This window comes from Prinia subflava, chromosome 1 (assembly GCF_021018805.1).
Source record: "Prinia subflava isolate CZ2003 ecotype Zambia chromosome 1, Cam_Psub_1.2, whole genome shotgun sequence".
NCBI classification, from domain to species: Eukaryota; Metazoa; Chordata; class Aves; order Passeriformes; family Cisticolidae; genus Prinia; species Prinia subflava.
Genome location: NC_086247.1, coordinates 123,128,049 through 123,200,137, shown reverse-complemented (window position 1 = coordinate 123,200,137; position 72,089 = coordinate 123,128,049). Strand labels below are relative to the sequence as shown.

The window sequence follows — 72,089 nt, the reverse complement described above, 5'->3', positions numbered from 1 at the left end:
AACACAAGGTTCATTGATATTCACCCAGTCATGCTCAAGGTTATTAATTTTGTGATCATTATTGCCTACCTTCAATTCACTTTTGGGGAATTTCCAGTCTCAGGCAGTTACAGTATTTGAAAAGTCCTTCAACAATTTTAAAGATTTTCAAAAATACATGACACTTCTTCAGCAGTATCCAAAGCTCTGCCTGCTGCTGAGACACCCAGTTGCTCCCACCTTGCCCCACGTGAGGAGCTGCAGTGGTAACCCCCAGCAGCACCGCTGTGCCTTTGTTCCACACCGCTGGCGGCAAGGGAAGTTTCTGAGTTTGCTGCGTGCCTCCACGCCACTCTTATCCTTTTGAAGTGTGACTTTTATTCCAATACACTTAAAGCTATTTCTTGAGATGGATTTGTGCTAAAAATAAGGACGATTGAACCCAAATGTGCCAGAACTCTATAGGTTTGATTTGCAGGGAACGTGCCTTTCTGCACTGCCAACTTCATGATTTTTAAGATGAAGTCTCGTGACATTTGCTGTTTCAGTAAATGACCTGTCTCTTGAAAACTGGTGATTGTAACACTGTCTACTTTCATTTAGGTGAAATCTCTAGGCCCTTAACTGCATGGCAAGTTTGAAAAGTTATTCTGAGTTCACTTTACATTTTTGGAAACAAGGACAGAAGCCTTCAAACTAAAAAGTAACTTAGGATTCAGGACTGTTCGGGTTTTCTTCTTAATAGATCTACTTTTTGTCTGGTGGATCTTAGGCCTCTTTCGAGCCTCTGGATTTCTTATTTTCATTTTTGATTGCGGCACATTTTCTAAACACAGGCCTTTTGCAACTGGCAAAAGAGCACATTGTCTCTACTGTACTTTTTGCCACTGTGGTCAGCGAAACAATAGTGATAAAGGTTGAAAATTTCTTTGAAGATCTCTTACATCACTATTTATTAAGTCAGGCTGTAATTATAAGATAATTGTTAACATAAAATATGGATTAACCAGCTAACTCAGGGATCCCTTAGTGAAAATCAATGACATTAGATGTTTCAGAAACTGAATGAAATGAAAATACATTAGGTTTGTCAGATTAGCTCTTTGCTCTTGACCAAAAATACCCTATCTATAACAATACAAGTATTTTTAAGTATAAAAAACTAGGGTGCAGATGTCTGACAGAAAAAAAAAAAACAGTAAGGTGTTAGAAGGAAATGGAAACTGAGAAAATCCAAGTAGTTCTCTTCAACAGTATCAATATCAGAGAGATGATTATCACAGAGAAGTCAGAACTCTTGTAGCTGACACAAGGCAAAGGGAGGCTGCCATGCTGCAAGAAAATAAATTTCTGCTCCAAGGGATTTTTTGGCTGGAGATGTTTCACTACTTCACAGAAATAAAGCAGTGGGAAGTGCAAAATGCCACGCTATATAAACACTCTCCAGCTATAGTAACTTCTGACAGACTCCCTGTCATAATTTTCTACAACTTCCCTCATCCTAATCACTAAACCTTGAATGCCACAAGTAGGTGGGAGATGTCTCCTGGAAGGAGAAAGGGGCAGAAAGGGTCCTGACCTGCTCTAAAAAGGCCAAAGAGAGAAAATTCCAGTTTTGGAGGGGAATTCCTCTATCAGAGTTATAAACCAAAATGAAATTAATATTGAAGAATATCTCTGTGTTTGATTCTGCAGGATAATCCTTAGGGCACTTAATTGATAGAGAAAATACTTTGTTTAAAATGCATTCTCCATGGGGGTATGTGAATGTATTATGCCATCCCTGAATTTTAAAATTAATTATTATGTTTATAGAAACCAAACCAGGTAAAAGTAGGTTTTCCACTTTCATATCAGTTCCTTACTTCCTAGGCTACAAGACTGGGATATTTCATCTCTGATATCAGTTTAGCCCATTTCAGCATGAAATTTTGGAATATAATGCAGAATTTTTGGGGTTAGAATCTTACATTTGCGTCAATATTCCTTCTTTTTCAAACCAACACTGAGGCTTTATCTCCTCCAGTGCTTTGTCCCAGCTCCAGGCAGCATGTCATGGCAAAGCTTACCTTGTATTGGCAATGTGTCCACACTGCTAAAGGGTAGCAAGGGGACTATTCTGTTTCAACCACTGTGGTTCTAAACTTTTCCCGAATTTCCTTGCCTTCCTGCAGACTCCAGGAACAGCAGGGTTTCTCAGCGTCACCAGTAGCTGTCTACCACTTCATAATACCAAGAGGGTTTTCAAACAGTATATTCAACAAGTACAAACAGCCTCATTTCTGTATTAAATCACTGCTAGCTGGAGAATAACAAAGCCATGGCAATGCAGGAAAGACACAGTCTTAACAGTTCATGACTTTCTCCTTCATCTTGCCAGATATTTTTTCTTTTTTTTTTAAACAGTCATTAAGGAAGTGTATGATGCAACACAATGCAATCTAAACATTTCTTCCTCATAAAGTTTCAGTCTTCACCAACAACTCAATAACCACTCATTTGAACTCAGCAGACTGCTTGTTGAAGCAGCAGTAGTAAATGCAGATTTTATAGCCTAACTGCTACAGTGTTTGTCACGTTCTAGAAAATCACTTAGAAATGTTTTTTCTATAAGCATTTTGTCTTGGAGTGCTGAGGGTTTAGCACTTGTATAAGGTGGGTCAGTAGGCTTTGTAGGTCAGACCTATGTCCTTATTCCATTAAAAGTCAAAATATGTTGGAGGTTTTCCTTCTTCCTATGTCATAATTGTTTTCATCTTTTCATTTTGAATTGTTTTTCCTCATGTTTCCTCTGTATTTTTCCCCTTCCCCTATTAATTTCCCTCTTTTCTGTCCCCCTTTCCTGTGTAATTCAAGTTTTGATTATCTAATCATACTTGTTCTTACAATGGACTTAAGCTGTAATTGGAGAAAATGTTTGCTCACTTCTCAAAAAAGAGCCAGGAAGGGTGCATACTACCTGTGACCAGAAAATAATTGAAAAAGTAAGAAATTTAAATATGGAAATAGGACACTCCAGGGTGGCCTTACAGCTGAGACAAGGAAAGTATTTTAAGGAAAACACCCATTGAACTGCTGAAAAGAAAATATTGAAGCATTAACATTCAAGAAATATTGGTCATGGGAAAGGAAATATTTTGTGAATCAGACAGTAAATCTAAAGAGTGTATTGGTGGCAATGTAAAGAAGGGGACAAGAGGGAGAACAATGTCACGCTTCATGAAAAAATATCACATGTACCTCTGGAGAGAGTCTGCACCTGGGATATCTCACCAGCACTGAACTTTCATCCTCTTTCCCCAGTCACCTTTTTATATATATATATATATATATATATATATATATATATATATAGCATTGTGCAGAAATAAGAAATAAATTGTGTTCACTATACCAGAACAACCAGTTCACCCGAAATTCAAGGGAAAATTTTGAGGAGGAAAAGAAGGAAGGAGCTCAGGATATAAAATGAGCTAATTTACAAATGGGCAAGTGGAATAGTAATATCAGCATTCTTTACTATTAATGAATGGTGGCCAGCCTAAAGATTTAAACCAACTATTTTTCTAAAGTCACTTTTACAGCTAGAAAGGGACTACTATGTATGAATCTACACATACCTTTAAAATACTCTGCTAATCCTGCAACACACATACAATGAAGACGTTTCACCATTTGAATAAACAAGAGAAGGTTTTAGTAAATGGATAAAGTTCCAATATCTTTGTTTCAGGTGATCATTTCACCCAACTTTGTCTCTACTGATCCATGTGCTATAACAATAAAATAATTTTTTTTGTGTATTATAAATATGTTTGGCTTATTTGTTCCTTTATTTTCAAGAAAGATCTTCGTGCACTCTGCATGAGTAGATATGAAAGTTACAGAAAATAACAAAGTGGTTTTGCAGTGGAAGTCATAAATAGTAAATTCTGCAGAAAGCAGCCACTAATTCTAATATTTGAAAAATAAATTGGTACTGGCAGGTGCTGGGTTGTTTTTTGGTTTTTTTGCAAAGGCAGGTCCTTGTTACTTACAAACCTGATGCTGAATCGGTGTAAAACTTTATGAGGGATGTTTTTAAGAACTCCTGGAGGAGCAGAGGAGCAAAGGTGACTAAACTGTAAAGTGTTCACAAGGGCTGGAAAAGCGAGCAGCTGGCAGAGGACCCTGCGGCAACACCGGCATTGCCTTTGTAACCCAGGAGAGACTGAGCCACTGGGGAGACCATTATGCAGTGGTTACTATTCAAAAGCTTCACAACATCTTATAAAGGAGTAGCAAAACAAAACTATGGCAGAGACAGATCTCTAGGACTTCAGCACAGTAGGCATTGCCTCAAAAATAGGTATTCCTTGCTTTCCCAATCCCCTAAGAGATCAATTATAGAATTCTTTTGAATAATAAAACATTAGTCAAATTTCAGTCTCAGCTGCTACCTTACCTTATATTTAAATTTAGTCTTCAGAAAGACTAGCTTATGGCAGAGGCAATGGGGCACAGAGGATCAGAGAAGTTTATAGCTTCTAGTTCATAATTTTTATATAGCTTATAGAACCCTAACTTGGCATGAATAATGTAGGTACCTTGCGCAGAAATGCTGTAAAAATCTGGTTACAGTGACAGTGCTGTTACTGGTTTTGGGCACACAATTTCCATTCCATATTTTGATGACCTAACTGTGCCGCTGCAGACACACTAACCCTGGAGGGTGGCTTGGTGTGGCGAGTCCCAGGCTGGCAATGGCTCTCGGGCTACTCCCCTGCTCTCACCAAGGCAGTGGCTGGTGCTCCCCACTGCCCACAGCCCCTGCTGCCCAGGGCCACCTGGCATGGGCTGCACCAGCACCACATCACCCAACCTGCAGCTCCCCTCAGAAAGGAACATTTACACAGGATTTGCTGCTCTATGACACATTTTTAACTGGTGCTATTTCTTTGTAGTTGATACATTTGCTTATTTTTAACCTCCCACAAGAAGTCCTTTTTCTGCAGGACTTTGATTCCTGGTTCTACCTCCAGCTTTTCCCAAATGGTTAGTGCTGGAGCATGCTGGTTGTTCATTTAACAGTGATGCAGCACCTGAGAAATGGGACAGCCCTTTCTGCATCTTTTGACACATGGAGCTTTTCCCTCACTCTGCTATGCTAAGATACTAACATAGCATGCAGTTTCTCCTACTATTTTTGCAAGCAATATTTGAAAGCAATGCATGTAGAAACAGTTCCTGGGCCATGAAGTAAATTTAGAATGAGAGAGTTGCAATATAAATACACAGTTTGTTTTCCAGAACATGGCTCCTTCTTGCTGTGAAATCCCTTTGCAGAATGGCTGGGATTACAAACAGTTGCTAAAAGGAAAATGTGTACCATTGCATGCTTGGATTTCTTTTTTTTTTTTTTTTTTTATTTTTTTTTTTTTTTTTTTTTTTTTTTTTTTTTTTTTTTTAAGAGGGTTTGCATTTACCTCGACAAGAGTGAGAGAACACTGTGGGTCCCAAGCCCTGTGACCCTGCAGCAGTTGGGCTGGGAGTGCAGCAAGGGCTCCCTGCCCCAACTCCATGGGCACCTGGACTCCAGCTCATGCCCAGGCACAAATCCTTCAGAGCCAGGGTGTGAGATTAGGGGGCTTTTTGAAACTGAAATTGAAAACTTCAACTACTAAGTTAGTCACCATAAATCTCATAAAATTTTACAGAAATTTTCTAGATGAAGTGTAGATGTGTGTGGACATGTTGCATTAAAAAGCAAATTGACTATTTAGGTCTCCTTTATTAGTAATGCTTTAACAAAGCACTGGAGATTTTGCTAATTAAAGCAAGTCAGATCATGCAGAGTATCAGGATGGTGTTGGAAAGGTTAACATTCAGTAGTGAGACTATCAGAAACATCTCAGCCAGAACTGACAGTTTTATAGCATTTAGAAAATATACCTTTTCTTTGCTCAGCAACACTTCAGAGCCTTCATATATCATTCATCCCCGAAGGAAAATGTGAACATTATTGTTTTGTCTAAACAAAACAAGTCTGTTCCTATAAACTTTCTGTCCAAAATTAATTGGGCTAAAATAACATGACAGAATCAATGTGTCCTTAATATTAGTATGATGTTCACTTGTTTTTGTTTGCATCTATACACTGGCAAAAACTTATGGAATGTGGAGTCTACTTGAAGTTCCATGAGTTCGGAGCCTGTAGATAAATGTGGTAATATAAAATGCATGTGATTTATGACCAGTACTTGAAATAATACTTCAGAAGTATTGGTAAAGGTCAAATTCTTATATGTCCCCATTCCATCTTGTTTTCTATGGAAAATGTCAGTATAGGTTGCTGAAGTCCCAGTGTGGTATATGTGGGTCCACTTGTGTCATTGCACAGATCTTTCAAACTTATCACAGAGCAAATAATTTTCCTGGAGATCACTGTGGTTTATGAGGAACCTATGCCAATTCCAACCAGCTGATATTAAGCTCAAAAGAGTGCAAGGCATTTTCTTTTGCATTACAGCTAAAATCTCATAACCACCTCCATCCAAAAGAAATATGAGCTTTTACCAGCTTTAAGGCAAAACCTCATAGTAATAACTTTTTTTTTTTTTTTATGTAGCATTTTTCATTTCAGGATTGCACAAAGCACTTTGATTCATGGAATTACTTGTAAGCTGAGAGAAATCATGATTTTGGCCTCCTGAAAAACACAGACCTGTAGTTCTTCTACATTGCCTTGTAACTTGGGACCACTGCAGTAACCTCGAGAAACCCCCATCAGACAGGTTATATCAGACTTATTTTGAAAAGGAAATTGTGGTATTCAGTTAACTGGCTGACTCTCAGAACACACAGCAAGAACACACATTTTGTGGCAGTGCTCAAAATAAATTTATATTAATCCAGGAATTACTTGTTTTACCAGCTGCAAAATGCTCAGATATTTTCAGACATGCATTTCATAGGGGAAAAGCAAGATTTGAGCACAGTCTTTTCTTTAAGTCTCAAGGACTTGCATAAACAGGACTCACTGTCTCCAACTGAAAGGTTAAAAGCAGTGGTAGAAACATACTGTTAATAATTTGGGGGTTTCATTATGGTATTTGGAATCACAATGCAACACAGAGGAAATCCACTTTCTCTTCTTCACATACCAGTAAAAAGCCTGATGGTGATGCAAACAAGTCATAAAGAGTGCTTTAAGGAGATTTTATTATATTTCTTTACCATGAAAATATGATGAAATAGTAGAAAAAAAGAGGTAAATCAAAAGGCAGCAAAAGAAATTGGAGATTTAACATTGTTTATTTGCCATGCTAGTAAAGGGCACTTGCTGTTGTTTCCATGATCCACTCTAATGAGTAGAGCTGTGTGGATAAAGACGGAACAATTCAAACAGAATAGCAGGTACAAAGGGGCTATTCCTTTAAAAATTTCTAATGGCAATGATTAAATTATAGGGTTCCTTTTTATCTACAATGGTGACTTTCTAAGATGCAGGTCAACATATGCTATTCACAGTTAACAGATCTAATTTATGGCTAAATTAAAGTTACTGGATTGTTCATTTGCTATGGAAAAAAATAATATTAACATCAACTCAAGCTGCATGTACATCTTTTAGACTTGGTTTTAGATGCTAGGGCTAATAGCTATATAAAATGTTTAATAACTCAAACTCGGCCAAACTCTTATTTTAAGCTTTTATTTATAAGTTTCCACACAGTCTTTTTTCAAAAGAGTTGCTGGAATGTTTTTTTAGAGGGTTTTTTAAATCGGCCTGCCTTTTGTACAGTTTAAATTAGATGTTGCTACTTCATCAAATTAGAGGATTTTAAATACCTGAAGCCAGTGATAAGTCTAGGACTTGTAGGGAACATAATTTCTTATAGAAAAGTCTTCATTCTTTTGGGAGAACTATTATTACTATTATTTCATTAATATCAACATTTTTTTTCTTTAAATCATTACCAAAATGATCCACTTGATTATGAAAGACAATTTCTTTCTCTAGAAATGCAATATAGCATTTTAGCTATTTAGAAGTCGGGGAAGTGTTTGTTACCCTTTGAGTCAGGTCCTGGGTATTGACTGAAAGTCTCCATCCTGTTAAAGGACGTCTTTCATTGTAGCACTAAGGAGAAGAAAGGGGTGTTCAAAGAGGGTCACATTGCTGTGTAGCTGGTTTCTCATCATTCTGGAAGAGACCTGTCCAGCTTTACTGAAAAAGCCAAGGAAGCAAAATAAAATTACCCATTTCTTCACTTTGCAGACTTTGAGCCACTTGACATCTGTCACCCTGGTTTTGAAGACCTTTTTAAGCCTTCTGCTATGTTCTTCATATTGGAGTCAGAAGTTTCACCTTATCACACTTTCTGCTATAAACACTGGCCATGTTTTGCTAACTGTCTTTTATTGTTTACATATTTCTAGGTAGGAGGAGAAATGTGATTGACAGTTAGCTCGACCAACGTGGATTGAGAGGTGGAATTCCATCCTCCAATCCACGGGCACCATGGCAAATGTATAAAACTGGGTTCTGTAAATAAACTCGCTCTCTTTTCCTGCTTCGCTCACCAGCGTGTCCTTGTGTGGTTCTTCCCGTGTCCACTGTGACAGACATCAGTGTCCTGTCTTTTACCACAGCAATATATATTGTTGCACACTCCACCCAAGGAATTAGCTAGGATTTTTCATCTGAATTGTAGAAATAATTAATAGCTTTCTTTTTATATTAATGATGTTTCTTTCAAGATGATTCTAATGCTAAGTTCAAGCTAAAGTACCCACATCATTGATTTTTAAGCACAAAGACGTTCCCACACATTCAATGATGTCAGGATGCTTGGGAAATGGTAGTTTATTCTGACTTTGTTTTCAGAGTTTAGGTGATCAAATTTTTCTTAGTTAGTGCTGTATTGATTTTAGCTGCTAAGTGACCTATGATTATGGGCTTATTTTCTAACACTGGAGAGGGGAATTACTTTCTCTATATCAATTTTCTTTTTTACTCTAATAGCCAGGAAACCATAAAAATTTAAGATAAGTTGTATCAGTGCGATTTCAGGGACAAAATGTCGGCTTCAAAGCATTTGGTTTATTTTCAAGTATGAGATGCAACATAGCAACATTACTTCAAATGACTGAATTCTTTCATCTACCATCTACATTCTTTGCTAGCACTCTCAAAAAAAAAGCTAAAAACAGTGAAGGCTTTAATTTCGGCACTGCAGAAATGATGCTGGAAACAAATTACACCAGGTAGCATGGTAAATTTTACATTGACCACCTGAAAAAAAGAAAATATTTTGAAGCATTCCTTTGTGGCTTACTGTGGCTATAAAATGACAAATTTAACAAATTAGAACATTGGCACAGAACAACCTCTATGCAGCTGAAGAACTATCATTAGTGTGGTGCAGAATCCATTAAAATAACATATTGTTTTATGCAGTGTCCTTGATAATCTGACTGGAAAAATGATCTACCATAGACAACAAACCTGAAGAACACAGATGTATTTGGCATTTTTCACAAAAGCACAGGAGAATTGTTCTTATTATCTGGTATGCCCAAGGCCACCACTTGGCCTGCAGCGTACTGCAAGTGCTGCAGTTGGAATTTTCATTAAAAACTCTTGTCCAAGCTATTCAGCGTCACACAGTGGAGGGCAGGGACATCACCCAGATCTGAATCTTCTACTGCTAAATGTTCCCACCTTCACTTCTCCTGCTGCTACTAGCATAATGTTATTTCTGCCTTATAGAATTGCATAAGAGTTCTGGAAAATTTACTGATTAGCAACAGAATGAAAACAAAACCTTCCTAAGGTTTCTTTTCCACTTGTGAGATACTGGATTATCAGATCTCACCCAGGATACCCAGGACTTCTGTTGTAAGGAAACTCGGGCTGCAGGTGAGTCACGAAAGCATGGAACAGGCAATACAACTCAGATTTCCTGGTCTGAATTATCACACCTCTGGCTTTGGACCCAAAGTTTCTTACTTCTCTCCTGAATGTCCAAAGTACAAGAAAAACAGTATCTGTGATAGCTCGGTAGTTTTGACTAAACAAAAATTTTCTGCAACCTGAGAACTCCTTCCTAATGAAAATTGCTGAGCTTGATACTTGAAGTGTTTCATATCGAGTAACATAAGAACTGCAGCTTGTTCTGCAGCATCATTGTCCTTGCATAAGTCTTGAATAATATAGAGTTGGGCTGTGACAGATATTTTTTTTTCTGCACTTTTTCTAAGGGGATTGGGGGTGGTTTTGGGGTTTTTTTAGATTCGGGTTTTATTTTATTTTTGGTCTTATTATGCACAGGCACTCTGGAAAAGATAGAAATATCCCATAAATCTCTGTCTCTTGCACAAATAGAGTCTTCCATTCTTGTACAGATGGAGAAATTCTCATACTGGAGAAACAAGCTGGTTTTTTGCAGTCCTCAGACCTCAGCTTTGATTTGCCTTCCAGAGCTCACTGCTAGACTGCTCAGACCAGTATGGAGAAGGAGTATAAACTGTCAGGAATATGTCCTGGGGAATGCAATGCAACCTTCTGTACTCATTTCATATCTGTGTGTGGGGACATCCAAGTGCTAACTTACACATCTATAACTGAGACTAACTCCCCATCTCCCAGTGACATGTAACCAACTAATTGATCAGAAATGAGAGGTAGCCATGAGTATCAGAAATCTTACATGAGACCAAAATGTCCGTAAGGCATGCAATAGAGCTTTTAAAGTTCTTTGTGTGTCCACACCAGTTCTGGTCACAACCCAGCCCATAACTGTACCATGACATGCCAGCACTGCTAAAGGAGTTTTTCTGCATAGAGACGATCTGAGCTATAAAAAATATGTTGAAAGATGTGTAACATAGTGATCAAAGAAGATACTAAATATGAGAACTAGGCAGAGATTAGGAAATTTGGTTAAAACCTGAAAGCTTCACTTAATTATTGCCTGCATTGCTGAGGAAATAGTCTTCCTTGGATCTTATGTTTGCTGTCCTTTCTGGCATCTAGGAATCCATTCAGGAATATCAGATATATGATATTTATAGTAGGAATATATTCTCCTCACAGAGGAACTAAAAATGCAGTAGTTGGACATCTAAGAGACAGCAGAGGTATGAATACAGAGAGAGCAGGCTATGGGAATAATTATGTGTAACCTCTCACTCTTCAGAAATACCAGCCAGTGGGCTTGCAAAATACGCATATTGTGACCCTCGATTCTTTTCCTTAATATTACACCTCAAAAATAAGAAGAACACCCTGCTCTAATGTTCTTTTGAAATGATGTTACAGAAACAATTTTTTCCCTTTCCCTGCCTAAACTATAGCTTCTCTTTCAAGTTAGCTGGAAAAGTGTTTTCAGAAGTCTTTTCCTAACCACTCAAAATTGCCTGCTTATATAATGAGTACAGCTTTGGACAACAAAAGTTTAGTTCTTGGATTAGGGGCAAGTGGATGTTCACTCCAGAGTGTCTTTGCTCATTTTAAATAATCTAAAAGACTAGTCAATACATTTTGCAGATTCATATGTCATGAAATCATAGGATTATAGAAAAACAGGATTAGAAATGATCGTAAAAGGTCATCAACCCCATTGTCTTGCTATAGAGTGGGTTTAGCCAAGTGTGTGGCATTTTAAAAGTGGAGCTCTCACACCCTCAGCAGTGGGTTCTTCTTCATTAGTAGGTTATTCCTGAATAATGAACTTGCATGTTTTCTCCTACAAGACAAGCTCATCCCGGTGTTCCAACTGCTCCTGCCTTAGTAATATATTCCAGCACATTGTATTACAATAAAACTGAGCAATGATCAGTAGGAGATGCATCAATTTTTAAATTATGTTCTTTTTTAATAGAGTTCATTTTTTTGCTGATAGGAACACTGGTGCAAATAGAAAGCGAGGAGACTGACAGTATCCTTTAAATTAACTTTTTTAATTAAGGTACAATTGAAAAATAGATCAGGGAAAAAGTAAATGTAGCACTTAATGGTTTCTGCTGGTAATGTGATAGTTCAGATAACTGCAGTACTCTAATTGTATTTTTTAAGTAATCAAGCAGAATTTCAGTTTTTCAAAATAATTGGTTTTAGTGATAGTCATACCTTTGCTAAAAACAGTATATCTGATATGTACAAACCCAGTTAGAATCATATCAAATTAAACTAGACAGAATCTTTCTTTTGCAGTTTTTGACAACCCCTCTATAAATTTTTTTTGCAGAGTGAAGGCTGAAAAACATAATGGAACACACTAGTTTGACAACTATTGATTTTTATCAGGCAAAATGGCTTTTCTATAGTACCCAAATATTTTCTCTGTGATTCTTTTTTTGAACCCATTGTAAATGTTTCTGCAAGGTTGATTTGTCACACATTCACTTTGGTGTTGAAAATGAATTTTTATTAAATAAATTATTAGAAACATGATAATTTGAGATTGATATACAGTGCTATATAAACACTTCATTGCAATGAATACTACAGATCTGATGCTAAAGAGTCAATTTACCAAAGCATTTTAAGTATGAACACCAAAGTAATTGATTTCAGTGGAAGTTAAGCTGAACTGAATTTTCTTAACACACTTGTAATTTGTTTAATGCTCATTTTGTAGTGAGGAAAATAAAACTTGCCATTTAGCTTGACTCAATGGAGTCAAGAGCAAAGGTAAGGAGCAAAGCCAGGAGCAGAGGTAAATACTTTGTTTCCTGCACCTTTCTACCATTATTATACTGCTTCTCTAGAATAAGAGGAAAAGCTGCTGAAGGGGAAGAAATGCACCACATCTGAACTGTCAAATGTGTGATATTCAGCCTGTATGTCTGGTAACTGCAGAGATAAGGAAACAGACAGTGACAGCCTCTTGCCAGTAGAGCTAGTGCAGAATGGGCAAACAAATACTTTCTCAAGCCTTAGTCTGACAGGGAAATCGAGGAGAAAACTTCAAGGCACTCCTCTGCTCAGGCTTCCTATCTGGCCTTAGGTACATCAGTTTTCCAAATGTAAAATAAAGATGACCCTAACTCCCCATTCTTTCAAGTGTTGGGAAAAGATGTATGCATCAGATGCTCCAGAAAGACTATACGGGTAATCTGAAAGGTTCCAAAAATGTTCAGTATGATGCCTTTTAGAAGCTTAATACTAGGTGAAAATTTAACCTATCTGAAAACATTCTGAAGACTTATTGCTAGTTGGATCTTTTAGGGAAGCAATATACCAAAAATTGAAAGACCAGTAATTACATTTTCATTGTAATTTAACCCACTGAAGAACAGTAAATGACTTCATGGCACAAATATAATGTTATCAGAGCAGCCTAAACCACAGATTCTGATCAAGCTTTTAGCAGACTAAACACTTAAATTGCCAAATTTTAGAAGAACACTTACTGAAACACAATCCTTTTAAATTGTTTTAAATTGGTGATTCAAAACCAAACAGTTCAAGTCATTAGTGTATCTTGAAAATCTCAGACTTGGCTTAAGAGCAGATCATCATATTTTGATGAATCCATTCAAAAAGCTCTTTACAAACTGTCCTTCAGAAGTGTGGGACATGATAGTTAATGTAAGCAATTTCTACACCATAAGTCATGGGGATAGGTTTCAGCTTAGACACAAATTCTGGTACAGTTAAAGATCTGAAAAATGAGTACAGAATAGAAGGGCTGGCTCAGTGTTAACCTTGTGCAATTAAATCAATACTGTAATACAGACCCCCGAGCTGAGGCAGCATCAGCCTTCCTGTGCAGCCCTGCTTACTGCATGCTGCAGTCATTGTGTGAATCCTGCTTTTACCATCACAGGAAATGATTTAAAAATAGAAATGAGGTGAAGTGGTTACCTTGGGTCTCACTTTTGGAAAGGGAGGATGTTACAGACATCAGAGAAAGATCTTATCCTTTCCTTCTAAATGCACTGGGTGAGGAAGACATCTTGTGCTAGCTATGCCAGCTGTATTCTGGCACCGTACTGGTAAAATTCTCATCTTTTCCAATTTTTTGTCAAGTTTAGAAGCCCAAAAGTAGGACCAGACCTGCATACTTGATGCAGAATGCCATAGACTGCCTTTTGGCTCTGGGATCCCAAAATTTTTCCAGCAGTTTTACAAATAATTCTTTGGTTTAGTTTATTGTGGTTCTGTTACTGATCAAACAAAATTATTAGGTGGATTAAAAGATTTTTTTCTAGAAAAAGCTAATAAGGTTAAAAAAAGAAAAAAGAAAAACTCAAAGCCAAACCCATGCATTTTCTGTTCCTTAATTTCCATTTTTTTGAAAAGTTATTTTTCTTTAATCAATGTCTAAATTAGCCAATTTGTTTCTGTTTAGAAAATGTCAAAAACTATTCTGGTACTTCAGGAGGTTTTTTATTACCCCTCATTGCTGTATTTCCTGAAGTCCTCCTGATTTCTTTTTTAATCTTGTCTAAAAATTTTGAATAAATTGGAGAGGGGAAGATTTCTCTGTCAAAGAGATTTTGCTAAATAAATCCCCCATTTTAAAGATGTGCCTATCTGTATTCAATGGTCTTTTTAAAATGTGTGTGTATTCAGTCCAGTCTTTAGAATTATAATCAGCTTAATACCACTATTAAGCAAAAAATCACTGTCAAGACTGATTCCATTTGTTGGCAGTCTTGCTGAGCAGCTCAAAGACTGAGTGGACTGTGGGGCTCATTAGGCATCTGGAATGGGATCATTTCTTATCTGTAAAGCTTTGCTCATCGGAACAAGACTAGGGAGGATGATGGAAGAAGAGCTTTTTCTTTTGTCACATGAGCCTACCATGTTATTTTACAATTTGTATCATTAAAACATAGAGATGTATTGCATGACAACCTGATAATCTGATTGTCATTATGAAACTATAACAAGATGATTTTAATTCATTCTGATGAATGATTTAAATCACTCTGATTCAAATCAGAGTTCAGCCCTGATAAATATGGAAATCATCATACTGATTTCCAGTTTGCCTAGTCAGAATTATTTTTCTAAAGGTTATTAAAACCCAATATAATGTACTCAAATATCATCACAGAAATGTAGTGATGTAATAAAACAGTATCAATAAACATTAAGGAATTATATTTTAAATCACTTCAATTTTGTTATCACTTTTGTTAATTCCACCATTAGGCACCTTTACTATGGATTTTGAATTCTAAAATTAAGTTCCTACTTTTGGTCAGAGAGTCTCTCTTCTGTCTTTAAACTTATTATGGAAAATTTGCCTGTTATTATAAAGATTAGTTTATTAAAACTCTTCATCTCTCTGCTTACATATTCACTTCTGCTGCCTGAACTGCTACACTTCAGTAAGTCAATGCTGAAATAAAATTTATTTTTCTTTATAGCTGCCAAAGCAACGGATTTTTTGTTTGAAACAAATTGCTCATTTGTAATAATATTCTGATTTATCAGAGAGCTTTAGTATAACTTTTTTTTATTTCTTATGGGGATTAATATTCTTTGTTTGAGAAATTAATTTCAATGGCTTCCAGGCAAATCTCACCTATTCTAAAAATGCAGCTGAAAGTTCACCAAAATTGTTTAAAAATTATGTGGCTTCCTCATAATCTTTTCTCAGTATGCAGCAGAAATACAGGCTATTTAAGAGAATACCAGGAGTGCCAAGTGTTTTCCATAAAAACACTTGTCTATCAGAAGCATTCAGGAGTTTCATAATTTTAAAATAAACCCTGAAAAAGATGAAGTGGTAAAATACATTTTGTATGCTTTATACTTACCCTATGGCTTTAAGATATGCACTTCAGATATATTTTGCACCCTTTTCTTTGCAGCCATTTAGTTCCTAAAAGAAAATGCAAACTGAGATTTTCTGAACAATAAGCTTCTAGAATCTGGACGTTTAAAGAAGATTTGACTGTGAGAGCTGATAACTGTGCCCTAGGGTCTTGCCAGATAGTACGCAAAGCAACTCTTACTATCAAGATCTGACTGCAACCCTTTAAGCTGGAGACTTAAAAGGTGAGAGATTTAGGTGGTTGTGATCTTTTTAATTAAGTAACACACCACCAAGAAACACCTAGTTCTTTAAACTACTATTTATCTAAAAAAGCACAACTAGAAATATTAAGTCTCCATTGCAGTACTATGGAAAACCCTTTCAAATCACACACATATTCTTTTCCTTTCTCCATTTAGTGTTAGGATGCAAGCCTGTCCCTGCTTGCTTTGTCCTGTCATGCCATGGTGTGCACTTGATGGGGAGCCCAGTGGGTTGTCTAGGGAGTTCTCCAGGCATTCTGTGGGACTTGGATGAAAGATCTTTAGTCCCTCCTGCCTCCAAACAAGTGCATGGTAGTTTAGTTAGGATTATCTGCTGCTTTGCAAGAAGAAAGAAAGAAAGAAAGAAAGAAAGAAAGAAAGAAAGAAAGAAAGAAAGAAAGAAAGAAAGAAAGAAAGAAAGAAAGAAAGAAAGAAAGAAAGAAAGAAAGAAAGAAAGAAAGAAAGAAAGAAAGAAAGAAAGAAAGAAAGAAAGAAAGAAAGAAAGAAAGAAAGAAAGAAAGAAAGAAAGAAAGAAAGAAAGAAAGAAAGAAAGAAAGAAAGAAAGAAAGAAAGAAAGAAAGAAAGAAAGAAAGAAAGAAAGAAAGAAAGAAAGAAAGAAAGAAAGAAAGAAAGAAAGAAAGAAAGAAAGAAAGAAAGAAAGAAAGAAAGAAAGAAAGAAAGAAAGAAAGAAAAAGAAAAATATGGCACATGGTTCTTTTTGAAAATGTCAACATCATGCTGAACTAAGTTATTGTTACTGGAATTCTGAATGGTTTTAGCCAAATCTGGACCTCATGCTATGATTCTGCCTACTCACTACAGAGGCCTGTGGTATTTATCTTCTTAATCACTCATTTCTCCTCAAGTGTTTTGAAGGTGATTATGATGTTCTTCATGCTACAGGAGCCCTACTTTGCTCACAGGACAAAGCAGAACTCTTTTTAGAAAGAGAGGTGTGATGGAGACACTTCTAACTGAAGGGCTGGTGTTGGGCTGAGCTTCTAGTCAGGGACTACTTAAGAGGAGGTCACTGGAATGTTCAACCAGCACAGGTTATGCAGGTGCAGTTTAAGGTTTCTTAAAACTTTTCATGTTAGTCTCTCAGAAAATACTAATATTAAGAGCCTACAGCACTTTATATCTGTGTTGCTCAATTAACAGTGCTAAATGTAACTCAGTACTCTAAGAGGTGGAATCTGGCTCAGTCACTGACTTAGATTACTTATGGTTTTCACTAAAAGATGAGAAAAAGATACTTGTCCAAGAGAGTAGATTTTATTGCAGATATGAACAGTGAAAACTGTAGTGAGGCCACTTGGCTTAGTTAAAACATAAAATAACCTAGTCTCCAGTCCTTAGAAAATGTCTGCTCTGTGTCTAAACAACTTTACAACCCTATTTAGAATCTACAATATACAAACAGTATGTTGTCCCTTCCTTTCCATTTGCATTAGGCTGGGAAGTCTTACAGGTACCAAACAGCACGTGCACAGTTAGGCATCCCTCAGCTGACTGTAATGGTATTTTATGATGTAAAATTAAACCACTATTCAAAGTCCTTAAACAAGGATATTAAAATTATGTCAAATTGGACATTCCGGAAAATTGTTCTGTATTTTTATGTTTTTTCCTCTCCACAAGTAATGTGTTTGAACAGAGAATGAAGTATTTTTGCATCTTATTCAGTATTTGGCAAATGCCATCATTTTATGTTTAATTTGCAAGAGAGCAAATTAAACACCTAAAGATGATCAGCATCCAAGGTATAAGAAAACTGTGAAAAAGACTCAGTCTGAGGCCCAGGTGTCAACAGCAAAACTGAAGCCATTATTTTCTGCTCAGTCTCCCCAGTGGACTTTGTTTTATCTTCCATGGGAATCATAATCTATGTACTTCAGGCAGTTAAGTAAACATTGTATTTTTTCATTCCAGTTTTAGACATATATTTTAGCTAGTTTTACAATATAAAGGTGAGAGGAGGGAGAAAGATCCCGGTACTTGAAGTTTATGATCAGTGGATATTTTCAAAAGAAGAGAGCTTACAGTCAAACAAATAATGTTACTGAAAACTAATTAGAGTTGTTTTTCCCTTAGAGGCACTGCTTTTAAACCTTACCCGGTTTACTCTGCTCTTGGCATCCTGCTGCTGACATCAAATGGACAAATTTTATAGTTACCTAGGTTATCTCTTGGACGTGTATGTCCCAGGAGAAGGTAACGATATAAAAACAGCTTGGCAAAACCATGAAGCCATTTAAAAAGTGTCTCCAAACACTTCCTGGCTTTTGCAGTAAAATTCACATGCCAGTTGCCACAGCTCCCAAAGAGCTTCAGAGCCTGCTTCTCATTTGGATGGCAAAGAGGGTGGCTCTTCTTTGTCACTGTTGTAATTGAAGCACACTTCCAACAAGATTTTAAAAATTATTTTAAAAGTTGTATATGTGTGTGTGCGTATTATGTTATATAATTTGTATATATTTATTGTCAGTTTAAAAACTTTGGATCCAAACCCCACTAAGTGTACTCTTCCATTAGTGATGCTGGATTAATATGTACAGATGCTGTACATATCATCTGAGCTATCATTAATAGTCATGTGAGTTTTATACCAGTTTTATAGGCTAAAAGTATAAGCGGAAAATTTTGAAGGTAGCCTCTGATAATTAATGAATCGTCCACAGATATATAGTGCAATTCTAGAGGGGCTGTAACTTCTTCCTTACCCTTCCCATCTCAGTGCAATCATTTTCTTACCTGATTTCTCACCAAACGTGCTTGGTGAAATATTTCTTCTCTTCCTCTGTTTGGACAACTGCTACCTCAAACCCTGAGATGGTAGCAGGGTGCTTAGCTGAGATTTTCCAGTTGAGTGCTTATGATTATCTGCCACAGTATATAGCATGCACTGAGTCATCCTTAAGAGTGTTGATCACACTGGTCTCTTTTCTTTTTCTCTTCTTCATTGCCATTGTCTCCAAATGAACCATGCTTATTTTAATTCAGAATGGAAAGACATATCAAGGTCAAGAAAGAGTTTCAAGGTGGGATTTGACAAGACAGCAAGCCATGCTCTGACAATGAATTTAGCCAGTCCAGTCATACTGAATGAGTGGAAAACTAATTTAGGAAAACATGGGATTGGTTTTCTTTCAGGATAGTAAATTTCACATATTTGTCAGAGAACTGCAAAGGAGAGAGAATGCATTTAGCCAACCAGCTGAAAATCTCCTCCTTGAGTTTTAAAAAGCTAAACCTATCCAAATCCCTTCAAAGGGCACTGAAGAGGAGACTGTCTGTAAAAGTCGGCATTTCACACTGACACAGTGTTCTCACTGATGAGATCTGTGTAATCATTGACTCCAACAGCAGGAATTTGGGGCATACATTACCTTGGAAGGATGTGACAGCATGCCATATTTATAAAAGGTGTAGAAAGAGTGATATTTCTAATTTCTTAAGTGCTGTTAAACACAACACTGGGTTTGCTTTTTTTTATTTTATTTTTTTTCCCAAATTTGCAGCTGTCTTGTATAAATAAGTATAATTGTGTTGTCTACTTTGGAGTTACATGAATGTGTGCTTTCATTTGAATCTGACCTTGAATTGCCTTGAATGAAGTAAAACTTCATGGTAATAAAACAGCAGGAGGACATTCCTTACATAACAGTGCTGGAGTACCCGGGGTGCCCCCAGAGGATCTGTAAAGGGAGAGCACCATTCCAGCTGCTCAGGCCAGTTAAAGATCTGGCACCACAGCTGTCTGAAAATGGTTTCTTGCAATAGAAGGTGGTGACCATGAAAACAATTTATGTTGCAGCAAGATAGTGAGATGCACATTTGGACTCCAGTTTTTCTGGAGCAGAATCTCGCAGAAGTCAGTGAAGTAGGCAGCTCTGGAAGCTGACCTAGTCAGATGACAGAGCCATGTTTTTATTCCTGATAATTTTTACTGCCGGTTCTGTGAGTTTGGACAGGTGAACAATGAGAGCAGACACACTGATAGTCTCAAACCAAGGTATTTGGGTCAGTCTGAATTTCCAACTGACTGCTGTCTATTAAACATCACAGGAGGAGCCAATGCAAGAAGTGGCTGGTACAGCTGCTAGAACAAGTGATTTTCAGTCCCTTATTTCATGTCAATCACCTTCACTCATCCTGTGCAGTCAATTATGAATATTTATGTGTAAAGTCCTTGTTTGCAAGAGAACTAAATCCATGGTTCTCAAGCTGCTGTTGCAGAATCAGGTGGCTAATGGTATTAAAATAACAGTCATGATCAAAGGGACTATGGCAGCTGTAAATTAGTGGACATCTGTGACCTTTCAGCATAGATGAAGAGCATCTTTGTGCCCTTTACAGCTGAATTCTGTAGTTGCTTCAAGGAGATCTTGACAACTGTTTTTTGCTCTGATTTTATGCAGCGCTTCACATAACAGTACTGATTCTGCCTGTTTCTGGATCAGTTACTACAAATAGCACAGTAATAAAATCTTTTAAATACATTGGTCTAAATTATCTCCTGACCTTCAGCTGTGTCCTATCAGCATCAGACTACAATTCTCCACAGGCTTTTTCAATGTTTACATCAATAGCCAAGACGTGTCAGAGGCTGAAATAGGTTTAGCTGTAATAGAAGAGTAATGAAACACAAAGACCGTGTTACAGTGTTATATATTGCTTTCAAGTATTCTTAATGATTCTTGATGTTAATATGGCAGTGAAGTGGGTGAAATTAAATCAGTTGGTAAACAATGCAGAACCAAACAAACCAACCAAAAGCCAAAACTAAGAACCCAATGAACAGAATAAGGAAAAAAAAAGGACAGAATTCTGAAGACTGACTTTGGATGTCATTACTTTAATTTCAGTAGGTATTTTATAGTTACTTAAAAATTAGAAACTTTCCTACAATCCTCTCCTTCATTAACTAAGCTAATTACAAATAGGAGCACAGGCAAAATAATGCAAGCTAGAGTATGGTTACTGGATTGTGCTCAGAAGTGATTGGGGTTTTTTTGAGGAGAGTACCAGTTACAGGGGAATATTTTCCAGAACTGTACGTGAACCAAACAAGGCTAGAAAAAGGAATACATATTTTTCTATTATTACATTCATGCATGGAAACTATGAGGCTTTTCCACTAAATGAAACATGGGAAGGAGAAAAACCTCCAGAAAGACAAAGGTTCACTGGCTTTTATTAGGCTGTGAGTTGAGATAATGGCTGACATCAGCATTCATTTTGTTTTGTCAAATTGTTTTGCAAAATTTAGGTGGGCCATAACTAATAACAACATACAGGAACTCTCTAACTAACCTCAGCAATTATTTTTCTGCCTATTACTCTGTGCTGTTCTGTCTCCCTCTTAGCATTTGTGTAAGCACTTTTGTGCTCATTTTAATCTTAGTCATGTGCTGCCAGAATTTCAATAAGTACCTCCCTCAAAAAAGTTGCTTTGTACTATGTATCAAGTGCTGCATCCTTGTGCACAGAAAAGAAGGGACAAAGAGGGGAGAGGAAATTTAGATTTTTAAGTACCTTTTCTAAAATACAGGAGAAAAAATCCCTGACAATCCATGGTATAGGTACGTACAGAGAAATAGTGTGGGATTTGGCAGGGTAATTTGTCAGCATTTGCAAGACTACAGTCCTGAAATTGTAATGTTTGGTGACATAAAGCCATCAGAATACAGGCCACTGTTGTTATATAGGTATTTTCATAGTACAGAGAAAACTATTATTGCTGCACATAATAAAGGCATCCAAACCATCTTTAGCTTGTAAACGTCTTTTGATGTGTCCCTTCTGGCATAATTAGAAAAAGAGAGACCTAGGAGCACTATTCTAATTTAATGGGTATTTCTGAGGATAAAAATAATTGTATTTGAGAGGAAAAATATTATGCAAAGCCAGTACCTTGTCTGGAGACTTGGAGGTGGGTCCAAATTCACATTTAGATTAAGTAGCCTGGGATGTTATTTTCCTATAATCAATGATATTTGTTTGAAAGAGGCAGTCTGCTAGATAAAGTTCATCTGAAAGAATAAAGTTACAAGGAAACTGTTCACTTTGGGAATAGTGAAATATGAAATTATGTTTCAATGGATTAAAAGTGATCAAAAATCTCACTGCTGCCCATTCTGGAGATGTACCTGATATTACATAGAAAAAATGTCTAGATTATTTATATAGGTGTTGTCTTTTTTCAAGATAAAGTTCCTGATTTGGTGTTACACAATTTCTGGAGTTACTTGCAGTTGACTATTACACAGAAACAGGGGCAATTCTTTACGAGTGTCTTTGTCTGCTAAAGATATTTCCCAGCTTTTACTGGCCACACTTACATCGAGAAGGCTGAAATAAAAGATGACAGCAGTCAGGGTTTCTACAAAAAGGGTTTCTATTCTGTCTCAGATGTCCATTAGTATATGAATAAGAGCATCTCTTACATAGCTCATCTTACAGTTCATCACAGGTATTGGCCTACAGCTGCAGTGCAGGCTAGCTCCTCTCTCCTAAAGCTTCACCCCACATCTGCACGTGATGATGTGTCAATGACCCCTGCCAGGAGTGACCACCAGTCAGGTGGAGGGTACTTTCTCCAGTGTAGTGAGATTCATAGGATGTGCAAAGATTCCCACAGGTTGGCTGAGTGAAGAGTATTTGTCTGTTTGGACAGCAAAAACATGCACATTCTGAATAGCCTACAAATGCTTCTGGAAGAACACGTGAAACTTGTTGTGCAAAATGACAAGTATTTCTTAATACACAGCTTCATGATAATCCACATAAGGTAGCAATGCTTAATGAATAAGGCCTGAGCAAGAGTTTAGAAAGGTCCTGGAGATATCCTTGGAAAAGGCTTTCCTAGCTTCACTTTGTGTTTTTTCTCTCTTTCCATTATGTGAGATCACTGCACAGTAGATCTTCAGCTTCAAACCAGCCACTGATGTAGCAGAAATAGCTAATAATCGTAACCATTCAAGTAACAATAACCTCTCTTTTTCTTCTCTTTCCTCTTTTACCTTCCTCTCCTCTCCTCTTCAGACATACCTTAAAGTAGGCAAAAATAAACCGAAGAAGACTTGAAATGTGTGGGGATATTTGGTGTTGATTGGCTGTTAATATCTTGTAGTGGTTTTAATGACTGTGTCTTCCATATCCTTTATTTTGTTATATTTTCCTCTCTGGTGAAGTAACCTGACACAAACTTCTGTAGAAACGCAATAGTCCATCAACATTGTTCTTCGATTACCATGCTGAGTTTCTGTGCCAGCAGTGCTTACCTTTATGCAATCCAATCTCCAAAGCCTTTCAAAAGAGCAAAAGCCATTTGAGGTTAAGGTCCTTGTCTTACACAGATACTGGCCTTAACTACTGTGTTTCTCCTAAACATCTTTGCTTAATTCATTAAAATTTATAAAATAACAAGTAACCAGAAACCTGTGAGAAACTGTCTTTAGCCTAGGGTCAAAATGCATATTTTATCTTTGGTTTCTGTCTATTAAAGGACATAACTACCACATTTCTGTGTTTAGATTTTTGTCTGGGATGGGGTGGGCATGGGGCAGGCAAGAGCTGGAGAGAAGCTCACTGTGTTACAGGTGGTAGAAAGCCTAGGGAGCTAAGGCTGTTCCAAGTGATGGTCCAGCTTAGGAGAAGCTGTGGAGAAAGAAGAACCTTCAGAGGACTGGGGGTCAGAGGAGATGGGTATCCCATTTCCCAGGACCAAGAGCAGTGGGTGAGGGAGCGCAGCTGAGGGGTGAGGTGGAGTGGGAGTCTGTGATGAATGTCTGCCAGCTAGGCTGAGGAGAGGACACCTCTGGGGAGAGGGGCAAGAGGGTCTGAGGGCATGAGGAGGACTGGAAGGCAGGCTTGTAGCATGGGTTACAAAGAGGTCTGTGCCTCCGTGGGACTGATGTGAGCACTTCCAACCAGGACCTGTGCTAGAAAATTGTACGAGCTTCCATGTGGATCTGTACTGATCACTCCCATTCTCCTCATCACAGCCACACCACCTTTTTTTTTTTTTTTTTTCTTTTTTTATGGAGCAATATAGGACCTTTATAGGCAAATAAAAATTGAAGAAAGGATAAGGTCCCTTTAGTTTTTCTAAAGTAGTTTGTTATGTTGATACCCTGACATGAAGGGTAAATTGCTTGCCACAGAAGTCATCCTGCTGGCTGGAGGTTCCCAGGTGAAAAGACACTTGTTTATGTGTATGAAAATAAAGCTTCTGACTTAAAACCTTTAAATAAGCTTGCAAGCATATGGAACCAATTCAAATTTCTGGTCCTATGAGATAATACCCTGGTACTAATGACTGAGGTCTATAATTTATTCAGCAAAATGTCCCAGCTCCTTCTTCCTGGGCTTCAGGGCTTTGGGAGCTTTTTATCTTTTTTATTCTTTAAGATTTGATAATCCTATTTAACCCCCCTGCAAATGGGACCCCAGGGAGAGCTTTTCAGTTACACACAATTAGTTTTATAAGCAGCGTTATTAAATCATCCATTGGCTGTTTGGTATTTTTAAATTCCTTTATTAATAGGAATAGAGTCTTCTGTATGAAGAACAGAGGGTGGCATTATATGTAATCATTCCAGACTCTAATAATAACTTTTCCTGCTTGTGAATAAAACTAAGATATTAACTTTCTTGTCTAAAATTTTATTCAAAATCTGCTACTCCTTTCCCCCCACTGATCCTTTCTCCATTTCATGATTTTCCCTCGGATGCATAAAATAAGGCTTTGTGGGATCCTGAGAGAAAATAAAGTTCATGGAGCAGGGCCAGCCCTGAGGAGTCCTGCTGGGTTGATGTCTCTCTGCCTAAAGTTGAGAGCTGTGCTCCCCTACCAGTGACCCCATTGCCAGAGGCAGCAGGTCAGAGGATCACAGCTCAGTCCAGCTGCTCCTGGGCTCAAGGCCGCAGAGCTGGAGAAGGGCCATGGTTGCTGCTAAATAAATTGAGGAGCTGTTGCCTGACTGGGGCAGAGGGGAGGCAGGTGCTGGAGAGCAGCCTGCCGGGATGTGTGGACCCTGTGAGCCTCATGGTTATGAGAGTGCAGGAAGGGCTGGGTGAGAGCAGGCATCTGCCCACTCCAGAGGCACAGTCCCCAGAGGAAATGGTGAGAAACAGGATAAGTGGAGGATAGTAGTCCTCCCTGCTGCATTTTCAGTATCCAGCTCTGGGTTATATGAAGCTGGTGGCTGTAGACAAACCACCAAATCCACTAAGTACTTTTTTTTCTCTGCAAATATGATTGGTTTTCTTTTGTACCTATGTATGATTTTGTCTTCAGCAATATCCCATGACAACACATTCCCCAATTCCTCACTGTATGAAAGGGTACTTTTGCTTATTTTTAAACCCATTGCCTGATAACTTCATTCTTATGAGACAGACTGAGCAGTCATTGCATATTCACTTCCCCCTTGTCACTCTGAATTCCCATTGTTCCCAGGGTATTGTATTTGACAAGGCTGAATTTTAGATCTTGTACTGAATTTAACACAAACATACTGTTTAAGGCTCTGAAGTTGTGGAGTAGAGCTGACTATACTTTTCTTTGTCTGCTCTCCTGGGACTATTTTGTGCTGCCATCCCTATTCCTGCCAGGCCACTTCATTTACATTTTAAAACATAGAATTTAGAATGGATATGTAAATTGACCTTTCAGTTCATACAGTAACTCCTGATACTTAGTTTTAATTTAAATCCTAACCATAAATTTAGGATTTAAGATATAGGCTGTGTTCCTGTCAAACTTATACTGAAAGAATCATAAGAATTTGATTTGAGAAAACTGAAATAAAAATTCAATTGAAAAACTAATCAGCAGCATTATTTCTTTCTATGGAAGGTTCAGAAGCTTGTGTTAGTTTTGAATGTCCTTTTCAAATGAGAATTTATCTTTTAGAACTTACATTCAAGATTCTCCAACAAAAAAAGATTAAGAAATCAAGAGCATACTCTCATGAGAAGGCCTGGTTTCCACTGCAATGTCCACAGACTGCCCTCTTCTCAAAAATGAGATGAGTCTGTTTCTGGAAGCAATATCAGCAAATTACTTTTGCTTATTAACACAGTAAAATGAGTGTGCATTCATCTTTATAACTCACAGGATTTAAAAATGAAGAGATATGTGTATAAAGACATTGCTCATTTCCTGGTATTTACAGAACCGTTATCTTTCACCTCTTCCTCTGTTCTTCTTAGTCTTACAAAACCAAAATAAAATTCACAAGGGGTTCCAGTGGACAATATAATTTTGTTTATTTTGTTTAAAAATATATACTGTAAGCTAAAAAAATAGATTATATACATATATATACACTTTGGCAAGAAATAGAAAATGGCAGGTTTTGTACTAAGAATAATCACAAGTTATTTGAATATCCCATAGTGTCTGTAGATATTTACTGGCAACAAAACTATCAAGAACAATGGTTATCACTCACACTAGACTAATATTTTCTTTACATATCTACAACTGTTCTAGGGCCTTGCCAGAGAATTTAATTGTTGGTGTCTCCCACTAATGTGAAGAATATCATTTGCTACATTCTGCTCCTAGGCATGGTGGGAAATACAGCCCTTTGCTCTCTATTTTATTCCCATCTTTTCACAGGAAATCTTCATATCTATGACACAAACACAACACAACAGCATGGCTTTATATTCCTATTTGGTACAGCTGTCCATAGCTGAACAAGCTGCTAGATGATGAAAAAGCAGGATCTCTGGATTTAGATGGGAATACAGCATTGCCATCTGCAGTTCTACACAATTGCTTTTGTTATTTAGTAGGTCATTGTCAGCTGGATCACTTACTGAGCCCAGAGACGCTTTAGGGGTAGATCTTTAGAGCCAGCTCAACAAACCTGAGTTGCTCCTTTGGAGCTGCTTAGTGTTTGTTTTCCCAACAACTTAGGTTTACAGAAAGGATTTGTGAAAAACAGCCTTTTTTATGAAAAATTACCTAATGAACACTTGCCCGCTTCTCCACACTCTTCTCAGTAGGAAGAAAGATGGCTGGTGCCTCCTCCCATTTTCTTCCACAGACAATTCCACAAAGAACAACCCATAACATGTAGCTTGCTTTTGGCACCCAGCCTGCTGCCTGGAGCCTGGTTTGGGGAGTTGCCCTTTACTTACATTTTAAAAGAAACTTCCTTTTCCTTCCCTAAACCTCTACTTTCCAAAAAAAGCAAGTGAAACCTAAGAAATTGAACCCTTCCCCAAACACAACTGGAGGGCTGGAACTTCTGTGTGGAAATATTTTGCCTTTTCTCTCTGGTCCTGAGTGTTATTAATTCAGATATATGTCACTGCACTGTGTCACTAAATGGCATGAAGCCTCTGCACTGCAAGATGAATGTCTTCCAACTTCCCTGAAAAAGCAGCATTTTTAGTATGAGTGACAGGTTTTCCTTGACCCTACCCACCGTGGAAGGTGTCTGCCCCACTCAGGGGCTGACTCAACCAAGGTAACCATGATTCCAGATTCCATAGGTAGGTGCAATTGTAAAGCAACAGATGCACTCACAAATTTAGTTTGCTCATTTGCTTAAGAAACACCTTGTCAGAGGATAGCAGGGTGGAGGAAGGTGAGGGGGGTTTCTGCCTACAACTTCAAAGGGCAATGGAACTGGCTGACGCAGCTGTTTTCTATACAAAGAAATTGGGAAACCTGGAAACTGAGGGTCATTTAAGGCAAGGACCAGCGGCTGGTATTTTTCCTTGTCTCCTCCCAAGGAGCTGTTAATCTCATCTCATTTTGAAGAAACCCAAGAAAGTATGTGTGCAGACTCATGGGAAAGCTGTTCTCTTGACAGGGTGGGAGGAAAAGAGAAAAGGTCAAGAACAGAGCATGTTTACCTAAGCCATGTGCTCCAAGCTGTGTGTTGCTGTTGAGTGCAGCTGCTTTCACTCTGAGCTGGCATTTTGTGGTTTTGAATACTAGACCACTAAATAAAATATGGGGGTTTAATACCTTTTTTTAAAAAAAATATATCCAGTGTGGGCTGCTAAAGTAAACAGAATATTGCACGAATGCACATTGCATTCATATGAGCAGAAGCTTACAGCAAAAATGGGAGGGCTATTAGGAATCAAAACCAGCAGTCAAAGGCCCTGGAACACAGCACAGCTACAGGCAGATATAAATTTCCTTTTAAAGAAATATACTTGAAGGACCAGTTGCATAATTCTGCAAGCTAAGGAGAACACTGACTCACTGAGTCAATATTTGCTAAACTTGCTGGGCCAAATTCAACTCTTGTTCAAGACAGAAAAAACTTTCAGAGCAGAGAAAGGGCCTGGCCATGAGAGTTACAGGCAACAGCCTCTGATCCCTGGGCCCTTCTCTTCCTGAGACCATGACCACTGACTACCTTCTTAGGATGGATTTTTCTTCAGCTTCAAAGACTTTGGGAAGTTTGTCCTTTATATTTGATATTCAGTAGACTTGTACCATTAGGAATTGGTGCTTCTGGTAGCTTTTTCCACTCTTTTGACTAGTATTCATAAGAGAAAAAAACAGGACTGAATAAAGAAATTACTACATGTCCTGTAGAAAAAGAAAGTAAATACACATTTACTAAAGATAGGAAATTAGGGTGTGCAAAAAAGAATGGAAGCACAGATTCATCTTCAGAAACAGATGTAAGCTGAGTTGCTTAGCTGCTGCAGCTAGGTTAACAAAAGGGGAAAAATGCAAAAAAAGATTTAAAAATTGACTTTACAGGGCTTTAAGCAAAGGAGCATGGCCTGCTGGGATGCATGAAAAGCAGACAGTAAGACAGCCCAGTGAAGCTGAAAGATTTGCCTTGTGATCTCTGGTATTTCAGTTCTGAGGAAGCAAAAAATATATTTCCCTTAGGTTTTAGGTCAATCTGGTGTGTGACCTCTTACACCACTACAAAATCCTGTTCAGGTTTCACAGTCTGCTATGACCAGGGTCTAAGGTGAAAGCAGAAGAAGTCTGGGAAACCTAAAAAAAATTCTCAGGGAGTTTGTAGTAGTTTTTAATGTTTTTATATTTTAATATTTGCATGTGTCATTTTACCTTTAAAGACATCTATTCATATATTTTATATCTTTTCCTTACCTAGCAACACGAAAGAGTAGGACAACCTACTTTCTCGCCTTTTGGGGGCCTTCACTACCTGCAGAAGGAAGGATAAACTGTCTCTGCACTGAAGTGCACATCACAGGAGAAATTTGTATTTTCTTTACAGCTCTTCTTAAAACTGTGTGGGAAAAGCTATAAAATCAGTGCTGGCACCTGAAACAACAGGGAGCTTTGATAATCTGGCTCTTTTTCCCCATCTCCCCTTGATCAGCAATAGCAGACAGTGCTATGTGGGCTGAATTCCTCATTGTCTTGCAGATCAAGGGCAAGTCCTCTGAATCCAGATAACTTGCATGAATGCTAATTCAGTCAACACCCTGATGCCAGAGGACTTTCTGGTGAATGAATTTACCTATTACTTGGGCAAGTGCTCCTTCCTCAGCCTCCTTCCTGAGTTATGGTACTACGGGAAAGCTTAACGAAAGCAGAAAAGAAAAAAGTTAGAGGAAAGGAGAGGGGAAGAAAAATGTCTAAATATAGTTTTATCTTAGAATCACAAAGCCTCCCATAGTAGAAATGAACTAAGACAACAGGGGAAGAACAGTTCCTGGACCAAAGTGCTGTTTTGTGGTACTCCTGAAAGAATTTGGCTTTGTCTTGTCAACCACAAGTGATGGCAGAATGCCAATTTTCTTTTCAACTGGTTGTCACGAGTATTTGCTGATGTTTCTGAATGAATGTTGATCAAAGGAGCTCAAAAGAGATTTAGCTTTCTGGTCTACCACTTAACTAAAAATATATTTAATATGTTTAAAAATTAAGTTAAAATATTAGTCAGCCTGTAACTATTATTCAGCCTGTATTTTAATAAGCCACTCAGTAGCTGAAAAACTTTCACTGATAGCATCAAAGCAGGGTTCTTTTTAGAACATGTGACTGCTTATAATCAATTCCTCCATAAATAAATTAATTTAAAAATCACCCCACTGTTAACTTTTGAGAAAATAATAGCCATCTCCTATATCCAGTGAGGTAGAAGAAAACAATCGACAGTTGTGGGTATGAATTGTTTCCAACCCTTGTACCTACAAAGTCTTCTTTCCCTATATACTTATTTAAAAGCAACAGAGAAGGGCTACACAAATGATTAGAGGGATGGACAGTGTACATAAAGAAGGCTTCTGGAATTTTCTGGAATTTCTATTCAGCAGAATGTAGTAAAAAATTGCAGCAGAATGTAGTAAGAAATATAAACAAACAAAAATACAAAAAGAGACAAAACCGTGTAAAGTTACATCAACAAATAATAAATCAAACCCAAACACTTTTGAGATTTTATCTTCTGTCTCTCTTCCAGTCTTTAAAATAGACACCAGGAGCTGTCTTGGAAAAGTGCAGCACACACGTATTTTTTGCATGTGTGCAGAACACACCTATTTTTCCAGGAACAGTTGAATTCCTGTGTTGTGAGACAATTAGATAAGTGTTGTCCCAGATGAGGATGAAAGAATCTTAAGGGTTGTTTTGTAGGCTAACCTGCACCCACTGAATTAGAGTAGAGGGTTTGAGCACCAAATATTAAATGTATTAAATATTTAGATTTTAATACTTCACTGAAAACAATGTAAACCTAGACTTCACATGCTGAACTCATCCATGAATAGTTCTGTTTTTAAAACTGATCTCTGCCTAGAAGTCAGTGCAATCAGAAATAGCTCCTTTTAGAAAATATCCTATAGAATACAATTAATTTTTATTGACCTCATTAGTTTAATTCCCCATTCTTTTCTTATTTACTCTGAAGCCACTAGCACTCTCTGACAACCTGTAGTAGAGAACCATAGGGCTATGGTTACAGCTCACATCAGCTCAGTTAAAACAAACTTCATTCTGTCATGCTCTACAAGTATCAATGAAACATAAATGTACACAAATAAACTCTACAGAGGGGTGTATTTCCTAACAGAGTTTCCAAAAACATATTTTGGCCATCTACTCTTCCTCCATTTTGGAGAAAGCACTTGCTCTTAACACCTCCATGCAATTCACAAGAATCAGAGCTCCAGTTAACTCTCGCCACTCTTTTGTTACTGGGTTTTTCATTTTATCCAAGGCTGATTGCAGGTCTTGTAAGACGTCCCTGTAACCATCTCCATAATGGGCAGCCCACGTGTAGAGAAAGTCATATGCAGGTTTCCACATCATCTGAAAATAAGGGGAAAAAAAAAGAAAGATTTGGTGGCAGAAATTTAATTATTGAGAAAAATATAGCTAAATAGTTGAAAAGTCGTAGAAAAGACAAAATAAGTGTTTCATCACTAGGCATGCTGAAATGCTTTATAGAAGGAGCTATATTGGTATAAAAACTCCATTAATCTTATTTTACATTATTTCTATGAAACTCTCAGATTCTCAGAGAGGTAAATAATAGATAAATTCTTCATCCAGATGATTATCATCAAGTCAAAATACATCCTTGTCTGAAACTATGAGTCAAAGAACAAGACTGGAAGGAAAATACTTTTCATCTTTTGCAATGCATAAAATCAGCAACAGTTTCCCTATTTGGTTGATGGTTACTGCCCCATTAATCAATATGCTCTGTCCCTCTACTCAGCCTGGAAATTTTAAACACACTTTATATCTGTCAGGAAAGTTTTCTGACAACAGCAGCAGAAACTTAATCTGGCTACTATAGTAAAAGACAATAAAATAATCTTCTAGAAGGAGGTCAGCATCACCAAGGGGGCTAAGGAGAATCTCCAACCTTTATTGGATACAGGGAGTAGTATTGTGACAAAGTATGAGGGAAAGGTTGAGGGATTTAATGCCTTCCTTGCCTCAGGCTTAAATACCCAGACCAGCTGCTCTGTGGGTATCCATCTCACTGAGCTGGGAAACAAGGATGGGGAGCAGAATGAAGTCCCTTTAATTAATTTAGGCTGGATATTAGGAAAAAAATCTTCACTGAAAAGTAGATCAGGAATATTGGAACAGGCTGCCCAGGGAAGTGGTTGTGTCACTTCCTATTTATTTAGGTATTTAAAAGACACGTAGGTCTTAAGGACATGGTATAGTGGTGGACTTGTAAGTGCTGGGCTAAGGGTTGATCTAGATAATCTGACTAGCTGATCTCAAAGGTCTTTTTCAGCCTTAACGATTCTATGATTCTAATATGATTTAGCAATAAAATCTATTTTAAAAAGGGGGGAAGCACCAAAACACTATAAAACAGGCAAGTCGAAAGCTTTTATAACTTTTTTTTAATTGGGACATAATTTTTTTTCTGCAAGAAACAAAGGAAATTAAAAGACAGGCTACCAGAGGTTTTTTTTGTTTTTCAAACTACAATTTATTTGGTTTATGCCAAACAAATGGAGCAGATCCTTAGCAGAGGTAATTTGTCATTGGTCTAACGACATTAATTAAGTTATAGCAGCATGATTCAGATACCAAGCTGGACTTCTGTCTTTCAAAGTCCTAGCTAAATTTGCTCAGATAACAAACAAAATAACTATTTTCCTAGCTACTGCTTTTCCAAATGTTACTTGGGCAATTAGAATTCTGGTTTCCCTCTCCTCATTGGCAATAAAGGTTTTGCAAACAGCAATTGACTTAACAGTTGCAGGGATGATGCACAAATCCGCAAAGAAACCCATGAATCTCCTAAAAGGTTCTGTCATTCACTGTTTTAATAGGAACATAGTTATGAATAGTAATAAATGTATATGGATTGATAACTGCACATTTATATATATATATGTGTACATAAAAGTGATCAGGAAGTTGAGGATTTTTAGCACCTTTTCATCTTTTATCAAAAATCCCAGTTTCTATTTTATGGTTGTGAAGGATAATTCTGAAGGAAATTGGTTATTTCCTCAATATTATCTTATTAATTTATAAACAGTACACAACATAAAGCTTTACTTCCTTGATTTAAGCTTTATTTACTTGATCCCTGGGGGAATTGAGTAGGAGGAGAATTTCTTTGCTCATGGTTTTGAACTTTTCTCCATATTTTGAGGCTAAGATCTTTCAGCTTACCCAAGAATGATTCTGTGATTGTTTCTGTAAACATTTCCTGCAACTTCTGCTGCCATACCCAAATGGAAAAAAACCATTAAACTTACAGCCCCACAGTCTGATTGCTCTAGTCTAGTCTAAACTTACTGTCTCACAGTCTGATTAATCTAGTTTCTACTTTGAGTTTCAGTAATAAAAACTGCCTATGCTTTCAGTGAATTTTCTCATTTTAGGTCTACAGGAAAGAAAGGTATCATCATTTACCCAAATGAATAGTGCCTACTTTTTCCTTTAAGCAAGTCTATCTTAAGCCATAGCCATAAGGTTATGGAAGGAGAAAAGTACATTGGTGGTAGGTAGAAAGAAGGAGATTAATGACTTTTTTCAGATTTTTTTTTAGAGAGGCTAAGTTGAAAATGTTTTTAAAATGTACTACTGTAAATATTAGATATTATGGCATATTTTAACAAACTGAAGCAGGTCACCACTGTTGTACTTATGCTGGGACTAGAAAGTTTTTGTATTCCTATTTTTAGCTTGATAGCCAAAGTAGCCATCGCGAGAAGCTGGATTTGCTACAAGACAAGCTGGTATCTCCTGAAATTTTGTTACTGGCAATTCTTTTTCTGGGTGTCTTTCTTTTCTTACATTCTTGTTAGACCAAGATATTTAAAGAATGAGGGTACAGTCTTCTGTCTTCACTAGAATGTGAAAAGACAATGAATATGAAAAGATGTTATGCTTTGACTTATGCTGAAGGTCAATCTGACATTTTAATAAGACAATTGCCCGAAATATCCTTAAATGCAGACTTTGGTTTCCTCTAATCTATCACAATTGATTTATATTTTTTAAATCTAAGACAAAAGAAAAGAAAGACAGAAAAACAGAAAGACAGACAGAAAAACAGAAAGACAGACAGAAAGAAAGAAAGAAAGAAAGAAAGAAAGAAAGAAAGAAAGAAAGAAAGAAAGAAAGAAAGAAAGAAAGAAAGAAAGAAAGAAAGAAAGAAAGAAAAAGAAAGAAAGAAAAGAAAAAGGAGAATGTAGGGATCAAAAACTCTACAAACTGGTTACCACTAATTATAATTAATTCAGCCATAATGTACACTCTGATCACATTAAATTAGTACTGCAAACATGGAAGTTATTCGAAAGCAGATTTTTCTCCACATCCACATACTCTAATGAAATCGGTGAACTGAATTACATTCAAAATTCCTGAATTGTATCAAAGCAGAATCTCAGGCAAAATATTCGATCACTGCAGTATCCTGGTTAAGTCTCATCTCAGCTGTGTGCATGAGTTTTCCCTCTTTCCCACTCTCCCTGCTGAGTACACAATAATGATACCTACATCCACTGCAAAGGGATTTGGAGTTTACTGACGAAAAATGCTTCATAATCTACGCACCATTTGTATGTACCTCAAGTTGCCTCTGTGATCATCTGCAAGAAGATTTCTCCCACCAAGAAAAATATGTAGTTTAAAGCAGAAACATTTTTCAATCAATCAATCCTCCTGATGATGGAACAATCCTTGGTGGGGAATGAACTAGTTAATATTTTCATATAATCCTCAATAAGTAGTCAAAACTTATGAATCTCCCCCAACTTTGCTAGGTTTCAAGGCAAACAACTACTATCAACAGAAAATTTTAGAGGTCAGAAGAAAGCACTGATATTTACTAGAAAGTACTGAAATTTAGGTTAGATTCAGAGGACACTGAGGGTACTGAATGATCACATGAGACATCAGTGCTAGAAACCTTGTGCTTTGAACTCACACCCATATGGACAAGCACAACCTGAAAGCTCACTCAGAACCAAGAAATCCTCCATAGGCCCAATATAACCCTTGAGAAATGACACAGAAATACAGAAAAATTCTGATCTTTGATTGCTTGTTGAATATTCTCTGAAAAAATAGTGTACTCTATTATGGAGTTTTAATTATGATGAATTTGACTGCACTGTGTTTTGTAAGCAGACATTGTCACTGAAAGGCAGAGAATTTTCTGGGTGGTTTGCCATAAAAATAAGGCAAAAAACTCTTGAAAATAAATGAGTAGGATGTATGAGGTAGAAGATAGGCTTCATGGAAAATCAAAACCCATTTAAAGCAAAGTAAATGTTTATTTATAAATTTTCTTCATAGACAAAAAAAAATAGGTATGGTGCTGGAAAAAAAAGTTGTAAGATTGTTTTAGTTCTACTGTCTATTAGCAAAGGGGAAACATTCCCAAATAACATAGAGACCAGCAGGGTTGAATGTTGTTCATGTCAGTAATTCCTTCTGTAGAAAGCTGAGGGTTTGTTAGCCAAACACAGAAAGATTAGTAACTAGAGCAAAAGTGTAGGAAATCAGACAAGCCACTGCCTAACAGTAAAATAGAAAAAACAAGAGAGTAGACGTGGGATTGGAAAAGTTGATAATTTTATGAGAAAAAAATTGGAGGAAGACTTAAGTACCCAGAAGAGAAAAAAAATACACAAAATAGCTCAAAGAGAAAAACTGGATCTGAGAAGGAAACAGTGATTGCAAACAACAATTATGGAGAAAATTTTGTTGAAAAGTGCAGAAGCACAGGAGTAAACATGAAAAATTTTGATCAAATATTGATTGTGGAGGGATGGCAGAGCTTTCAAAAGGAATAAAAGGTAGTAGTTCATGATTAGAGCAGACATATCTTGATAATTATCAAGCAGATGAAAATGAGATGACAGATTCACTGGATTCAGACAGTTAAAAGGAGAAGAGTCAAGACTGAATGTAAGCTCTTGAGTCAGAAAAATTGTTCAGCAATGATCATAAAAAAGGGATTTTCAGAGTAAAAACCAGTCTGGAACCTAAAAGTCATTGGCACATAACTCTGTGGGAAAGAATGGACCTACTGCATGCCTTGGTGTTAGAGGAGAGAAGGGCAGGAAGTAAGCAGGCAAAGGTGTGCCAGGGGCAGAGGCTGGCCCTCAGCTCAGCAGGGTGGGCAAGGGTCCACCCCAAGCCGTGTGGCACATCTGACATTACATCAATGCAGGAGTATCTCTGGTCACCTCCAATGGCACTAGAGATCTCATTAGGCACCTAAATGTCTCCTTAGACGTGTATGCACTAAAATACATCTGAGAGGATAAACTGACTTTTATACAGAGCTCAAACTTCTGTATAAGAAAAATGCTTTACGAAGGAAAAAAAAATTATCATGATCTACCTGACAAACTATAAACTTAAAGCACAGATTTGCCACATTCATACATAAAAGGAAAATTTGTGTCAGGGCTTCCAGCCTCTTCTCATGCTACTTAAGCTAAATGATAACAGCTGTTACACTGGCACAGAAAATATTAATGACAGACATCAGCTTCCTTTTTATGGAAACAGCTAAGCCTGTACAGAGTGTGATTAGAAGTGGTTTCTGCAAGGACCAGCTGGTGCTCCTCACTGTGTCTGAAATGACAGCAGAGGTGTGAATAAGGTTAACAAGTGGACAGGACAATAAAAAAGGATTGAACCTAACACTGAAGCTGAAGACAGGGATTGAGAACTTCACTGGAAAGTGCAAAAGGAAAGAAGCCTGCAAAGCAAGGAAGAAGGAGGGTCCCTGGCTGTGCTTGTGCAGAGGAGGAGATGTGCATGCACTGATACACCAGACCCTTACCTCCAGAGCGACTGTCCCATCTTTCCCTTGGTGGGGCACTTCGTAGGCCTCTATTTGGTGCTTTGTGAGTCGGGCCAGCTTCTCCGCCAGCTCCCGCCAGCTTTTGCCAAGCTTGACAGCCGAAGTCAGGATGACGGTGTCCTGGGTAAGACGTGCCACTAACCCCTGGCAATCTATTTTCAAAAGTGCCTGCAACAGTGGTCGTCATTAGTGATCTTTCACCAGTAATTACAAACAGAACGTTTTAATTTAATTTCATAGCACTATTCTGCATTTCTACACAGATGGGAAGACTTGTTTCTACTTTTGTGTTCTTACAAATATGTGGGGTTGTTTTCTACAAAATGGTGTTGCCAACACTTTCAGAGGAAAACTGCCCACGAGCTTAAGAAGAAAAACCTAGCTGGCATTCAGCTGCTTCAGCATTCCAGTGTCAAATGGGTCGTGCCAAGCTTACAGATCATGAAAGAAAAACATACTTCTCCAACAAAAATACTTGTGATTAAAAAAATTAGATTCTTAGAAGTATGATATGAAACTTGAAAATTAAGTTAGAGCACTATTTTACTAGGGTGTGGTCCTTCATCTAGGGCTTTATATGGAAAATCACTGATCCCATGGACCAGCACCTTTTGATTTACTCCTCCCACAGAACTAATAATTTTTTGACCATTAAGGAGAAACGCAAACATGAATCCTTTCCCTCCTCCTTGCCAAATGAGCTTTTAATGACACTCAAACTGGCTGAAGGAGTAAAACCTTGAAACGTTGATATGTTGCATTCTCCTTTCTTTATTTGTTTGAATAAGAGCTAATGGCAAAAATAAATGTTGGGGTTTTTTCTTCTCCTCAAATTAACACCAAAATATTCCACTGAAACTGTTGAGGTTTTCAGGGAAAGATTAAGAGCAAAATACAGAAAATTTCCTTGTTTTTTAGATACTGAGCCTTACTGATTTATCAAGCATTTAAGTAGAAATCAGACATACATGTGATTTAAAGTATTAAGCAATAAAAATCCTCACAGCAAACAACAGAACTTTGGTAGACAGAGTAGTGAGAAGCTGACTACAGTGTACTGTACGAAATTCCCCTAAATTGGATAAAAAGGTATTCAGTCTGTGTTTGCTCTGATAAGCAAGATCCTTATAAAACACAAAAAATGGATATTTCTTAAAAGAAGTTACTGAAAATTCTACCCAAAAATTACATGGATGACATCTAGATTTATATCTAGCTTTACGAAGATAAGGATCTGCATTGGCACATCTTAGCAAAAATACATAAATCTCACAAAAACCTCACACTGAACAATCTGGTTTGGTGAAAGGTGTCCTGCCCATGACAGGACAGTTGGAACAAAATGATCCTCAAGGTCCCTTCCAACACAAGCCATTCTATGATTTTATAAGCTTAATCTAATCATGTCCCACTTTTTGCCTGTTTTGTAATTGACTGTGTTTCACTGTATTAGTTAAGTTTGGACAGTTTTCACCTTTAGGTCCCCCTCTCCTTTTTGTAAAGAGACATGACAGACTTTGCTGTACTTCATACTGCCTCAGTTTTATTCCACAGTTTGATGTGCTCTTAAGAATTGTAAGTAGCACTGCTACCAAAATTTTCTGAATCCTGTTGAAATTTCTGTCAACACTTCAAAGGGGATAGACTAGTTATGAGAAGCAAACTCACTGGAGGTTAACAGTTCAGGATAGTCAAAAGGCTTTAGATGAACAGCCACAATGTGAGTTTTTAAACATCCATTTTGTAATACTTTATTTTCATATCAGAAATTTAATCATCTTCTGTCCCTTAATAGGTTGGTCAACTTTTCTGTCAGAGCCAAGGACAGTATTAAGTGACCATTAATTTCAAATTATTTTGCACGCAGATCAGTAAGTAAATTAGGATTGTTAATAGTGCAACGTATTACGTGGAGTTAGAATAAACTTTTGATTCACATTTGGCAGTATTTAGTCACACAGAAGTTGTCTAATGGCTTACAAATGAGGTCCATGAAAATACATATTGAAATCCTTGGACTATCCTTCTTAGGCCACTACAACATTGACTATGAAGTTGTAAGGTGTGGATAGAAAATCTTGCTCTCAACATCTGGATCAAGATGACCCTTTTAAACATATGAAGCTAAGCTAGACATGCAATTTAGCATGGACAAATATCTATAGATAGATAGATAGATATAGACATATATATAGATAGACATTGATATATAGATATAGATATAGGCAGATACAGATATAGATGATATGTATCTATATCTATGTATGTATAGTGGAATCCCCACAGTATAATAATATTACTTAATACTTCACAGCAGGAGTGTGTATTTCTCAGGAAAGTAATTTATCAGGAAAAAAGACAAAACAATTTCTGTCATGGCTGTTTAAAAACCAAAAAGTCATCTTAGTCAACCTAAAAAATCAACACTGTTCCTGGAGCATTAACAGACGATTGTTCAGAATTAATTGATCAAAGTATTATTCTTCATGAGAGTTTGGATGTATTTTCCACCTACTGCGGATGTATTGGTGTCTACAAGTTTTAGTAATATATTCAGGTTTATAAAGATCCTACAAGGAGACAGAATCATGTTTTCTCATTCCTACATTACTACTGAGTAGTGTCTTGGCAGCACATACCAAACAAGCCAGTTAGATCACGCAATACTTACAACAATGAGTTCATAAAGAAATAGTCTCTTTTTTTTGTTAGCATGGCAGTCTTGCTTCATCTTCTTCACAACGTGTGCAACTCTTTCTGATTCTTTATCAATATGTGCCTCATTGAAGTCATCCAAAGACATATGTGAATATCCCAACACTTCAGCTAATGCTCTCCAATCATAAACACTCTCTGATACTGTAGACAGAACTACTGAGTAGATATAAGTCAATTTTTTGAATGGCAATGCAATCTGCTCAACAAGATTCCTGGTTGTTAGCTCACTATCAGCAGTGTCCATAGCTTGTTCTTTGGAAATCACTTTTACGTTTTTGCAATGTACAAGACCAATCTTTTTTCTGAGAACTCCCACATACCACTCCTTCATTTTAGTTTGTCCAATGGCTTTAACTTTATCTTCACCAAGCAGCGCTATTGTGTCTCCTTTAAAATATTCCAGCAAATAGTCAATCTTATTTTGACGTAACACAGTTTTCAAAGCCACTCCGTAAGTATTGACACTCAAAGTTTTGTCTTGAAACTTTGGATATTTTATTGTTGGTATCAAAAGCCAGGGTGCGGACTTGATTTCTTTGCGGTTTTGTAGGCGCTTTGACCTATTAATAATTCCACTGAATTTTGGAGCTGGATCAGGAGTTGTAACATGGAACTGTGTTACTTGGCTACCTTTCAAGATTTTAATCTGAACAAGGAAAACAAAGAAATGCATCTCCCTGCATCCAAGCATGGAAAACAGGAATTGTTGGCGGACCATTTCACCAGTTTTCAACTCCTCCTTTTTAATACTTTTTCTTTGATCTTCCATTTTCACTTGAAAGTCTGGATCACAGGATATCAAAGAAATGTTTAGATCTTGTGGTTTTTCAAGCAGAAATGTATGCTTTCCCCACAGCTGAAACACCACAGGAGGCATACTTTTCCCTCCTTTTTTTATATCACAAATCGTTAGTTTTCCTGGAATGTAGTTGTGACCAAAGACTGTAAAAACTGCTGTAAAAGAGGGATGAATATACTTGGGACCATAAATTCCAACTGAGACTGTTCTATGGACATAGTCCCACACATTAATTGCTGGAGGCTGGATTTTGCTTGCTTGCACAGCAATCACTGCATACATCACATGGCTTAGGTCCGTTAGCTTCACTTGTATGGTATCTTGATAAATATAGCAATTCTCAAGCTTCTTAAAAGGTCCTTCTTTGTTGAGACTGAAAAAACACACAATATCACTCATAACTTGGCTGAGGGGATCATTCTTCACTTTAGCTGCAACTTTCACTTCGAGGAAAATGGCTTTGTTCGTGTTGAGGTTGCTCAGTGTAAGTTCTATCAGAGGACTTACTGTGCTGGACAGCTCATTGTTGCATGACAATGGAGGGTTCAGGATAGCCTTTAAACCAACTTCTTGGAATTCTCCTGGTAATACATGACCCGCAGGGACATGAACGTTGATCTCTGAGTCAGGTAGCTGTACTGAACCCCCCTCGTGGCTCAGTTTACAAACGACATGAATGTCTGTAGCTTGCGTTTGTGCCCATCCAGGGCTGTGGCTCATGGCCTCTAAATCCAGGCAGGACCGGGTGAGCTGTCGGTGACTCAACCAAGCCATCCTGTAGGCTTCGCGGTCAGTTTGGAGCCATGTCATATCAGAAACTGTAGCTTTTTGAGGTGCTATCTTGTGAGGATTAACTCTTTGGTTATCAACTATATCCAGGAAGTCAGAGACGCTCTTGGATCGTCCAGATCTTCTTGCTGAAGTCCTTCTTAGAAGACAGTCAATATCCAGCTCATCGCCTGAGGAATCCAAAGAGTCCCTATTGCTAGCAATTTTTGAGAACAAGTAAGGTTTTCCCTTTAATACAGAAAGACGTTTATTATTTTCATTTCTATTGGAAGCAGCTATGTCGTGTACAAAAGGGTTGGATCCTGACAGTTCATTCCAGAAAGGATTAGTCTTGGAAACAGCTTGGTCATGTTTAAATACACCAGGCCAGTCAATATCCAAATCCAGTTTACTTTCATTGGCATCTGTTTAAAAGAAAAAAAGAAGCATTTCCTAAAGCACAGAGAGTTGAGATATTCCATTCATGTCCAACTGATAGTCTGTTAAACTAAGAGGTTATTAAATTATCCTCCTCAAATACACATAGATAATTTCTGTACTTCTCCTTCAGGTTTTTAAACAGTATCAGTGTTGATTTAATTAAGAATCTTTCTTAGTAGAAAGAGTGCTAACAAATTAGTGCTGAATAACAAATTAGTGTTGAAGGATGTAAAGCATCTTCTTTGAGGTGTGGATCATTATCAACTCATATGATTATTAATTGGCATTGAGTATGATAAAGTTCCATGAGGTTCGAACCATTATATTCCATTAATCTTTGGCCTCTTACAAAATGCTTTGGATTTCTTTACTTTGTGTCTGTCTCTTTGCAAAGATTAAACAACTGCAGTTTCATTTTTTAAACACTGTAGACTGTACAGATAAATACATTATTCAAGATTCCTTTTCATGCTAGTGCATGTGCATTTAATTGATAACAGCACTCTTAAAATTTATCTCCATGTGTGTGGAATTTGTTATACTAGCTTTCCTTTAGAAAACAATCATTAATATAATTTATGAGACCTTGTACAACTTGAAGTTTGGAGAGAAATATTTGTGTGACTACAAATTTTCTGAGATTGCATTTAAATGGACAAATACAGGTGTATAAGTGATATTTACGTACGTTTTCTAATAAAAATACTCATTATTAGCAGTAATATATATTTTTTCTGAAGAAAAGACATCCTTACTTTTTATATTAACAATTGTTCAGAGAACCTGGTTTACAGCTGATTGAGACTCACCCTTCTTGCAATGGAATATCTGCAACTTTTAATGTTAAGGGTTTCTACTGTTTTTCTTGCCTTTTAAAAATATAAATAGAGGTTATATTATCCCTTCTTTATACATTCTTGGAAAGAGTTTAAATTTTAGAGGGAAAAGTAATTTTTTCTATTTTTTTACCATATCTACAGCTTACATTATTACACTTTTCACAGTACTTTTCATTTGCAAGGTTACTCTATTTTGCTCAAATGCAAGCGTAACAGTGCATACAGCCACAAAAAGAAAAAATAATTAAATGTTAGTACGTCTCTTTTTGTTTCTTTTTCAATTGTAATAAAAAACCAAACCCATGAAGTCTTTCTATGGTTTCAGAAAGTTCCCAGTTTGGAAGTACCAAGGTGGATTTACCTGTTTGCCAGCTGCCTATCTACAAAGATCTAACTCTGTCTTGACCAGAGCCTTGCAAGGCTGCCAGGGGGATTGAGCCCAGGGGCAGCCTCCTTTTCCTCCAGCACTTTGCCTTGACCAGGGTCACCAGAGGGGGATTCACTGTCCAAGCATCTACTGGGAAGCTCTTTTGTCTCTGCCCATAGGCCAAACTCTTTTCTTGTGCTGTGATGTTGTTATAGTCAAATCAGTATTGCAGATTAAAAATATAGATTAATTAAGCCCAAAATAAACAGAAGGGTTTTGTTTGGGTTTTTTCCCCCATCCTAAAGGGCATGTTTCTACAAGAAAAATATGAGCAGAAAACTCTGTTAGAGCCTGAGTCACTAGGACAGACGCTTTCTCATGCCAAGGCAACAGCACAATTACTGGGGTGCAGCATGTCAACAAAGAAATAATTCCTGCTCCACAACTTACACAGCAAGTGTCAGGCTTGCTGTTTTATCTGCTTCTGGACAAGAAGCTAAGAGAATGCCTGCCTTGTGGAGGGCAAAGTTTTCTCAGCTTTGGGGTTAAATTAGCAAGGAGATTAAATCAACTTTGCCAAGACTCTAGTTTTTAAACTGAGCTAACTTCAAATGTACGCTGTTTTCATGTTCTTCAAACCCTAAATTGATCTAGTTTGGCTAAGAGCTTCCTCTTTTCTTCCCCACCTTGGCCCCCAGTAATGTAACATTAAAGATTTCAACTCTTCCTCCCAATCTGCCTGACCCAGAGTTTTGCAGAAATAAAGACTTTGGTTGGAGAGCTTGGTGCAGGAAATAGCAGAAGAGCCATACTGTAGCTGTCCGAAGGTGTCCGGTCATCCACATCAATCAAAGTCCCCTCTGACCGGCTTCGTGGAATCTCCCCACTGCTTAGGGAATCTGTTCCACTGCTGGAAGAACTTTCCTCCTAGAAGACAGTTAAACATATAAAACTTAAGCAAGTATGCAATTCAAAAAAAAGGGAAACTGTTGAGCTTAATTCCTGTAGTGTGACATGAAAAAAAAAAAAAAAGTGAAGGTATAGCTTATGAGTAAATTCATGAACTCTGCCCAAGAGTGTCACAGTCCTGAGTGATCCTATGTGCATCAAATCCACAAGATGCTACAGCTGCAATACAATATGATACCCCGACCATATTGAAGTCCAATAACTCACAAAATTAAGTGTCTTGCAATTGGAACGGAGCCAATTACACAGTAACTTCCATTCAGGTCTTGAATAAAATATTTTTTAAAAAATAAAATAGATATCCTACCTCCTGTTTTCAGGTAAGTTTGAGTAGAATTATTAAAGGGGAAAATCTAGGTCTGTTACTTTCCATGCCAGTTAATAGAAAGTATTTTCATCCCTTTCTGCTTTATTATTCTTCTTATATTCCTTTCTGAAACAAGATCAGGTCAGATTTCCTTTTCCCAAGACTGACTTAAAGTATCCCTCCTTAGAGACCACATCAGCATAGCAACAGCCTAAGAGAGGATATTGAGGTCTCTCTTCTTCTTTGTTCTGGCTTCAAGAAGTTCTGTTTCATTTTGGTGCAGTCCCTTTGAGGAAGACAACAGAAGGATGAGCCTCTCAAAGTACATTGCCCAATGCTGAGGAAAGCAGGAGTTGTTGTGTCTCCCTAAGAAAGAGGAGTTACAGAAGTTTTAAGCAAGCATTTAGAATCCTACCTGCTGAAATTAATGCATCCCAGAAACAGAACCTAGAGGAAATATAATATGAGAGGGGTTTTTTTTTGTAAGAAAAGCTCTTCAAGATAGTGACAAAAAGTAAGACATCATCTAGGGACTTTCCAAGAATCCTCTCACATATCCTATATGTAGTGATACATAAATGCTGATGATCAACAGATACATTAAGATGTCTGGGGAAAAAATGAGACAAACAAAGAAACAAGAGAGGGGGAGGAAGAGAGAAGGAAAAAATCCAGAAGATTTTGGGTCCATACGTGGTATACCATAGTCAGCTTTGTTCAGGAGTCTGCAATATTGCAGCCTGTTACTCCTGCAGCAAATATTGCAGCCTGGGAAGATATCATCTTATCATGTTTAAAATTAGGGAAAAAAAAGGATTGGGCCTGTTTTTGCTGCAGCAGTAAGAAGAAGGAATTTTCAGTTCCAGTTCTGTAGGTGAATAATGGGAAAATGAAGCATGCTTTATATCCAAGCATTATTGCACAGTAAGCAGAAGCCAACTGTTGTTTTCAGTGTACAATGCCATGGTTTAAGATAGCTGTTTTTATCACTGCAAATGTAAATTGGTACTTTTTGCTCTTACCACAAGAGGTACCTTCAGCTAATGGCAGTCTGTTCAGGTGCTGTTTTGTACACAAGCAGCAGCAAGGCTGAGGTCAGGCAAAACTCAACAGTCACCCAGCACCTCTAAGGGGTGTATGGACTTTCAGGTTCCTTGGTGACCAGAAATCTCTTTTATTTGGCCTTTGGAGTCCAGATTTTAGCTAGTAAGTAAAGCTAGCCTCCAATGCCAATACATTCTGGCTTCTGCTGCTATTACCCCCCCAAGAGCAAAACTGGAAACTAAAATGCCTCCTTAATCCCAACATCATTAATTCCAAGATCTGGCATTACACATCTGTATAAAGATATCACCATTTCTTCTGTCACTGATAAGTAAGTGTATTTGATAATGTATACAGACTCCTTCAAAGGAAATAAATTTTGCTTTGCTGCTGCATCTCAAACCGCTGAAAAACTGAACACATTGTATAAACATGCAAGACTTTTATCTCTGGCTTCTACATACACACTGTGGAGATTTAATTATATGACAATCCATAGTCTAAAATCTCAATAAATGTACAAAAAGTAAGTCTTTGTTTTACAGTACCAGTGTACTTGTTGCCAGCTCTAATCTGACTGACAATTTACTGATAATTCACAAGTGAATTTAAGAACAGTTCTTTAAATAGTCAAACATCCACAATCATTTCAGTAGCTGTATAAAGTGGGAGGCAGTAAATAAGGATAAAGAAAGGGCACAAGAATGCAAATGTACAGGGGCTAAAATAGGAAACCCACGGAGAAGGGAGAAGAAGAGAGGAAGAGAGAAAGTAAAATAATCTCTTTACACAGGGGGACTATATTGAAAAAAAAATGACAACAAGACTGCATCTGGAAGTTTTTTAAACAGTAAGGACTTCTGGAAATAGAATAAACCATTTCCTAAAAGTTTCCTCTGGGAATTCCTCAAAATGTTCATCACTATCCTGGCATAAGATAGAAAAGGCAGATACTGAAAAGGAAAACCACTGTCAAAAATAACCCTCTGCCCGCATGAAAGCATTTCTTGGTATGACAGGATGATGAGGGATCCTTTGTGATTGAGGCTTGTCTTCAGGCCAGCCAAGCAGAGGATGAGAGAAGGGGGGATATGTAAACATTCCTGGGCAAAAGATGACCACATTTGGCCAGCATGTCAAGGGATGTGGGAAATGCTGTGGACAAGCTGTGCACACAGCCCTGAGTACTGGGCCATGTGTCACCTGCACAGGGTTACATGAGCTGACACCAGGGTTGGATCCCATCTCTTCCCTGTTCCAGCCTGAGTGCTGGGAATGACTAAAGCCCCAGTTTCTTTCTATGAGACTAAGAAAATAAGAAAACGAAAGGTTTACCCTTCTCCATGGATACATTCTGTGATAAAAGAGCACCCCAAATTAAAATTTTGATAGCACAAAGCTATTAACAAGGAGTTTACCTGAACAAATTCTGAACAATCACTCACAAGAGAAGTGAGGTCGATGTATGTGGTATATGATTAACATTGAAAGGGAAAGGTATAAAATGCTTTTGATGCAAAAAGAGGGAGCTCTGTATAGGAAGAACCAGAGACCAGCTTTTCATTTGCTGTAGCAACTGAATAAGAAAGATGTAAACTGACAAGTGCTTAATGGTGCAAGGAATTATTTGACTGATGGCATGTCAGCTCACAGTGGGAAGTCAGGAGGGAATAAAGAAGTGAAGAGGTTGGAAAGATATCAGCTGTGGAGGTGACCAGGGAGTGAACCTGAGTGACTGCTGAGAGATGTGGCACTTTTTGTATGAGAGCAAACACTTAGCCAGGTACTTTCTGCTGGGGATTGCTTGACCCATAAGAGCATGTAACTCAGGACCCAGAGCACTGCTGGCAGCCCTGTTACAGAGGAAGAAAAAGTCACTAGATAGATGCCCTAGAGGAAGAAGAAGGTCTTGAGTAGAAAGTTCAGTTTCATGGAAGTCAGGAGACAGATTTGCCACAGATGGCATTTTTACTACATAAAATGCCTCCAGAAATTTCTTCCAGGTCTTTCAATATTCAAGTGAACCTTTTTTTTTCTCTTTTTTTCCCAGTCTCACTACCAAAAAAAAACATATCCTGCTGTGTCTAAAACAGTGGTAATGAAGAAAGTAAGAAAAGCCCAAAGGCAAACACTTTCCCAACTACCTTTGCCTTCAAAAGTAAGAGAGAATGCATTCTATTGTTTTCTAAGTATCAACATCCCAGAGCAAAACACTAGCAATTTATATTCCATTCTACCTTAATCCTTCTTCTAAAGCAGGTTTTGTTAAGAACAGAGCTCTCCTGTGGCCATGTCTCCCCATGGACTTCTACATGTTCCCCACAGACAGTGCCACCCTTATTTGAAAAGATTTGTGGCCTTGGCATCCTTGGTATCCTTGGTATCCTGAGGGTGAAGTTTATCCATTAGCAGTGACAGAGCAAGACACAGACATAGGTGATGGTGATATGTCTTGTTCCTCAGGCTCATTTTTGGGATACATGGGAGGAAATTACTTCCTACTTATACAGGGTGGGTTTTTAGACTTTCAAGTTTCTTTCTGAAAAAGGAGAAACATAAATGCAACAGAATGTTAAATAAAATGCTCCTCCTCTAACCAAATACCAAGTATACTGAATTATTTAAATTCGATTATATAGAGAGAAGAGAAAGAATTCTAAAGAGACAGCAATACACAGAAGAGAGATTGTTTCAGGACTGCACATCACCAACAAACTTAAACCACTGCCCATTCTCAGCAGACATATTTTTGAGTAAACATTAACTGCAGTAATAAGCCATACTTTAACTGCCCCTTGGTTCTGGAGCCCCAGAACAGCTTTATGCAGCTGAGAGATCGATGAGAGGCCCTTGGACCCAAGTTACCAATCGTTGCTTACAGAGCTATACTATGGTACTGTAGGCAGCAGCAGTACAGCATGGCAAATGGAACATTCAGTTCAAGTGAGGAAGCCTTTGATTCCTTTTAGTCTGGTGCATGTGAGGCAGTCAAGGAAATGCATCTGTATCCCACTTCTAACAGAGAAAAAAATGACTTTCAATGTTCAGCATTGAAAGTACTCAACCCCTAATGTGTTAATACTCATCAGCAACTTTAATGATTTAGTATAACCCAATACCTTGCCATTTTGACTGTAATTATAAAGGAATTGTCAATAGATATATCTACTTGTTTACTCTGTCGTTAAATAGTTGCCAGGTTTGGTACCTACTTTTTCAGTGTTCTGAAGATTTGTCACCCTGTAGGAACAGCAGAGCCACACACACTGAACCCAGATTTTCTGCAGACCCAACATTTGTCTGAATGGCTGCAGGAACTGACACAATCACTGCTTGTAATACTCCACCCGAGCTGGAGATAAAGGGTAGAGCTGGTCCTCTCAGCACAACAAAAATGGCAATTGAAGTGGGTCATCGTCTCAGTAGGTTTCCACTGTTTTGCAGGTGGGTTTTCAAAGCCTCTGCTCAGGTCTGCACAACCCAGAATTGGCTGCTTTTTAGACTGTTCGGGAACACAGTGCAGATAAAAATAGCTATACCATGGACACTCCCTCCACAAGGCAAGCATCCTCCCCTCCCTTCCACACATCTACACTTCTAAAACAGCTTGTTATAAGCATAAGTGGTAGAATGCTTATTTTCAGTTATAAACTTCACTTTTGAGAATATCGCTTTCCAAAAGCCTCAGGAATGTGTAGTTGAGTTTTGATATTGTCTTTTATATTTTAGCTACCACTCTGAAATACTCCCCTTTTTCACTTACACCTCAGGAAAAAAGAAAATTGTTAGCTTCTGCTTAATTTACTAAGTAACTTCTTCAAGAGCAGGAAATAGAAAGTAAAGATCTCACTAACAAAATAATTAAAGGATGCAACTTTGCACTATGAAATTGCAGTATTTCTACTTTTTCATGAACAGAGAAAACATTGCAAGTTTATTAGCCTAATTCTTTTATGGGTACCCTTACATTAGTAAAAACAATAGTTAAAAATCTCACTGAATTCTCACTTAGTGTGTATACTTGTACATGCTTTGGAAGCACAGTTAGTTTCTTCACTTTTGGAGGTTCTACGAAACAACTTTTGGTTCACAGAGATTACAATACTACAAGTATTGTAATATTGTACTACTGACTGAAGCCAAAAGCTGTTACTTCAAAGTGGATATTGAAAGTACTCTGTAAGGAACACCTTTAATTTAGAAGTTTCACTACTAAATAAAATTTCTATTTGTAGGTGCTACAAGTGTTTCAGTGTCACCATAATTAATGCATTAAACATTTCAGAGCAAGGCAAAGCTTGTATCTGCCACATTCTGCGTGTGAACTAGAGCCCTGCTGCTTTTCCTTAAGTACTTTTAATGTTTGCTAGGATGACACAGAAACCTCAGCTACCAACATTTTTAATCAGCCTAGAGAAGTGGGAGCTACCAGGATTCTCAAAGTCTCTGTTGGCTATTTATACCCCTGTGAACTATAACTGTGATCACAGGATTTTAAGTACATGATACCTCCAAAGTACTCTATATGTCATTACCCTGATTTCTTCTTCTCTTTCCACTAAGTTAGACTTTTTCTCACATCCATGCTGCTTACAGGAATTACACTGGGTTTGTAACTGAGCAGCTTGCCTGTCAGTGGCAAGTGGAGATAAAGGCTGAGACATCTGCCCACTAGCATGGCTGAGAGAGTGGTCCCAACCCTGCATAGTATTTATTATAGCCTTCCCTGGGAAAGGCTCATGTCTGAGTCTGTTAATGCCACAAGTCAGCTTTGAGCAGGACAGATATGAGCTGAGGTCTTTGAGGGCAGGCAGCAGTGGTGGGGGACAGAAGCAGCAGCAGCACAAACTGAGATCCTTTGTATGCCCCAGAGTCACTGGGGCATGACCAAAAAGGTAAAAAAACCCCTTCCTCTGCCCCAAAGCTTTGATTCTGGCAAAACTCTTCCAGATTTTCCAGTTATATATAGAAAAAAGCACATTTACTATCCAGCCAGAAAGCAAGCAAAGTATCCACTTTCCAGACAATCAAACCCAGGTCAAGTAGTGAAGTAGTTCTTCAGTTCTTCCATAGAAATTGGCAATCAGGCACTGAGTTACATGTTTCATAGAAATAATTACTTTTAAATTTGAGGGCTGAGCACAGGCAGAGAAGAAATCCCTCTTGACTTTCAACATTTAAACATCTCATCTGGCCCAGTGGTGTGATAAAAAAAAGAATCCTGCAAGAGTTGTGCTCTCTTCACAGCATCATGGTAAAGCAGAATATATCAAGAAAACCACCCACAGAGAAAGATTAGTGTTTCAGTTGCTCACAGCTCTTAAAGCTCTTTAAATTATTATTGTAATTAATATTAACAACAGACTTGGAGCACCCAAATTATCTGGATATGTTGCAAATACGTAGGATGGTTTTTCTGCTATTTCAGTCTAGGAATGATATGACAAGGTGGCTGACACTATGTCAGGATCCAGTCTTGAATATCCAACTGTGGAACTCAATTGCCTGGCAGAGTGTTGCCTGGATAGCAACACTTTATTTTGGACAGGTGTAGATTAAAGATGCATGAACAAAATATGCAGTGAGAGCCTTGCAGGAAATTGAACCTGATATCTAAGCATGTAAAAATGCCTTAGGCTTCTGGCATCCTGGTTTCAGCAAAACTGAGGTGTGTGCTCAGAGAAAGATATGGGGGAGGCTACAACGTGCTGTGCCTTTGGTGAGATGAGGTACTAGAAAAGCACTTTTCCATGAGCATCACAGAATTCTGTCTCAACACAAAGAAAAAACGTGTCAAAAAGTCTGCACTGTCAGGTGGACCTTTTTACATGGAACTACTTTGGTTTGATGTTGGTTAACTCAAAGTGGGGACAAAAAAACTCCAACACACATACCAACCAAAAAAATTAATGTGTTACTCAGTAACACACGTGAAGAATTTGCTTTGCAAGGTTTAAACTATCTCAGGCAAGCTTCTAAATGTATCAACTAGCAAAAAAAGGTACCCCAGCTGTATAGGGAAAGAATGGCATGGTGAAGAGGGGGAAAACATCTCAATCACTTGCTGCATTTCTCTTGGGAAATATAGAGGAAGATAAATACTGAGATGGCAGAAACAATGGAAAATGCATGACACGTGATCAGTTCAACATGGGAAAAAATAATAAAACAGGCAACTATCTGTTTAGGAATGTATTAAATATAATAGAATGAAAGTAAATCCATTTGGCAAGAATTCCTCTGGTTATAATTAGAGGTTAGTTCAGAGAGTTAATAACTCCAAGCACAATCATTCTTCAATGCATCCACAAATTACATTTTGCTCTACTTGACTGACCACATAACAGACTCAGGAAACATGTACAAGCACAAATAGTATGTTTGATAGATTACAATAATATTCACAAGGAAAGACTGTTACCTATTTTTTTTTGTGTATTGATCTGTTTTGACTGAAGGACTTGTTTAATAATTCTTGACACTTTAGGAACATGGCAAAAAGAGCAAGAGGGAGAGGGAGTCTTAATCACAGAGACAACTTCCAAGATATACTGCAGAAAGTGAACTTTCCCTTTGTTGCTTTTTATGGCAATTACAGTTCCCAAAGTTTGGTTGGATCTTTTCTCCAGAAGTGAGACATCATGGCATTTAAAACATTTGTGCCTGTGTTGTTAATAATAGTCTGAGCTGTCCATTAAGTTACACCTGCCAATACTTTAAAGCTATTTTTGACAAGGTAATTTTGAAGGGAAGAAGGGAGGGAAGTTCATAAAAATGCATTTTGTTCTCTAAAAGCCAAAAACAGCACTTCTCATTATACTGCAGACTCTCCCTTTACATAACAGTTACACATGCTCTTGACAAGAAAAGGCCCAATTACTTGTATCAAATAGGATACATGTTTAAATGGATAGTTTCTCTACTAATGAAGGACATTTAAGCCTCTGAACTGTACTCTCAACTACTACTCTTTAATAGTTTTGTTAACTGAATACTTTCACTGAAATAATATGACAACCACACCAACTCTAAAATGGTTAAAGCTCCAGCAACAAAAATGAAGTCAGAGAAAGATAAACTGCCATACAATATCAGGTCCCATGTAATGATCCATCTCTAATTACAGAAGACTGCACATTTCAGAAGAAAAAAGAAGTCCTAATTATGAAAATGAGGAACTGCTACTTCCACTATTGCTGGTAGTTTTAGAATGAAAAAGACAGTGATTCTATTAAAAAAAAAAAAAAAAAAAAAAAAAAAGTGTCCACTGTCACTGGGGATCTTCTTCTAAAGGAGCAATCAAGTTTGGGAATATTTGAGGCAAGTTTCCAATAAATTGCATGCCCTTGTGTGTTTAAATTTAGTTTTTAAATCTAGCTACTTTGCAGGTACATCCATTGAACTGTCTATTCCTACCTGTTTAGAGGAGGGCATCTATACTTTTGGTCATTAATGTTTGGTACAACAAGCAGACTAACATACGTAATCTCATCTACTTTTTTACAGGACTTATGACAAATTTCTCTTTACAGAAGTGAAAGCAAGAAGTGTAGGAGATAATTGTTCCAGCTCTTTTCTTCCTCCCATCCCTATATTCTTTAACCACCTTCATTCTCTTCACTGCACCACAGTATCCAACTGTGTTTTCAGCAGCAGCTCTCCTTCTGGTGATGCACACCATTAGCCTAGGTGCAGTGGAAAGCCAGTTTGCCCATCCAGGAAAACCACACTATTATACTATGATTGATAGTATTACCCACTGGAAGCATCTAAAGGTTATGTATTCCCTTGTCCTGGCTCCCTGAACAACCCAGACACAGAAGCCAGTCCTGAGGGTCTCACCAGACAGCTGGCTGATCTCCAAAATCAATCAGTGAGATGTTTGTACAACAAATTGGATGCCACATTAGCCCAGGCATTCCTGTGCTGACTTTTATCTCACATTGTCTCTATTCTCCCTAAAAACAACAGCAGAACTCCAGCTTGCTTTTCCTGGCATCCCTGTCCATCAGCTTGCTACAGGAACCCTACCTTCCCACTGCTTCCTGCTCTTCCTTCTGAGCCAACATCACTGAGAACAAAATTTGATAAAGGAGCTGAGAGAGTTGTAATTGCTCAGGAATTGTATGACCTGGCACTAGACACTGATGGGTGACTAATGATGCAAGAAATCTGTCCCACACATCTCTATAACATCTTGCCATGCCATTTGCCATGAAGAAAGCTTAATTTTAATAATAACTTAATGTTGTTTCTTCTTGGCACTTAATATGGCAGTAGTGCAAAGAAAAAGAAGGTGTGAAGCTGTTGCTTCCTTCTTTCTTATTTCCTTCCCTATCTCCACACAAGTTCACTGGCTATGACACTGTTTTAGAGATTTTGAGCGAATGAGCATGGGACAGAAAATCAGGATGTCAGTGGCTCAAGCTCTATAGTAGAAAAGACTCTCCACTCCAGTCATATGTCAAAGGGCAGAAAATAAACCCCAAACCAATCCCTAAATTATCATAAATTTCATCCTTTTACATGCAAAGAAAAATTTTCATTTGTCCCAAAAATCTGGCTGACATCCTGAAATAAAAGCAATGGTTAAAGAGATATAGTCACAAATTGCTTAGAAAGTTGGACTGAAAGCAAACTTATCAAATTCCCAAAGAGAGCCTCTCAGGCACCTCTGCAGTAAATCTCCATGACAATGATTCAGATATGCTGTTGATTATACTCCATCAGTTCAAAATATCTGCCCAGAATTTTATTTCAATTATTCTGTTTCAGCAAGCTTTACTATTTTTCACCACAGCTGAAGTTATTGCCTTTTCAGCAGAAGTGAAAGGCTGTAGATTAGTAACTCTCAGATAAAAATCACATCATTTATACAGTATGATATGTCCAGCTTCTCCCTTGGTCTGTCTCTGTCCCCTTCCCCCCTTTCAATAAAAAAGAAGACCAAATCAAATCAAACCAACCAACCAAACAAACAAACCCTAAACCAAAACAAGTCCACAACTCCAATCACTCTTGCATTTTTCCAAGAACTTTTACAAGCAGAAAAATAATTTTCACCAAGAAAACTGGTGAAAGAACTGGCAACTCTTAAGCCTTGTGACAATCCTAGTGTCAATCCTTTCTTTTGCCTCAGCATTCACAGACACTGAGCATGCATGCCTTTCGATTTTATATAGACTAAGCAAGTTTAATATTTTATACTATTAAGTCTTTGAAAAAGCTGAAGCTCCATGATTTCACTGGTTTCCTACACAAAAAAATCCCCCCAAAACCTGGGTGGAATTTATCATCTAAGCCCACCTCTGTAGCCATGTGATGCTCCACTCACTAGAAAGAATAATTATCTGATATACAAAGTGAAACTGCTCTACAGGCTATTGTCAGACTACAGAAATTACAGAAGATTTATTTGAGACCACTAGGATATTTAAACATCATGCAAAACCACATTGATTTCAGAACTATTGCTTGGAAATGAAATTTTCATGTGATGTCTAGGTTTGTTTTTTTCTGACAGCCTGGCTTGCAGGAGGGGAGGATAATGTCTCTCTGTTACCCTGTCCCTAAAAACAGTGTCCCATAGATTGGCTCCGGCAGATTGAAAGGAACAGACATCCATCTTAAATATCTCTAGACAGCCCAGGGCACAGAGTCCCTACAGGTACCAGCACAGACCATTTCTTTTGGGATATATGTTTCTGGGAAGCTAGAGTTTTTCTAGCTGGCGTGTTTCAGTTTGATCAGTAACAGCAGAGCAGCCTTTGCTTTAGACAGAAATAAACCAAATACAAGTAAATAAACTAACATCCAGACCTCACTTACAATAGCTTTTTAGTGCTTTGATTTTCCTAGTTAGGAACCTGAAGGCACCTGCCATGTGTTAGGTCAGAGAATTCAGCCTATTCAGGAACACCTTCCAAATGCCAGCCCTAAAGAAAAACTTTTTCTGGTCTCACCTTCATGAGTTTATTGTCCTTGCTCCATTTGTATCACAACGTGGGAGGAAGAATTCACAGCCCTTCCATAAGGTCACTGACTTTGATGATCAAAGCATTCCCTTACCCATCTCACCTCCTGGGCAGCAAGTCTCGAGTTTTACACCTTTAACTAGCTCCTACACCTCAAGAGAATAAGGTTCAAAATGTGTGCTTTGTTATGTGAAATTCTGTAGAACCATATAAGCAAAATTCCACTGTTTAGTTTTTCCTAACCAAATTCTTTTGCGTGTTTTGGATTTTTTTTTTCTGTAGAGATGAACATATACAAAATGTTTACTGTGCAGTTGAAGGACTGAAGCTGTTTAGGTCGATCAGCTCACTCCTACCATTGCACATATATCCTTGCCATCACTGTCAGTGGTTCCTTGATTAAAGCATACAAGTGTCACGGTGTCCTAAATATCATAAACATCCTTTTAACATTTAGCTTACAAATAGCAAATCAAGCACACACTTTGATGTGCACCTTGCTGCATGACACCAAGTCATTTTCCTTAAGGCATTTTTCCTTGGCTGTAATGAGACAGGAGACTCCTGTTATTTGTTTTATCTCTATCTTACAGACACATGTAATCTGATTGTGCAATTTATTGAACGTGTTTTTCAGCCTCCTTTTTATGGAAATTATTCATCTATATTTCAGGTCACTGATGAAGACAAGCAGATATTTGCAGAACACCAGATTCTCCAACAAAATATTGTCTAATACAGAAAGGGAAAAAAAAGCATGAATTATGTCAATCAATACTTAAATTAAATGTATTCTACTTCCCAAACTTCATCCAAGCTTTATTTTGGCAAATATTCTTGGAGGTGCATGGTCCAAATGTTGGCCAGCATGAAGCTAGTTTAGTTCAGCTCCTGACAGATCACCCTGTATTTGTATAGGTTCCCTCATCTGTAAAAAATAGAAATACATACAACTCTGCTCAAAACTTGAATCATCGTGATCTAAACACCTTCTATAATGTAGTGTTTTTCTGTTAGCTATTATACAGCTATGTCAAATCCACCAGATGTGAAAAGCATCTCACAGAAGGTCATCAATGACAACATAAGAACACATTTGCCTAACATAGCACAAGTTCTAATCTTCAGAACTTCAGGAGATTTCAGTCCACACCAAGAAGAAATGCAGTTATGCCCCAAAAGTCTTGATAAATATAACTAAACAGTTTGTTCTGTTGTGAAAACTAGTTCAGATAATTTTATTTTACAGTACAGCTTCATATCAAATTGCTGATTTTAGCAATATTTTAAAATGATAAGTCACTGTCAATCATCATCATTCAGTATGTTGAATCACTAGCACCCATACAAGGAATTTAATTTTAGAACTCTTTAGAGATTAGCATTTAAAAAAACCTGATGTTTAACCCATAATCCATAAGTGAACTTTTTGCCTACAGGGAAACAGAGAGAGCTTTTGCTGCACTTTTCCCATATTAGGAGAGACATGATTTGCCACCTAGAAAACATTTAGGTTTTTCAGCCTCACAGATCTATCTGTACCAAGACATAGTTTTTGGCACCACAGGCATAAAAATCTGGCAAATTCTATGGCTGATGGTTTCAGAATCACTAAATTTGATTTACTCATAGATTTCAAAGCAAAAAACCCAACAAAAAAATCATCCTTCCTCTTCCTATGAAGAATCAAGGCCATAGAATTTTACCTAGCTTTTATTGTGGACAAACTGTGTGATTGTAGCACTTTTTATTGAACTGAAAATGTAGGAAAAAAAAAATCCAATTCTGAGCCTTGGAGCTTGTGTTTATATTGTGTTGGGTCCCAAATCAGAGTTTTCTTTTACTTTTACATTGATATTCTGGTAAAACTAACTGGCATAGCATCCCTCTGCTAAGCTTTGTAAAAATACATAAAAAGCAGAGCCTTGTACCAACAAACTGATTATTTAATGCACAAGATAAGGAAGGGTAGGGATGGGGGAAAATGGAGATAGACAAGTTTACACATCATAAAATCATAGAATAGTTTGAGTTGGAAGGTTACCTTTGAAGGTAATCTTTGAAGATTAACTACTCCAAACTCCAAACCAAGATGCGAAGACTAAACCATGAAGAAACTGATAACCATATTCTAATATCTTCCACCCCTACTGTGAGAATTGTGTAAACATGTGCTAATTCCTTAAAAATCCATCTCCAAACAACTTGTCCCAGAAAAATCTGTGAATGGGAGCAAGACTTTAAAGTGTCATGGGAAGACAACTGTCACTGAGGCCAAAGGGATAAAAATAATTGCATAAGGGCCCTTCAGGGGGCCCTTCTCTCAAGTGCTTACACCCTGAAAAGGCAATTAACTGGAGCAAGGCAGGTATTCATAACATCTTCTGGCAGCCTTTGACACTGCTGGGTTTGTCTTCGCTTTCCAGCTGTGAGCAGAAATCAGATACAAGTAAACTGTAGCTATGTATAACATGTAGCAGAAAATTACTGATATACATACACACAGAGCTTACAGTGTTTCTCTCTCCCATGTCTTCATTTAGCTGGTAAAATAAGACATTTAATAGTAGCCAGACTTAGAAGTCTGATACTATTTATTATTGAAAAAAAATATTTTCAGTGGTTGAAAATGCAACTTCCATTAAGTTCAGACTTCCAAAATATTGTCCTTCTGATTCTGCTATTATTTATTACATGAGATGAGGAAAAGTCTAGGGAAGTTCTTACTTATCTAGGGCACGTGAGTTGTGCACACAATAGCTTTTGCTGTGTGTTTTGTGGCTATAGAACAATCATTACTGGTTAAAATACAGCAGGGAATTCCAAGGTCCAAAGGGCTCTCCTACATATTTTCCTGATTAGTAGCACCTCTCTGCTCTGCCATATTAGTAACCACTGCTCAGTGCAGTGAAAGGGAAGAGAAGAGAAGAGAAGAGAAGAGAAGAGAAGAGAAGAGAAGAGAAGAGAAGAGAAGAGAAGAGAAGAGAAGAGAAGAGAAGAGAAGAGAAGAGAAGAGAAGAGAAGAGAAGAGAAGAGAAGAGAAGAGAAGAGAAGAGAAGAGAAGAGAAGAGAAGAGAAGAGAAGAGAAGAGAAGAGAAGAGAAGAGAAGAGAAGAGAAGAGAAGAGAAGAGAAGAGAAGAGAAGAGAAGAGAAGAGAAGAGAAGAGAAGAGAAGAGAAGAGAAGAAGAAAGAAAGAAAAGAAAAGAAAAGAAAAGAAAAGAAAAGAAAAGAAAAGAAAAGAAAAGAAAAGAAAAGAAAAGAAAAGAAAAGAAAAGAAAAGAAAAGAAAAGAAAAGAAAAGAAAAGAAAAGAGAAAAGAAAAGAAAGAAAAGAAAAGAAAAGAAAAGAAAAGAAAAGAAAAGAAAAGAAAAGAAAAGAAAAGAAAAGAAAAGAAAAGAAAAGAAAAGAAAAGAAAAGAAAAGAAAAGAAAAGAAAAGAAAAGAAAAGAAAAGAAAAAGAAAAGAAAAGAAAAGAAAAGAAAAGAAAAGAAAAGAAAAGAAAAGAAAAGAAAAGAAAAGAAAAGAAAAGGAGTCCCTGAGCACAACAATCTGTCATTACTCATGTTTGAGACATGATAATTTCACACAGAGCTAGAGGTAACAATTAGTGCTACAGGAATTAGGGCAGTCCTATGAATAAATCAATATTTCTTGTCTCTCTACAGTGCCCCACCTGTCCCACCTTTACAGAGATCCTGCTAAAGCTAGTGGATCAGAATGAACATGAGAAGGTTATCATCACATCACAGCCTTTTCTCCAGGGCTCAGAGGTCTTGTGTGAGATCATGCATATAAAGAAACCAAAGTGTCCTCAGTTGTCCCTGCCCCAAGTTATTTCAGACAATGTAATTCCTTTTAATTGCTCAGCTTAGTGCAGGTGGGAAAAGTTTACTCTTGATGTAAATATATAGCCAAACTTTGGTCCCATTTGGGATCATAGGACAGAAATTAGGCTTTTGAATTTGCTACTGATGGGTCACAAGCTTTGCATTGACTCATGAAACAGTTGGTATGTTTTACAGACATAGGCTCAGGTGAGAGCTTGAACAACTCCTTGTCAAGTTGTTACATGAATGTTTTGTGATACAGCTTGTCCTTTGGCATGATCACAGGATGACTGGCACAATGGGCAAGCAAGGCTGTTGGAAGTTATTAGTAGGTAAAGACGAAAACTGAAATAATATCTAACTAGAAGTCAGTGCAGATTAAAGTATAAACCAATATGCTTTAGAATAATTTTAATCAATTTAAATATTTGTGAACCCCTATTTAATGCAGGGAAATATTATATGCCTCCATGGAGAGAGAGAGAGAGAGATTAAAGAATTAGTTCAGAGCAAGCCTGCAATAGAAGCAGGGTCAAGTCTCCCCCATCTTTAAAGTATTAGAAGAGAAATGAGGTCCTGTGGCATTGTGCTTGAGGCTAAGCCTGGTCCTGGGGATGCCATCTGACTGGTGGCTGGCTGTCTGGCTGTTCCAGAAAACAGCAGCCCTGCATCTCCTTTGCATCAACGCTGGTGCTGGTCTGGCCTCACCAGGAGCTGGTCCAGGCACAGTGACTCAGGGCTCTCCTGTGCTGGCCTGCAGGAAGCAACAGCTGGGGACGAGAAAGGGGACTGCCCCATTCTGCAGCACACAGCCATGACCGAGCTTAAATGGAGTTCAAGGAGCTACCCAAAATAAAGTGGCAGCTTTCCATCTCACAGGTGTGCAGTGAAGAAGAACACAAAGATTCGTAAGTACTTGAGTCTCCAGTGAAGGCAGACTTCCTCTAATAATTCAAAAAGATCCTTTCCCCATTGAGAGAGATGAAGAAAATGGCAACATAGTCTACTCTTTACATTTTGGACTCAAATAATTGTCATCTAAAGTCTTTTGTATAAAATTCTTTTGTACACAAATGCATATCCCACTCATAAGGCCTGAATTATTCTCTTCTGGGCTGTGAGATCATAGAGCTTTTCAGCCTGCAGTCCCTCACAGAGCAAGTGTGAGGCAGCATATTATACAGTTCTCAGCTAAATGGCCATCTTCTCCTTGGTCAGGCTGGCTTACAAGGTGAAGTTCAGCTGCACAAGAAAAGGACTCCTACTTTTACAGTAATTTATCAGTGTATGCCTCCTATAAAATTTCATGTACCTCCAAACCTGAAAACTTTTTCTTATCACCAAAAGGACACCAAACCAGAGCCCAAAACCTCCCTTGCCACGAGCTATACAATTGTTGCAGTTTTCTGATGCTTTCAGTGTTTCAAAACCCTGATTCAGATTCACCACTGCTCCTTGGTGAGGATGTCCTGCAGTGGCTCCACAGAGTGAAGTACCCAATAGGAGCTTTGAGGGAATTCTGGAGGGTGGAAGGAGAAAGTCAGGGGAGAGTGATTTGACTGTGTTTGCTCACAAACTAAAATTACTGAGATTATTAACTCTAGAGCAGACTATGAAGAACTAGGCAAAGCCTAATAAATCAGACAGTGTGAGATTAGGTTTGTTGTACATAAGAAGAGGTGGTCTCCAAGGAACAATTTGAAATTACTCATAAATGCTGATTTCTAATCTAGTTGAAATTTCTTAGGAAAAGCTTAAGCATGACCTTCAGCAGTTTAAAAGGGATATGCAGAAATGCAAATGGGATACTCATCTGTACGGAGAAGAAGATGAAAAGATGGTAAAATGTTGCAGGGCTAATTGAAATACATGTTTTCCATTATAGTATATGATATTAGTTTTCCATTAGTATATGATATCACCTTTACTCTGGAATTCAATTTCTGGAAAAAAATCCAACTATTTTCCCCTGAATTTACAGACTTGAAGGAGATGAACTGAAAATAATTCCATAAAAAGGGCAAGAGAAGAAAAGGCTTCCATAGAAGTTAAAAATATCGAAGGTAAAATGAGATTAAATATTTGGGGATAGCAACAGTATATGGGATATCAGGAAAGGGATGACATTCAAGTAGCTTTTTTTATCTTTCCAAATCATATTTTATTTCCCACTGTGGGATCTGTGAGGTAAATTATAATTCTATGCAGTAGGATAAGTGATAGAAGATCCTATAGTTCCAGGCAGAACTATGGTTATTGTTTTACAAATTTTGTTACAAGTATGAACCATGTTTGTGGTGTAGAAATATGATGAACTACAGCTGCCACTACTTCAGAGCTCAGCTCTCCATACAGGAGGAAATCCTCTAGAGATCATCAGATTAGGTTGACTAATTGAGAAAAAGCCAGCCTTTTGACTTTTACAGCACTGTGATTTATATTTCTGCACTATATTGGTTTTTGGTGTTTGTTCCACATGTTTTGTATCTATATTTCAAGGGTGGACTTCCCTGCAGGGATTTGTGTCAAAGTTTACAGTACCATGAACACATGCAGTTTCTCAAGGATCTTGAGTTTATCTACTTTGAAAAATAGAGAGGAATAGCATCCAAATTCAGAGAGTGAGCATCAAAGTTGGTGGGGGTTTTTTTGTGGGTTTGGTTTTGGTTTTTGTTGTTGTTGTTTTTTGTTTGTTTGATTCTGTGGGGTTTTTTTTCCCTTGGATACCATTCATAGAAATTTGTCACAGAGAGTCCACCAAACAAAAATATTCCTAGGCCAAAGGGGGAAATAACTGTGATAAAGAGTTTAAAAATGTTAAATAACAAAAAAATATGCAATTGAACAAAATTAGCCATTTTCATAATAACAGGAGAAAAACAAGGAACTGAGACAGCACAAGAAATTAAACCAAACATTCAAATGCTAAATAAACCTATTACAATATATTGCTGTGGCAAGTCCAAAGAAGAGCAAAAAAGTTGATGAAGGGTGTACAACACAAGTATTTTGGGGAACAGCTGAGGGAGCTGTTGTTTAGGCTGGAGAAAGGGAGGCTCAAGGGGGACAATATTGCTCTCTACAAGTACCTGAAAAGGAGGCTGTGGTGAGGTGAGGGTCTCTTTTCCCAGCTAACAAACAATAAGGCAAAAGGAAATGGCCTCAAGTTGTGCCAGGCAAGATTTAGATTGAATATTATGTAAAAATTCTTCACCAAAAGGGTTGTCAAGCCTTGGAACAGGCTGTCCAGAGAAGTGGTGTAGTCACCATCCCTGGAGGTATTTAAAAGATGTGTAGGTGTGGCTTCTCAGGGACATGGTTTAGTGGCAGACGTGGCAGTGCTGGTGTAATGGTTGAACCTGATATCCTTAAGGGTCTTTTCCAACCTAAGAAACTCTTTGATTCCATGACTCTGTGTTATTAGCCTGTTGAACATGCTTCCACAGGATATTGTTGTACTCTGTAATTTAGTGAATACAAATGAAGGTATTCCTTGTTTTTAATGTATCCAAGGCAAACACCATTCTCTGGATTCTAACATGTCAATAACCAGCTTGAACTTGTGCTGTTAATCCCGTTGTGTATGTCCCACCCAACACAGACACTGTGCAACTGTTTTCAGGGTACAAGTTCAGTGTTGGAACCTTTTATATTAACTACTGTCAAACACATGATTTTGGGCCAGGGAAAGTGCTGCCAGTGTGGCAATCTGAGCATTCCAAGATCTACCCAGTACGAATAATTCCTTCACTTCTTCTTTCCCTATATCAGTTACTCAGGAGGACACCTATTTCCCTTTCATAATAATTCCAGTCAAAAACTATTCCCAAGCTGTTAAAATTTTGATCTTTCTTCTCAAAAAAATTACATCTATATAAAAAAAGAAAGAGGAATTAGCTGAGTGGTAATAACAGGTAGGAAAAGAACAAGAACTGCTTATTTTTTGTCTTTCACTTAAATCTTTCTATTTATATACAGACCAGACAGCTCTGTTTGTTATATTTTACCCATAAAGGCAGTTGGTTCCAAGTATGTCAGCATGATAGGTCTTGCCTCCATTTAGGCTGGAGGTATTACCTCTCAAGGATTCTTTTAATAGAGAATGAGCATTTTAATGTTCAGAAGTATGTGCGCTCTTTAAACTCTCCTTTTCTGGCTTCTAATGGCTGCCTTGTTCTCAGGGAGGATTGCTAGGGAGTGTTCACCATCCTGATCTCCAACTCACAGAGCCAGAGGCCAACCCAACAGCTGCATGTGTGGACTGTTTTAGTTCATTTACTGCTTCAATAAAACCAAACCAACCAATCAACCAGCAAAAAAACCTGAACCCCACGGAGTTGCATGCGCACACACACAGATCTACAGCAGCTCATTTCACAGAAGTAAAAAGACACAGAAGGTGAGCTTAAGACTCATTAAAAATTTCAGGAGGTTCACCATTATTTATGCTCTCAGCAAAGGCAATCACCAGCACTCAGCAAGTGCCTTTCTCCGCACATCCCCAATCACCCCAGGGTAGGATACCACGCAATTCAAAATGTGTTTAAGTTCTGCACCTTCTCCAGTAGCACCTGGAACTAGCAATGGCCAAAAGATGGTATTGCACTGATGCAGTAGTAGTAGGCAAAAAACTACTCTGATATTTCAGACCCTCCAATGTATTTTAAACATAAGCAGCAAAAGATACTTAAAAGAAAAAAAAGTAAACTCACCATTCTGGAAACTAAGAGCTTTTCCCTAGATCCAAAGAAAGTTTTTGTTCAAGACATCAGTACTGTTGAAGGAGCACTTATTGCTGCTCTGGCTTAGAGACGCTCTGGCGTGCTCAGGGCTCAGGTGGTGCTGGAGCACACCTGGCGAGCCTCCCTCCCGCAGCGCTGAGCAAAGGCTGCTGGAATGTGCAGTCCGGCAGGAACCTGGCACCGCTTGCTCAAACAGACAGGCGTGAACCACGGGACTACATTACCCATCACTGCCTTGAGCTGGTTTATGATTACACCTGAAACCAGGAGAGGTGGTGTGGAAGTTTCACCTTCGGGGGGAGAGAGATAAGCAGAGGAGAAGGAGGAAGCATGTGCTCCTTGTGCGCCACTGGAACAGACTGAGCATTTTCTGCTTTCACGCACCATGTTGCAGATCTCCTGAACTGCTGGGAGGAGTTCAAAGAGTGGCCTTCTGATTAAGGTCAAGTTAGAAATAATTAGATTTACTGGCAGTGAATACAGTGACTGAAATTGCTTGAACCTGTATGACCGGTTTAGGCATACATCTCTGTGTATGTCAGAGAATCAGACAACTGGATATAAGGAAGCAAGTGAAGGAGGACTGGCAGTGGCCTAACATATTATCAGAGACATTTGGCAGGGTAAGGAGGAAAATGTTCCTTTTTAGCCCCATGTCCTTTAGAAAATAGCAAAGTTTCCTATATGTTATATTGCAGGGTTGGGTTTTTTTCAGTGATTTAAGAACTTCATAGAATAAAGTTTAGAAGGACAAAGGTTACAGGAACAGAGAGATAAGAAAACATGTGTCAGGAATGTCACAGGGACTTGGAGAATGGGTGATTTGCCTGTCCTGTTTTTATTTGCTACCTGTGGGTTTATCACACCTGGGACTCCTCACAGCTAAACCCCTCCTTTCATGGAAAGAGGCTTCACAGGCTTGCTAAACCTGCATCCAAAAAGTTGAAGCATAACTCAGACAGGATAAAAAAAATAGAGAAAGGCAGAATCCTGGCTGTTTATGAATAGTGCTAATTGGTGGGTGATTTCCACCAAATAAGCAACCTGCCAAAATAAGTGGTTATGTTTGATCTGACAGTAAAGTGGTGTGAAACTCAGCAAATAATTTCATCCTGAAAAAAGTGAAGTTGAAATGGACAACTATTTCAACTAAATGTTCAATCCATTACAGCACCATTCAGAGAACTGAACACTTTCTCTCCCACCCCAGATAACAGCCCTTCCCACCTCACCACTTGTGACAAAGATGAAAAAAAGAGATGCCCCATCTCCAGATGATTTAAGCAAATAGACAGATTTTTGAGAGAGCTTTATCCTTCTGTCAGAAGCAAGATGTTAGAGTAATATAACATGCTTATTCACTCTATGTTAAAACTGCCAGTTACAGAAAAATTAGGTGATTTCTACTACCACTGCTTCTCTAAAAGCATAGGTTGGAAAATCAAGATCTGGAAATGGAAAATGTAGAACAGATAAGCCCTGTCAGACCCGGAGGAGAAGGGAAAAATTTCTAGTGACATTTAGTGGCTTACCCAGAGCTACTAAGACAGCAAGTATTTAATTTCTGTTATGTGTTTCATTTTCTGGGTTTTTTCAGTTTTCTTGAGGTAGGTATTGTCTATCATGTGTGTTTAATTCTAATGACAATGACAACCAAAACCAGTTGAAACTCACTGTCATACTAATAAAATCCAATAATAAATTAAGATCTTGGTGACCCAAACCCTAAATTTCAATCCCTTTTCAGGGATCGATTAGTTATCTCAGACTACTCTTTAAATTTTCTGTTTAGGTAAGACAACTTTCCTAGGCTTCATTTCTCTGAATGGACCATTACCTCATAAAAGAAATGTTGGTTAAATGTAGTAGTATTTTCAGAGCCAGATGTTTTTAGCAAACCATTCTTCTGAGTAAAGAACAATTTAAAAATATTAGTGGTATTTTACCTTAAACAGAAAGGCTTTAAGTTTAGGCTGATGATTTTTAGCATCCCTTTTTATAGGGATGAATCAAAACTCAATTAAAATAGTATCCCTCTCAGCTGTTTCTCAGGTAGAAAATTAGTTTAGAACCCATACAGCTGCAGTTGGGACTCTGGTGACTTAAATAAAGCATGTACAAGATTTGAGTTGATCTCTGGGTCTCATAAAAGTACAGAATCATAAAATTATTTGAGCCAGACATCTTGCACTAAAACAGATAGCTCAAAGTCCCATCCAACCTGTCCTTGAACACTTCCAGGGATGGGGCACCCACAACTTTTCTGGGCAACCTGTTCCAGTGCCTCACCACCCTCTCAGCATGGAATTTCTTCCTAATATTTAATCTGAACTTATTCTCTTTCAGTCTAAAGGCATTTTCTCTTATCCTATCCCCACATGCTCCTTTAAAAAGTCCCTCTTCAGCTTTCTTGTAGCATCCCTTTAGGCACTGGAAAACTCCTGACTGCAAAAGGGCCCAAGCATTAACATAGTCTCTCTGGGTTTTCCCTGCAAGGGTGACCATCTATTAGTTCCCACATATTTATTAAAGTCTGCCACTTCTTGTTGCATAATAAAGTTTACCTTGAAGGCATCTAAACCACATATTTAAAAGACAGCACTGCATAGTCTGCTAGCACTCCAGAAACAGTTCTGACATGTCAGCTTTCATTTCCAGACTCCTCAGAAACCCAGACTCTTCAACAACTTTTTTGTGAACATCATTTGATGAGACACTGCAGTTTTCTGTAGTTTGACTCGTTTTCAGAGCAAAGTCTTACAGAAAGACATTTACATTCTTAGGCCTTAGGAATGCTAAATAGTATGCGGACAGTTAATAAGCACTTTCATGTGTTTAATTAAGTGCACTGGTTGTGCACACATGCTATACACACAGACAAAACCAATAGCAGATGCTGACAGTCTCACCTGGCAATTTTTTTAATTTTTTTGCCAAGTTTGACCCACTTCTCAGATACATTTCGGTCATTGAAATCAGTGAAAATTTAAGGAGAAACCTCTTGGAACAGAAGAAAGACAAATGAGGAGAATTCCAAGCTGGGAAGTCTGGAAACTGGGAGGACATGTATATGGTAAGCCCTGGATGGAATCCAGCCGTGGTGGGTCAGCCCATCTGAGCCCAGGAAAAGTGCAGCAACAGCATTAGAGCTGGTCTCCAACACCTGCCAGCTCCAGGGCAAAAACAACGCCTCAGGATACTTAACCTCACTTTGGAGGTGGGTGAATGCCACCAAGCCACATCCTTTAGCTTTTGCAACCTTGCTGGTAGTGGTGACAGGATCCTGGAAACTTTGGGAGCATAAACAATCACGTGCTGGCTCGAAGTAACATAACATGCACGGGACGTGGCAGCCATGTATTCACTTCCTGTCTGATTACAGTGTGTGCTTTCCCCCTCACTGATTGTGTGTTTAAATCACTGCAGATTTTGATGGCTAAACCTAACAATGACTGTAGGGTCAAAGGGCACACTTAGGATCTGTGTGTAAACATATTTTATTTGCTTGCAGCAGAAGGAATAGCTGGGGCAGAAAGCAGCATACACTCTTGGACCTGCATCTGCTTGCTGCAGTTCTTATCAGAAGAATGAAAACACCAAGGCCTCTCTGGACACTGTGTATCATTCCCATCCCATTTGTTTCATGAAGTTCATGAGAATACAAATACAAACTTCTTGCCCATCAATACAGCCAATCAAGAGGGGCACCATTAACCGTAGGTTACATGACAGTTACCTCTATAATTATTTCCAACACAAATTAGCTGTGGTCACTACACTATGATTTATGATTGCATCTGGAGGAGAGGAGGAAAAGGTTCAATGTCAGGACATTCTGGATATAAAGAATCCACTCAGACATGGTCAAATATATTATTCTTTCCCTGCTCCTTCCCACAAATGGTAGAAAAACTTCCCTGGCAGAAAACATTCAGGCCAAAGATATCTACACATGAGGTAGCAGCTTGGATATTCCTCCCAATAAAATAACAATTGATAACCAAGAGAAGCGTGGGGGTGAAAACTGGTCATCTGACAGGTCTATGCTAGAAAATGCTTAATAATATAGTAATGCTGGCAAAAGCACTTCTAGCTGTTTTAACTGATTCCAGGCCTCTGAGTATATTCCATACCACTAAAAGCGCTCCTGCCAGTTCTGTATCACATTAGGGCTCTTGCCAGTATCAAACACTGCCAAAAATCACATTCTTAAGAGATATGACTTACACTGACACACGTATCTAAAACAAAGCAGGTTTTACAAACTCTAATGAGTACTCCACCCAGGCAGGCAAACCCACTTTTCCTGATAAATAGTGAACCAAAAGAATCAGAAAGATTTTACCTGGTTTCTGAAGGGCAGGATACAGCTCTGGGCAATGTTAAACATGAGAAAAACAGCTCTCAAACTGTGTTGTATCCCCAGCAGGCTGTCTCTTAGTCAAGGTGAAGATTTGCTTTAAAAAAATCTGAGACATCACTCTTTAATGAATACACAGAACTTGTAGCAAGAGTATCATAGTATGGGAAGCTGTGGCCAAAGCACAAGTGTGTACTGAAACTGCTGAAGGCAGCAGCAGGCCAGACTGAAACAACACTGTGCAGCAATGGAATTTGTAAGGAAGATGCTATATTGATCAGCAAAAGCTATACCTGTACTTACTAGATCTCCTTGCATTCTGGAGAAAAAAAAAAGATTTAATAATTTTTCCATGGAAATCTGGATCAAGAACTGAAATGTGGGCTTGTTTTTTGAGGGGAGGGTTGGGTTTTGTTTGTTGGTTTTGGATCTGGGTTTTTTTGGGGTTTTTTTGGAGGGGGGATTTTGTTCGTTAGATTTTGTTGGGTTTTGTTTTTTTAAAAAAAGAGCTGCCAGCTCTACAGAAAAGAGAATTGTTCTGGTTTTCATGTATCAACAACTCAAGGAAAATTGCTGTTTTCCTCTAGTATTTATCTTAATGAAGGAATGAGTGTACCATGTCTTAATGCTGATGGCACATGAAATTATATTAAAAGGAGAACATTTTTTAAATAACAAAATCTTTATTAAAGAGGATCATTCAATCAATGACAAATTAGCTGGCAAACTGGACTGAAGAATATCACAGCAGGAACATTCCTGAATGGTGAGCATATGGTTGCCAAAAGGGACTTGGAGGAAGAGCCCTGAAAGTGATGGAGAAAGATCTCTTTTTCTCTTGAAATAACAAGTGGGTTGGAACTTGTGCCCAAGGGAAAGATTCACAAGATATCTTTTGTACCACAAACACATTTGTTTCCTCTCTGTAACTAAAACTGTTTAGTTTTGTTAGTTGCTAGATCACTTTATGCAAAGTCTGTTCATTAAACAAAGTATTTTTTGTTTATACCATTTCCATTCTGTCACTAGCAAGCTTCTCTCTCCCACAGCCAAATCTGCAGCACTCTGCAGGGAAGATTCACTTAGTCCATTCTTACAGAGAAAATTACAAAGAGACCTCCAAAGAAGGCAAACAAGTTCGGCTTGAGATTACAATCCTACCAGTTCAGTTATTTAAACAAAGGCAAAGACCCCCATAGCCCAAGCAGTGTTTTGCAGAGACCAGTCCTGGAGTCCTCGAACTGATGCCTCCAGATCCAAAGCAGAAGCAGCAGCAGAGAGCAGGGCCTCATGGCACTTCCTCCTGTAGCATTAGACTGGGCAAAACAACTTTCAGGTCGGAAAAATCCTGTTCCAGTCCTAGTTCCTCATTAAATCCCACTTCACTTACACTACATGTCACCAAAGAAAAAATTCCATGGGACAGTAAATAAAAATCTGCAGGCAAAAGGTCAGGGTAAGAGTCAAAAAGTTCATGTCTTAAACAGCACTGAGAAATGAGGCAAGAAAAATACTGTTCTATCTCAGATTTTCTTGTATTATATTTCTAGAAATTATTAGCACACTGTACTCAGCCATATTTGGGTAGAATATAGCTGATTACTAGAGAAAGAGAAAAAAAGATTTTTCTTGTTACTTTTAGCCTGATTTCCTCAGGAAATGGGGTCTACATGATCATGCCATTTCTATATAAGACTCTACTTGATCATTTGTGAATTCATGACCCAGTTCAGCCTAAAGCAGGCACAGGATTCTCAGACTGGGTAGAACACTAAGTTTCATGAAAAGGCTCATCCAACTGAAAAAGCTGATGATATCTGTGGAAGAAAGGTCCCTCTATTATTAGACTTCAGAGGCTCACAGAAAATCACAAAGGAAAGAGGGACTGAAACCAAAGCAGAAAATCCAGAGAAGGTTTCCTTTTTTAACAGGAAAAAATCCAGTTCAAAACAGAAATTCAAAAGAAATTTGGATCCTGAAGCTGATCTTGCTCATAGGAGCACACAGACATCAAGAGCCAGAATCTGATCTCACTGCAGAACCCAAGCAGCTCTGCTGATTCAAGTAGTAGGTGGCTCGCTTTGACCGTATACATTGTCAACATGGACCTGTTTTTCAACAGTATGAAATGAGTATATTAAGAACTTGAAAATCTGGCCATGAGTGCCTCACTCTGGGAGTCAGGAGATACCAGATGTCCTTGAAAGATAAGCCTTTGTTTAGGTGCCTGTCTGGAAAGCCTGTTCTGAAAATCAGATTTAGGACATCAGGGTAAGATCTGAAATATGCATTGCAGCACCACTGAAAGCGTAAAACTGATTTTCTTCATGTTAGATAAGGGTCAAAAACTGATGTAAATAATAAGAGTTTCATATTCTTTATGCCATTTAAAACCGAAATTAAGTACTTACTAGCTTGGGTTTCTCCTTTTTGCTTCAGCTTCATAAAAATGCAGTTTTGGAAATGCTCAAAGGCATTAAATTTTTTGGGTTATACCTTCTTACCAACTTGAATGATTATTTGCTAAATACCTTTCAATTGCATCGTAATTATAATTTTAAGCTGTAGATCAGCTATTCATCCCTTTAAAACAGATTTTATCTCCACTAATATGGGAGCTAATAAGCCCTGAAAACCTAAAAACCACATATTTATTGTTCTTTTCATTAAAGAAAGTAAAGTGAGAGTTAATTTTTTGTTTTATTCCTTCATTTGAGAACCTTTTCTCAGTTTAGTAGAAAACATTTCTCCTAGGTTTAAGGATGACTTAGCCTGTATTATATAAGAAACCCAAACACAATTGTTTTTATGAACAGTGGTCTAAAGAGCAGATAAACAAAAAGTCAGGTGAGAAGTTGTGAGGGGAGCTAAAAGCTGATTTCTTGTCTCTTCTCACAGTTATCTGGCCTCCTTGATTCAACAGTGTGGTACAACTTGCTGTGACATATCCTTGAAATGTGATCTGTTAGAATAAGCCAAATGTCTGCATATATCTGCAACAACTGAAACAGTGCTCTAAGGTTAGAACATTTTTGACCTATCATATCCGGTACTTTATGTCTAATACCTTAAGTATTCATTAGTCATATTTACTGTGTGGTATGGTAGATAAAGAAGTGTAAAGGTTACCTCTCCAACATTGTGTACAACTAGAAATAGGCTTTCAATAATGTCTGTAGTATATAAAAAATTATCTTTACAACTATCATAAAATTGTATAAGATACCTGGATTGATCACGTTTTATTCATCAATTGCTTACACATCATTTTTGAAGATTAAACAGGTACTGGGTTTGGTTGCATTTTCCTTAGATAATTTGATCATATTTATTTTTATAGTGACTCTAGTAAGTTAAGTTCTACTATGCCTTTGCCTCATACTTGTGATGCAGGATTGTGCATCTGAGTTCTCACTTTTTGTGTCTTCATTTCCTGGGAAAAAGCACTCTGTTTCTCACCATCAAGCAAAACAAAACTTTTTATAACAATGCGAAGAAAAAAACCTTCACCACTGATAAAGAGACTGTTCAGCTATATATTCATATATTGGGTGTTCAGTCAGGTTTTTGAGTCAGCAAAACATCAGTTAATCTTGTTGTTGATTCATATTTAACCGTGTATTTTGATGCTTTGTTCTTTAGGAATGGTACTATCATCCTTACATTGCATATGCATGTTTTCTACTGAGCTCTGGAGGATGTGTCTCTCAGCTTCACAAGCAATCAGAGCTACATCATCCTGATAATTCTGTCTCACCTTTTAATAACTGAAATGCAATTTTCAAAAGCTCTACAAACACCCACCTGACCTGAAAAGACTACTTCTGTAACTGGATCTTTTCTCCCGGAAGAAGGAATTTCTCATGTACTATGAGTACATCACAATTATTCCTAACTCAGTGACCCCACTCCTTTCAGAAAAAGCCTGGCATTGTCATCCTTGCAACTTAAAAGCAGGACCTGGCTTTAATTCCCAAGTGACCTCACAAGGTAAATCTGAAGCTCACGTAAAGGCCCAGAGATGGTTTTTAACATTGCCTGCCAAAAGGGAAGAGCACTTCTGGCTCCCTTAGGAGTAATAGGGCAGGAAGCCAAGAGCAGTTTAGCTGAAAAGTAACTCTGAGACCTGGCCAGCTCCAGGCAGAGCTGA

The 72,089-nt window shown here is 37.9% G+C and overlaps 1 protein-coding gene across 1 annotated transcript; it reads right to left on the bottom strand.

The window, feature by feature from the left end:
• Positions 1-26,264: 26,264 nt before the first annotated feature.
• Positions 26,265-63,698, bottom strand: MACC1 (MET transcriptional regulator MACC1). Its single transcript, XM_063411038.1, has 5 exons — positions 63,550-63,698; positions 43,531-43,645; positions 39,458-41,496; positions 36,766-36,954; positions 26,265-31,286 (listed from the first exon to the last, which is right to left on the bottom strand). Exons 1-5 carry the CDS (start codon positions 63,550-63,552, stop codon positions 31,074-31,076), a joined length of 2,559 nt encoding a protein of 852 aa, XP_063267108.1. The 5' UTR covers positions 63,553-63,698; the 3' UTR covers positions 26,265-31,073.
• Positions 63,699-72,089: the final 8,391 nt, after the last annotated feature.

What these genes read in the sequence shown, in the direction of transcription:
- MACC1 (XM_063411038.1), bottom strand. An exon ending in GACACCTTCGGACAGCTACA is followed by an intron (nt 41,497 to 43,530) that starts GTATGGCTCTTC and finishes TCTTTTAAACAG; the next exon opens with ATGCCAATGAAAGTAAACTG. An exon ending in ATGGGACAGTCGCTCTGGAG is followed by an intron (nt 31,287 to 36,765) that starts GTAAGGGTCTGG and finishes CCTTATTTTCAG; the next exon opens with ATGATGTGGAAACCTGCATA.